Raw genomic sequence first — 72,089 nt, 5'->3', positions numbered from 1 at the left:
GTATAGCCTCTTTGACCCCTCTCTCTCTCTCTCTCTCTCTCTCTCTCTCTCTCTCTCTCTCTCTCTCTCTCTCTCTCTCTCTCTCTCTCTCTCTCTCTCTCTCTCTCTCTCTCTCTCTCTCGAAAGAGTGATGGCCATTGCACAATGTATATTGTATTTTGGATACATGTGTTTTCCAAATGGCATCCTGAGATTTCCTTTTTGAATGAAGTGTCTTATGTATGAAATATGCAGGACCAAGTGTGTTGCATAAAGGCATAAGTGTGTTAAAGATTTGCAACTAGAGTGCAAAGCAGCGCTTTTGTTTAATGGAATGGGTTCAAGTGTTTGGGGTATGGTAACAAAAGCTTCAAGTTGTGTTACTTTAGTCTAAGCATGGGTCTATAGTGTTCAAGCAACAGGCAAAAACTGTAACATAAGTGAGTATAGTTTAATTAAACACTCATCATTTTAGGATCATAAACTGGTCTTGGTATCTGACCTGAAACGTCAACTTTTATAGCTTCATGAGTAGAAACCTGTATAACATACTCATTGATATATTACATGTGTATATATTGAATTATCTTGTGAGTTTTTTTCACTGGGTCTTCTAGAGGTGGAGGGATTTTGTTGAAAGCTCAAAGCTTTTGCGTCGTCAGCCTGTCACAGAACATTAAATATCAATCATTGCGTCAAATATATTGCCTGAAAACATATAGTATAGTGTATAGATTGGTAGCAGTAATTAAACTCATTATCAAGATATTTGTATTTACTGTAATAAGACATAGGTAAACGAAGCATTGCTTACCATCAACTCACCATGCTGAGTGTTGTGCATCTCACCTGAAAGGAACAATGAGGATACATATTACAACTGCATTACAACATTTAAAACCATATTAAAACATAAAATAATGCATACCTTTTTGCTGGTGCTTGTACAAACACGCAGCCATAATGATAATCACGATCACAGATAAAATGATTATAATAAAAGGGGCTATAGTCCAATGTGTCTGAAAGCATTCGTCTGTAATAATGCAAAATAAATAAATAAATACAATTATTTAAACATATAAGCCATCACATTATATAATTTTTGATAAACTAAAACTCGGCACCTGGCAAATGAACTTGTCTTCCATCTCCAAACAGTATCTCTCCACATGCGGCCACAGCGCAGTAATAAATCCCAGCATCAGAGTTCCTCTTGGGCAGGTTGTAGAGACATTTGTGTGTGGTAGAGTTCCCGTCGTCAGAGCTCCTCTCACACTGGCCGTTCCTGCGCTGCTGAGTGTAAATGATTCCTGGAGGAGATTCTCCAGACTCATGTCTGAACCAGTAGACGTTGTGTTCTCCTGCACAGCTCTGAGTGACGACGGCACACTGCCGGGCCGCTGCAGACTCTTCTGGATGCTCTGGATCGGGCTCAGAGTCCATGCTCAGCTGTCCGTCTGAAAGACGATAACATCAACATAATGATTATTTGACCAGACACAATGTGTATAGCACAATAATATTAAAGTAAATATTCTGCTTACCTTTAACAATGAGATCTGTGTTTCCCCTAAATATGAACAAATATGCATATATAACACAGTAATATGTCGCAGTGTCTGATTCTTCTGTATTTGTGATGCTCAGATTAAAACTTCTATTATCTTTTGTTACAAAAAAGCGTTTATGTTTGTCAAATTCATTTTCATATTTGACAGCTACATTTTGATACGATGAAGCGATCAGAAGGGGTTTCTCTCCGACTCTTTGTTTGACCCAAACAACGCTGCTTCCTAAATTACTTGATAAAACACAAGTGAAGCTAACACTGTCTCCAGCTTGAACAATCTTCAGACGATTCTGAGCCACGACGTCTGCATTTTCTGAGCGGCCTGAATGAAATCAATATGAGAAGGATGAAAAGATATAATTGTTTGATGTGGAATTGCTTCTGAACATTAGTTAAGCACATCCAAACAAGTATTAATTTATTCTAAATTGAACAAAAATACATAGTTACTTACACTGAAGAATATTAAGCATTAGGATGAAAAAATTAAGCATTTTGATGGGCTTCAAGTGGGTGAAAATGAAAACTCTAGCATGAGAAAGAGAGAGAGAACATGTTCAAATGTATATTTATACAGTCAAACCAAAAGTTATTCAGACACCAGATATAATTTTTTACTAGCGGGTGCAGAACACTAAAGTTAATTAATGTAAGTGAGGATAGCAAAGTAAACCGTGACATATTATACCAAAAATTCCTCATACAGTGGACTACCAGTAAAATGTATAAAATCTTGGTCCACAATTATTGAGACGTTTTGACCTGACCATGTTTTGCTTAAGCGGTTTTTCTATTTTGCTAATGCAAAACCACATCCTGAACAACATTAAGCATTGCTTGGTAACTGGTTGACCTAAATTGGTATTAGTGTGTACTTAAATTGAACAGCTGACTGAAATTTAGATCAAAGTTATCTGACATTATATCAAGATGAATTTGTTCTGACACAGTTTAACTCTGAGTTCTTGTCATATTTTCATTTTCTAAAATGTAGCGAATAAACTGTGATAATGTGATAAAACATTGAGGCTGTCTGAATACAGTTAGGTCTGACTGTAAAAAGACAAATAATAATAATAACGGAAATGCTAAAACATCCCCAAAAAATACATTACAGGCAATCTCAGAGTGTCATCTTTAACAGGACCATTACTGTAGTTAACTAGCTTGACATAATCCAAATTCATGCTAAAAAAGTTCCCAAAAGTGAGCATATGAAAATGAATAAATTAACAATCAAATAAACAAGCAAACAAACAAAACTTACATCATACAGATTTCATTAATGATCTCAGGTTTGTGCCGTAAACTGTCAGACAGGTTTTATGACCCTCGTTGATAGTGAGACTGAAAGAGAAACACCGAGAGGTTTGCCTTTATATACACTTCCTTATACTAAAGAACAGCATCTTTACATGACTCTACAAACAAACACACACACACACACACACACACACACACACACACACACACACACACACACACACACACACACACACACACACACACACACACACACACACACACAAATACATACACACGAATAATAGTTAAGCTGATGGCCCGATTTTATATAATTTGCACTGAAGACAAAAAAAAACATACCAAATGCAGATTGCTCTAATTGTCATGCTAAATTATTGAAATGGTAAATATAACAGTAGATTAGTGAAGTTTTTATTAACAAAATTTCGGGAGGAGCACGTGCAGATAATTAAACCTGACTAAACACAAGCGGAGCACGCTCATATAATTAAACCTAATTAAACACAAGTGGAGCACATCAAGCTAATCAACGATAAGAGGGGTGTATAAATACAGCTGATTTACCTTCTTTCGTTGGGTTCGGGCCAAATTCCAGGCCCGGCGCCCTCCCCCGGACAGCACGCCAAATACGCATAATATTTACTCTATTTAATTTGATGGAAGTGTGAACTAATGAATCTATATAAAGATTTTAAAGAACAAATTACCTTTCTAATGTCTATTCAAGCCTGTAATCATCCGTCACATTAATTGAATGATTTTGAATTAACTTCATTTAGGTGCTTTCTGAAGTAAATACTGACAGTCCTACTTTATATTTATCACGACTTCAAAAGCAATCAGTGCTGAATAAAACTTTGTTATAGCACCTAAAGGTCACTTTAAGCCTTTGAGTTGCAACTTCCTGTGTTGCACTGTGTGAAAAGTGAAAAGAAAATAAATAACACTTATCTGATGGAAAGAGCTATGAATAGGGCCGGTCTTGAATGATGAAACGGGTCTTTGGTGTTATGGGTAAGCAGAGTAAAGCACAGTGGTCAGTCCGGTGGTTGGAAAGACAGCTTATTGGCGTGTAAAGTGTTTTTTAAAAACACAATGTAGGTTAATCTGTAGAGTCCACCTCAGCAAGTTAAAAAGGTACTGCTGACAGGCTGCTGAGCATGCTCAGTTCAATTCCTGCTCACTAGAAGGGAAGTTGACATTAAAACAAAGATAATGTTACTGTATGGAAAACTGATAGTCACGTTTCTGAATAAGTGATATAACAGACAGATTAAGTCAGTTTCATAAATGTCAATTTCAAAATTTCTATCATTTAATTAGATTTACACAAAGCATTGGAAACCCAGAAATAATATGCAGTATATACGAGTTTAAAGATCAAGCCATTCTACCACATAAGAGGTCTTTGCTAACTAACTTTTGATCTGAAATCTAGAGGTTGTTTCAGCCACATGTTTACCACAGATGTCTACAAGCGAATGCACCCCAGACATGACATCAAAATTGTTTAAAGCATAATAAAGATATAAAAGACTGTGGGCTTCAGGCAATTACTACCGCAAATCACATCGTTTGCCCATATAAGGAGAAGATGAGATCTTAAACAGAGCTCCAGTCAAGAGGCCACAGTCTATGACATCATTTCCTGTAGAGTGACTGACAGGAAGAAGCTGCTCAGTACAGACTGACAACTGCTGTGGTGAACTTCAGCGGAAAGGCGTTTAACTTTAGCTTGGACATTATAAAACTGTGTTAAGAATTTATCATTTTTGTCCCCCTGAAATATAAAATAAAATACATTTTGTACTGTGAATATTTACCCCATTCATTTAAGTGTAAATATACTGATCAGGCATAACATTATGACAGGTGAAGTAAATGACACTGATCATCTCTTCATCATTGCACTTGTTAGTGGGTGGGATAAATTAGGCAGCAAGTAAATATTTTGTCCTCAAAGTTGAAGTGTTAGAAGCAGGATGTCTAACAGGATGATTTCTCTTGTGGGGAGTTTCCAGCGGTCAGTATCTATCAAAAGTGCCCCCCAAAAAAACAGTGGTGAACTGGCGATTGGGTTCATTGATGCACGTGGGGAGCAAAGGCTGGCCCATGTGGTCCGAACAGAGCTAGATAAAATGAAGTTAATACTGGTTCTGATAGACAGGAATCAGAATACACAGTGCATCACAGTTTGTTGTGTATTTAGCTGTAGAGCTACAGACCAGTCAGGGAGCCCATGCTGACCCCTGCCCACCGCCCGAAAGCGCCAATAGTGGCCACATGAGCATCAGAAGTGGACCACAGAGAAATGGAAGAAGGTAGCCTGGTCTGATGAATCACATTTTCTTTTAGATCATGTAAAAGGCCGGGTGTGTGTGCATCGTTTAGCTGGGGAACACATGGCACCAGGATGCACTATGAAAAGAAGGCAAGGCAATGTTCTGCTGGGAAACTTTGGGTCCTGCCATGTGGATTATACTTTGACACGTACCACCTGCCTAAGCATTATGGAAACGGTGTTCCCTGGAGGCTGTGGCCTCTTTCAGCAGGATAATGCACCCTGCCACAAAGCAAAAATGGTTCAGGAATGGTTTGAGGAACACAATGAGTTTGAGGTGCTGACTTGGCCTCCAAATTCCCCAGATCTCAATCCAATCGAGTATCAGTGGGATGTGCTGAACAAACAAGTCCGATCCATGGAGACCCCGCCTCACAACTTACAAGACTTAAAGGATCTGCTGCTAACATCTTTGTGCCAGATACCACAGCAGACCTTCAGGAGTCTAGTGGAGTCCGTGCCTCCACGGGTCAGGGCTGTTTTGGCAGCAAAAGGGGGACAAACACAATATTTATGCGTGTATACACACACTCATAGGGTCACTGTGCCAAGTAACATATTTTGTTGATCCTGGAACAACATTCCTGTCCGAAAATGTAGTCCTACCCCTACCCCTAAACCTAGCCCTACCCTTAATTATCCCTAAACTCAGATTGGAATGCTTAAGGATCAACAAAGATCTTCATCCAGGAACATGTACTTGGTGAAATAACTTATACTCAATAAATGCAGACTATATCCAATTACATAAGTGCATTCATTTGCCTCTGCGCATACTTTCACAAGCATGATTTGCACACATGACAGTTTGATCATTTTCCAAACGCAGAACTGACCCCACTGGTGGGTCTTCACACCTCGCTCTGAAACCACATATACACCATTCTCAGAGAGAAAAAAAAACATACTTGCGGAGTCAAAAATAACCCTTCCATGTCATTGTCACAACTTAGTCTTTAGTTTTTAATCTAGCAGTAACCGAAAGCAAAATATTTTAAACTAACAACAGTGACCTGTGTAAAACTGGAAGGTTTCTTTGAATTGTGGTCATAGAAGTAAACCATAGGTTAAGATTAATATTTTGCGTAAATATTGAAACCATACTTATCAGTGTTATGGAGAGAGGTACCCTCACAAAAAGAGGCATATTTCAGGTGCACTTTATTAAGTATGCTTAAGTAATGTATAAGTACATTTTAAAGTACACTATATTTGGTAAGTATACTAATATTAATGTACTAGTAGTATACTTGTAAGTGTACTATTTTAATACTGCTTGGGAGTGCATAATAGTTCGCAAATACATTTTTTATTTGTACTGCATCTGTACTAAAAGTGAACTTATAAGTATATTAATATTTTAATAGTACTTTTGTTTAGTTTATGAAATTACACATTGAAGTACTCTCAGTAAACTACTAGTTTTACCCTGCAAGTGTACATATACGTTGTTTTTAAGTGAACATAACATTATAGTTTACTATGTTTATATTGTTTTTGCACTTAAAGTATACTGTTGCTAGGTATTATTTTAAAAAAACATTTTATTGTATCTTCAGATATTCTTTTTTATTAACACTTGAATATGGCTAAGTTTCAATAAAAAAGCCACATTTTAAACAAAAGGCAGAGAAAATTGCATTTCAGTCAAAGACTTGATGAAAACATAGACGGAGTACCCTTGAGCTAAGAGTCCCATATTTGTGTGATGTGCTGGACCAACAAGAATGAGAGAGCCATTTTAGTGTATCATTGTACATGCAATTCAGCAAAGATAGCATCATTCAGAACTAAAGCTTGTGCATGTAGTGGTTATGTATCGACTAGGCCTTTTAGTGAGCCGTTACTTGCCTTTTTTTGAGAATATTGGGCATTTAGAAATTGTAGAACACTCGAAATGGGTTTAATTGGCATCTTATCTAACATTATTTTAGCCTGTGTTTCTTGTCATTTATCAGTGTCATCATAATACACGGCCTGAAAAAAGATACATTACTGGGGCAGTACCCTAAGGTACTAAACCAAAAGTAGGCAAAAAATATTATGTACCTTTAAGGTACTTCACACTCTTAAAGTTCTGATATGTACTTTTAAGGTACTAATATGTATGGGTGAGTAAAGTACAAAGATATACCTTTTCACTTTTGTAACTTAGAGTACCGTCCCAGTGACAGCACTGCACTTTTTTTCTCTCTTTTTTTTTAAAGTGTACAGGTACAAGTGCATGTAAAGAGACAATTAAAGGAAATTTGGTTCTGCCCCTTTCTCTAAACCATCCAGTCAAATATCAAAGTATCAGTCTTTGATCTGTGAACACTGCTGTGCATAAAAGAGGAAGCAGTCTGAAGACTTACCATCAAATGGGCACTGTCCAACCAGGACCATTCAGTTATCTTAAGGACTGAGCTGAATTTACTGTCTCTTTTTATTCTGTACATCTTTCTTAACATCTTTCTTGTAGGTCGTAAGTAAACCCTTTACTAATTTATTAAACCCAGTAATTTTATCTTTTTAAAGTACTTCGATTCGGATGTTAGGGTCAGTGTTTCAATTGTTAGTGATCTAAAAGTAGTTTTTTTTTTTTTTTTCTATTTAAACCTGTACATTTGTAAATTTGCATATTCAAGACTTCTCTTGACACATGTTTATTTCTCTTTTAGATCAACTACAGGTGCTACAAAATGAAGTTCTGGATATTGTTTACTCTCCTTCTCATATTTGCAAGTATGTTTAAAATTGTATTTGAACTGAGCATTTTGTTTCACATTTCTCTTTTGTTACCATATTGCCTGTTTGTTTTATAGATGGGATGTGTGAAAGAGAGGATTTTATTCACCAAATTCCTCTGCTAGTCGCTGATCTTGGAAGCCGTGTGATTTTACCCTGCTCTCACTCGGATGACTTTATAAATATTATTTCATGGTATAAACATTCTCTCGGCAAGAAACCGATTCTTATGGCATATGCAGAAGCTGTTTTAGGAAAAATTACATATCAAAATGGCTTTAACGACACAAATCGATACTTCTTTAGAATTGGAAGCGGCTTTTTTAATCTGAGCATCGCTCACTTGGAGGAATATGATTTTGCAACTTACTATTGTGCTGTGAGTTTCCTGAACGTTATTACATTTGGAGAAGGAACGATTCTGCTACCAAAAGGTGAGTTAATATCAATATTTGTGTTCTGAGCTTCTCCCACAATCCACAATCTGGCAGCACATATTCCACCGGTCAAAAGTTTTAGAACGGGAAGATTTTAAAAAGTTTTTACTGAAGTCTCTTCTGCTCCTCAAGGCTGCATTTATGTTATTAGAAATACAAAAAAGCTGTAATATTGTGAAATATTATTAAAATATAAAATACCTGTTTTCTTTTTGAATATATTTTAAAATGTCATTTATTCCTGTGATCAAAGCTGAATTTTGAGCATCATTACTCCAGTCTTCAGTGTCACGATCCTTCAGAAATCATTCTAATATGATGATTACTGCTCAAGAAACATTTATGATTATAATCAATGTTGAAATAGTTGTGTTAGAAATAGAAAGTTCAAAAGAACAGCATTTATCTGAAATATAAAGCTTTTGCACATAATAATATCTATACTGTCACTTGATCAATTTAATGCATCCCTGATAAATAAATTTATACATTTCTTTAAGTTATTTCCCAAAAATAAAAAAAATAAAATTATTCTTACCAACCCAAATAATTTCAATGGTAGTACAATGTTACAAAAGCTTTTTATTTCAGGTAAAAGCTGTTCTTTTGAACTTCTAATTCATAAAAGAATCCTAGAAAACTGTTTCAACATTGATTATAATCATAAATGTTTCTTGAGCAGTAATCATAATATTAGAATGATTTCTGAAGGATCGTGACACTGAAGACTGGAGTAATGATGCTCAAAATTCAGATTTGATCACAGGAATAACTGAAATTTGAAAATATATTCAAATAGAAAAAAGTTATTTTATATTTTAATAATATTTCACAATATTTTTTTTTTTTTTTTGCGTTTCTACATAAATTCAGCCTTGGTGAGCAGAAGATTCTCCTTCAAAAACATTAAAAATCTTAGCGTTCTAAAACTTGTGACCAGTTGTGTTCATGTTTTTACAGTATTGACAGAATGTTGCGCTTCTTTCAGAAAGGGACAGAATAAGAAGCTCCACCGTTCTCCAGCAGCCTGTGCCTGACAGACTTCATCCAGGAGATTCAGTGACTCTGCAGTGTTCAATCATCAGTGAGATCTGTGCAGGAGAATACAGCGTCTACTGGTTCAGACATTCATCAGGATATTCTCAACCAGGAATCATTTACACCCACGAGAACAGGAGTGATCAGTGTATGGAGAGATCAGAGGACGGCTCTTCTACACAGAGCTGTGTCTACAGTCTCTCTCAGACTGAACTCAGACCGTCTGATGCTGGGATTTATTACTGTGCTGTGGCCACATGTGGGAAGATACACTTTGGAAATGGAACAAAGTTGATTATTGAAGGTACAGAAATATTTGATTTACTATAGAACTGATATTTAGTACCACTGTGTCTTTTGGTCATAAAAAATGTAATGTATTTTTTTTTATTGTAGCACATGTAATCTCACATATGTGACTATTCTAGATTCACGGTTGGTCTGGAATCCAATTACTTTAGTCCTGGCAACACTGACAGTCATGGCCATGATTGTGATTATAATTCTGCTGATAGTGATTCAACAGATCTGCATTAAAGGTATGAGTGTGTCTCTTAGGCTATATCAACGTCAGCTCTTTAATCAGCATTCAGTGTTTTCAATATATTTTTATTTGATTCATATTTTTCCAAGAATCCCTGAAGAACCACAAAAATCAATGGAAGCAGGTAATTTTATTAAATTAATTATATATATATATATATATATATATATATATATATATATATATATATATATATATATATATATATATATATATATATATATATATATATAATTTTACAGAAAATGTAGAGATATGTGTAGTAGATTACACAGGAGTTAGCAGAACACACATTTATGTTTTTTGTCCCTTTTTACTTTTCCCTCTGCAGTCCGTGGATACATTAAACCAAGAGGAGACACGGGTCATTTACACCCAGCTCATAATGGACTAGATGATACGGATGGCTGAAATCATTACGGTTGCATAGTGTGGTGATTAATAATTATGTTTGTGAATAGGATTTTTCTAATGATTGCAATGTTTGTAATTTGCTTACCAATCACATTTGTATAAATGTAATGCTATTTCTGTAATTTGCTGATTTTTTTGCAATTATTGTGCTCAGATGTATTACTTTATATTGAAAAAAAAAAAAAGTAAAAAAAAAAACCTTTTCGGGGGTGAGGGGTTGGCTTAAAAGGATAGTTAACCCAAAAATGAAAATAGCCCGTAATTTACCCACTCTCAAGTCGTCCTAGATGTATATGATATTCTTTTTTCAGACGAATACAATCAGAGTTATATTAAAATATGTCCTGGCTCTTCCAAGCTTTATAACTGCAGCCAAAAAAGTGTATTCATCCATTATAAAAGTACTCCACACGGCTCCAGGGGGGTTAAAATGCCATTCACTCCCATTATAAAGCTTGAAAGAGCTAGGGCATTTTTTATATAACTCTGGTTGTATTCGTTTGAAAGAAGAATGTCATATACACCCGCTTAAGGGTGAGTAAATCATGGGATAATTTACATTTTGGGGTGAACTATCCCGTTAAGTTGAAATTTAAGTTAATATTTTGTCTATATCAGTGGTATATATTACGTGTGCCTTATACCTGAGGCCTGACTGTTTTGATGTTTGATTCCCCCCCCAAGTGGGTTTTTGTTTTATTTGTTTGTTATTTTTTGTCAATAAATCTTTGTTCACCTGCATTTTGAGTCCTCACCCCTTTTGTCTCTTATCGCTCCTGTGACAGCACGTAACCACCAGTAGAGGACTAAGCATTTATTCCTGTAGATAAAGAGTTGTCTAGCAATGAGGGGGAGAGGACGCTGGCGTTGTCTGTTCATCGCTTCTCCACCCAAAATCAAGTTAACTGTACTGGCAGATTTAGATTTTGTTTATTTATGACCGTGACTAGTCATAGAGTCAGAGCTACAATTGTGCTGTTGCTAATAGTTGGCGACCACTGTTGTTCAACGTTCGCCATTTTTCGCCGCTACTCTGCTGTTTTTGTTTGAATTGTTACGGTTGCTTCTAGTTTGAAGGACCTTTAATGTTACTCACTGCAGCTGCTCTCTCTTCTGGGTGTTGCCTGCTCACTGGGGATCTCCCTCAGGCATAAGCTACATGGTGTATTCTTCCGGACAGCCTTTCAGCTGTCCCGCTGCGGTTTGGCCTCAAACCTAGGACCGTTGCCCTTGCAGTGTTAGCTGGGAGTCGGCTCATGAACTCCTCTGCCATGCTATGGACCATCTTCTTGCAATGCTTGACAGTGTTCCAGCTCTGTGTTTGACTAATGCCTAGCACTAGTCAAAACCTTTCAGCAGCCGTCATGAAGCTCAAATATTCCATTCAGCAGCTGCTGGGTTTCAACAATCGTACCATTTCAGCATTCAGCATTGCGGTCATTAAGGAACATGGACTTCTGCGCAGACCGCGTTACACCCTAATTTCCAACTCTCCTCATATTAGAAACCTCTTGGTGTGTGATCTGGGTGTGTCTGACCACCAGGCCATCTCAATGGAGCTGCCACGCCCCTCTTCCCATACCGAAAATACCAGTCATATTTGTTTCAGGAATTCTCCTCTGCTAATCTCTCCTCAGTCACGGAGTCGGTTGACTTCTAAAATCAATCTCTGAGCAGCATTCTAGATCTACACACCCCTGTCAAAACTAGAATGGTAGATCTGTCCCCTTTAGAAAAAATAACTTTAAACCACTTTAATTGTGGTAAACAAATTTCCATGTTTTATAGACTAATCTTCACTAACTACAAGGAAAATACAGACAACAAACGTTTGGCTTGGTGCCGAGACATAAATGAGAATATAACTGAGGATGAATGGCAGAGTATCTGTCTAAAGGCCCAGACTCAGACAATTAATACGAGGTTTAAACTTATACAATATAAATGGATTATGAGAGTGTACATAACGCCAGAATTACTACATAAATTTAATCCAAATATTCCCGATCAATGTATAAAATGCAACCAAGAGACAGGAACATTATACCATTGCTTATGGAAGTGTCCTCAAGTTCAAAACTTTTAGGAAAAGGTTTTAGACTTTTTATCATTGGTTCTGAAACAAAATGTTCCTTTATGTCCTAAACTTTGTAAACTAAATATTTTCCCATGTAACTTGCACATTACCCAGTTTGGGTAAGAAAATGTTGATTTTCTGTTTATTACAAGCAAAACTCACAGTAGCACGCCATTGGAAAAATATAGAAAGTCCTAGTTTTAAACAATGGTTACAGGAATTGTCTAACTGTTTGGCTTTGGAAAAACTTCAATATATTGTTAAAGGAAAACCTGAAAAGTTTTTCAAAGTATGGAATCATTTTATGGAATTTTTGAAGGAAACTGACCCTAATAGTTTGTTTACTGTGTAAAATGGCTTAACATGCATCAGATGTTACGATAAATGTACCCCCCCCCCCCTTTTATTTATTTATTATTATTTAATTATTTAATGTGTTTGTCTCTGTTGACGTTTTAAAAATCCATAAAGACAGTGTTGAAAATGGTCACCTTCTCACGCTCAGCCCCCTGGTACACCAGCGAACTCCGGAGGATGAAGATGGTTGGGCTTGCACTTGAGAGGCGTATCAAGTTCACTGGACTCACTGTTCCCTTACGCAACAAAAATATATTTCTCAATATATTAGTTGACAATATATTTCTCAATATATTAGTTGACAATATATTTCATGTGTCTCCATATATTGTGAAATTTACATGGTAATATATCATATGATATATTATACAATAATATATTATATATGCAAGTTATATATTGCAATATATGGGACAATACTGCAATTATTGCCGTTTTCATATATTGAATAAATACATATCATTATACTATTCAATATATGTATATTGAAATATATCCTACAATATATGAAATTATATATTGGAAGAGTCATTGTATATATATGTAAATATATATGTAAAATTATATGAGATAAAATACCTCAATGTACTAGATAATATAATCAGATTTATATGGGAACATATGTCTTAAATATATTGATTTATATTACATAGTATATAATTATCATATATATTGTATACATGGTAAATATGAAATAATCTAATGTACACTGTCTGTCATATATTTTAAAATATAACAGATTAAAATATAATATAGAAATTAGGGCCGCGACTCGATTAAAAAAATTAATCTAATTAATTAGAGGCTTTGTAATTAATTAATCGCATTTTAATTCCATATAAATATTTGACCTGAGAACAATGAGAAGTAATTTTTCACATGTATTTTTAGTATACCATTGAATAATGACTGAATACATAAGCTTAATCAACAAAATATTGTTTATTTATTTCAGTCCAGCAGACCAGTGCATGTTTGCCAGTTTAGCAAAAGCATTTTTGTGATATTTGAGGCTCAATGTGTAAAATATTTTGAATATATAGAAAATATATTGAATGTCATGCACCATCTGATTTGGGCTATTGTTAATCAACCTCTGTAAACATATGCAGGAGCTTGCTTAACTCACAAAAAATACTTTGTTTCAATAAACATACATGAAATAATTCAGTTTTGTTTGTATATCAATGTATTTTAATATATGAATCAATATATAGCAATAGGTTGTCCATCCATATATTGCTATATATTTTCAAATATATGAGGAAGTTTCTGATACATTGAAATATATTTTCTAATGTATTGCAATATAAATTCTAGTATATTGCAATATATTTTTGTTTCGTAAGGGTTCATAGGGAAGCCTATACAGTAGAGAGCATCAGAAGGCCTATACAAGGTCCTTGAGAGATGCTCAGTCACAGTTCTACTCTTGCATCATCAATAATAACCCTGGAAACTCCAAGAAGCTTTTCTCCACTATTAATCACATCCTCAAACTGCAAACTCTTCAGAAACCCTTCAAACTTTTCAGAAGTCACAGAAGAGAGGTGCAATAAGTTTATGACCTTTTTTAGGAACAAAGTAGACAACATCCACTTGCAACTATCTAGCACCTCTAGCACCACATCATCAGAAAAATGAATCCATCCAACTGTGCACTGGATCCTTTTCCCACAGCCTTGGTAAAATCTAACCTCTGTTTCTTAACTCCCTTTATAACTAAGATCATTAATCATTTCCTCCAGGCTGGCCATGTTCCTTCATCAATAAAAACTGTTCCCTTTCAGTCAGTACACTACGAGTTACGTCAGTACTCGAGTGGAAACCTTCGCAGTGTCCCGAGCGCTCAAGGCTCAAGATGATTGGTATCTGGGGGCGGCCCGCGCCCGAGCGCGCCCGCCAGCCTCCAGTGCCTTTCTTTCCCGAGGTGCATGAAGAAGTCGTGGAAGGCTCCATTGTCTTATTGAAACCACTTGGCAGCCGCTTCTGCCTTCCGCATCTCCCAGGCTGGGCTATTTGGCAGGGCGGTCGAGGACTTTGCCCAACAGTTCTCGGCCGCTCAGAGACAGACTGAGGCGATCAAGCACATCCTGCCCCGGCGGCCAGCTGCTGTGCCCGTGCCTCAGTCTGCTCCCCGCCGAGGCCGCCCTCCTGCGGCACCCGCTCCTCCCGCTCGGCCACAGCAGCAGCCTTCACCCAGGCCGAAGCGCGGAGGTGCCCACAGGAAGGTGGCACAGCCTGTCTCAGCCCCGAAGCCGGCAAAAAGGCAACTCGGTTCTCTCCAAGGAAATGGTGACAGGACCGTTCCTTCCCCCGAAGGAGGGCCGGGGGAGAATCTTTTGTTTCAAAACACCCAACCTGCTGCTGGCCCCCAAAAAGGGGCCGACGGCACCCTTTTGTTGGTTAAAGATAGAAACGAATCACTCTCCTCCGAGCCCCAAGAGGGCGCGACTGGCAGTGTGTGCCGCCTCAGTGCCTCACCACTCTCTGTCCCCTCTGTCGCCAGCCCCCTCCCAGTCGAGACCCCTTGATGATCCCCTTGGTTCAGTTTTTAGGGGCCTGGCTAGAGCTCTCCAAGCTGTCCAACTGGCTCGTCCGCACCATCAGGCTTGGCTATGTGATTCAGTTCGTATGATCTCCTCCCTGCTTTCGGGGAGTCCGCTATACGCTGGTGGGTGGCAATGCTACTGGCGAAGGGTGTCATCGAGATCATCCCTCCGGCCGAGATGAAGTCCGGCTTCTACAGCCCGTACTTCATTGTACCCAAAAAAGGCAGTGGGTTACGGCCAATCCTGGACCTGCACATCTTGATCCTAACCCTACACAGGCTTCCCTTCAAGATGTTGACAGCCAAACGCATTTTCGAATGCGTTCGTCCACGCGATTGGTTTGCAGCAATCGACCTGAAGGTTGCGTACTTTCATGTCTCCATACTTCCTCCTGCCTTCGAGGGGAGAGCATACCAGAATGCTGTACTTCCATTCGGGCTTGCCCTGTTGCCTCGCGTCTTTACGAAGGTTGTCGAGGCAGCACTAGTGCCACTCAGGCAACTTGGGGTTCGCATCCTGAATTATCTCGATGGCAGGTTTGCGAACACAGGGACTTGGTTCTCCACCATCTTGCCCGTCTGGGCCTTCGGGTCAACTGGGAAAAGAGCCAACTTTGTCCATTGCAGAGGATCTCTTTTCTCGGTACGGAGATCGACTCGGTCGCCATGTCCGTGCAGCTTACGAGAGAGCAAGCGCAGTCTCTGGAGGCCTGCCTTCATTAGATCGAACGCAGGAACGTGGTCCCACTGAAACTTTTTCAGAGGCTCCTGGGGCATATGGCATCCGCAGCCACAGTAGCGCCGCTCGGGTTGCTCCAAATGAGACCACTTCAGCACTGGCTTCGCGACCAAGTCCCGAGGTGGGCATGGCAACGCAGCATGTGGGGTGCCATGTGCAATGGTCATGCTGCCGCTGGGGCCTGGAAAGAGCCCCAGCGTGTGTGGCATATCAATTGCCTCAAGTTGCTGGCCGTACGTCTTGCCCTGCACCGTTTTCAAGCCCTGCTTAAGGATAGGCACGTACTGGTCCGGTCAGACAACACGGCGACAGTAGCGTACATCAACCGCCAAGGTGGCCTACGCTACCCCCGCATGTCGCAACTCGCCCGCCACCTCTTGTTATGGAGTCAGAAGCATATGAGGTCGCTTTGTACCACTTATGTCCCCGGGGAACTGAACCATGCAGCCGACGAGCTGTCGCGGTTTCAGCCTCTACCGGGGGAATGGTGGCTCCATCCCCAAGCGGTTCAGCTGATATGGGACCAATTTGGCGACGCACAGATAGATCTGTTTGCCCCCCACGACTCCTCCCATTGCCGCTGGTACTATTCCCTGACCGAGGGGAACCTCGGCACGGATGCACTAGCGCACAGCTGGCCGCAGGGCCTGCGCAAGTATGCGTTTCCCCCAGTGAGCCTTCTCGCACAGCTCCTGTGCAAGATCAGGGAGGTCACTGGCCCGGCCAGACCTGGTTCTCCGAACTCATACTCCTTGCGACAGTACCTCCTTGGCCTATTCCTCTGAGGAAGGACCTCCTTTCTCAGAGAGGGGGCATCGTATGGTACCCGCGTCCCGACCTCTGGAACCTCCACGTGTGGCTCCTGGACGGGACGCGGCAGGTTTGAGTGGCCTAACAACACCGGTGGTTGCCACTGTCACTTCAGCAAGGGCCTCGTCCACAAGACGGGCCTACGTTTCGAAGTGGAACCTCTACATCACCTGGTGTGCTTCTCGCATAGACCGTAAAAAAATATGGACGACTTGACATCATCCGTTTCCGCTTGCCATATTTGAAGCTTTCAGGCGGCCTTGCACGGCGCTGACATCTTGGGACCGAGTCTGCGCAGTAGCGATTTCGGGACCGGAGTTGCGCAGTAGAGCGCAGGAAGTTGAGCAGGAAGTACAGTCGCGATATCAAAAGCCCGCCCACACTCTCGCAGATGCAGAACAATTAATTATGTTGGTGTGAAATAAACAGTTATGGAAATGTAGAAATTAAAGCTAAAGCTCTAATCTGCTCCCAAAAATTTCGAAAAAAGTCCGTTAGTGCCTCAGTGACAACTTCACTCAGAGAAGCCGTCAGTCTCAGCTGTCAATCATGACGTCACGCCCCCCGTTTTTATAGCATCAAATAACTAACTCAAACTAAACTTATTTTTAAAACGAACACCTGAAATGAAATCATCGTGATGATAACTGCCTTCAGTGACATAAACTAACTTTGGGGAACATTTTTTAAAGTGTAATTTTATTATTTAGTTTGCCTTGCGTCCATTAGAAAACACAGAGGGGCGGCTATACTGGGACCGGTCACCGGGGGGCGATCGAGGCACGAAAGCTTCAGTAAATGAGAGGGAGACTGCAGGCTTGGCTTCTCGAGGAGAAGATCCCACCAAATGCCCAAAAGGGTCCGTGCTCTCCTTTCTCCAGGAAGGCTTGGAGAGAAGGCTGTCTCCCTCCACCCTCAACGTCTACATGGCGGCAATAGCTGCTCACCATGACCTGCTGGAAGCAAGAACGGTGGGACAACACGACCTGGTCCGCAGGTTCCTCAGGGGGGCAAGAAGGTTAAATCCACCTCGCCCCCTACAGGTACCCTCTTGGGACCTCGCAATGGTCCTAAGTACCCTGCGTATTGCTCCCTTCGAGCCTCTGCAGACATCGGAGCTTAAGTTCCTGTTGATGAAGACAGCGCTCCTTGTTGCTCTGGCATCGATCAAGAGGGTAGGGGACCTGCAGGCATTCTCGGTTGACGAAGCGTGCCTGGAATTCGGGCTGGCTAACTCTCACGTTATCCTGAGACCCCGGCCTGGATATGTGCCCAAGGTTCCCAGTCCCTTCAGGGACCAGGTGGTGAACCTGCAAGCGCTGCCCTTGGAGGAGGCAGACCCAGCCTCGGTTCTGCTCTGTCCAGTACGCGCCCTTCACGCTTACGTAGACAGGACGCGGTGCTTCAGGACCTCAGACCAGCTCTTTGTCTGTTATGGAGGGAAGCAGAAAGGGAAGGCTCTCTCCAAGCAGAGGCTGTCCCACTGGTTAGTGGACGCCATTGGCCTGGCTTACAAGGTTCAGGGCTTGCCATGCCTCCTGGGATCAAAGCACACTCCACTAGGAGCGTAGATCTTTCTTGGGCGTTGGCGCGTGGCGCCTCGCTGACAGATATTTGTAGAGCTGCAGGCTGGGCGACACCGAACACATTTGCCAGATTTTATAATCTGTGGGTGGAGCCTGTGTCCTCTCGTTTACTCGCCCCACATGGCCAGTAACTGGACACACGCTGGTGTCTTTGCTTGCAGCGCCATTCCCCTCCTAAATGGACCGGATATGTGCGCTTATATTCGCTCAGGTGAGCCTCTTCGAAGGCCCCGAGTTCCTCCAGCACTGTTGATGCCTGCACCAGAGTGCATGCCCGAATGGTCCCAGCCCTCGTGCCAGGCTAGGTGCCCCGTGTGCACGGTTCCCCCGCAGACCAACCGTAACGTGTATTCTCCATAGTAAGTCTCCTTGAGTGGGTGTCTTCCCTTGGCAAGACCCATGCCATCCCTGGGGTTGAAAAACTTACTCCGCTGCATTAACGTCTTCAGCTATTTAGCTTGAGATCCTTTCCATCTAATATGCCTGTGTCTTTGTTCATGAACTTTTATTTTGACGTTTGTTTGTCTTGTATTGCCTGTCTTGAGTTCCTGTGGTTTAGTTCCTGTTTCCTTGTCTGTCATAGTTATAGAGGGTACGCACATACACATTGACCTCACTTTCACCAGAACATGCTCAAACCATTCCTGAACCATTGTGGCAGTGCACATTACCCTGCTGAAAGAGGCCACATAGGCCTACCAGGGAATACCATTTCACCCAACATTTATTTTTACATTTATTTATTTAGTAGATGTTTTTATCCAAAGTGACTTACAACCAAGAAAGCGATCCGTTGTGATGCAATTGTGTGTGTTTTCAGACACCCTTCTATCAGAACCAGCTTTAACTTCTTGAGCGATCTGAGCTACAGTAGCTCGTCTTTTTGAAAGGACCATGCGGACCAGCCTTCGCTCCCCACGTGCCTCAATGACCCTTGGCCAGCCATGATCTCGCCTGTATCTCATTGCCATGGTGTATTTAATCTTCAGTCATCATTTTGTGTTAATGTTTCATGTTGGTGTTTTTCTGTATTGTTCCTAGTGGTTACTAAATGTAATTTAATCGTTATTCTCTGGATTATTATTAAGTCAAGCCAGTGCATGACACAGGAAATTTGGTTCTGCCCCTTTCTCTAAAACAACCAGTCAAACATCAAAGTGTCAGTCTTTGATCTTTGAACACTGAAAGAGGAAGCAGTCTAAAATGAGACAAACTACCAAATGTACACTTTCATCTACACAACCAGGGCACTTTAGTTCTCTTTAATACATCCAGTGTTTGAATTCTGTTGTACGATTTAATCTGGGTTGAATATAGTGGATCTATTTTACTTCAATGAGCCTCAATCATTATTAGAAGACTATAATATCAAATTAACATCTTGTAAGGTTGTAAGTAATCCCTTCAAACTTTCAACTTTATCAAAGTAATAACTGCAAAACAATTTTTACTTATTATTACTATACTAGCAAAACTATTAAAAGGTATTTTATCTACTTGCAGCACATATATTCAGATGTTGGTTTGGTCAGCATGTTACAATAGTTGGTGATCTGATCTTTTAAACAGTCTCATGTTTAATTCTTCAACTTTTCTAAACGTGTGTTTATTTCTCTTTTAGATCAACTACAGGTGCTACAAAATGAAGTTCTGGATATTGTTTACTCTCCTTCTCATATTTGCAAGTATGTTTAAAATTGTATTTGAACTGAGCATTTTGTTTCACATTTCTCTTTTGTTACCATATTGCCTGTTTGTTTTATAGATGGGATGTGTGAAAGAGAGGATTTTATTCACCAAATTCCTCTGCTAGTCGCTGATCTTGGAAGCCGTGTGATTTTACCCTGCTCTCACTCGGATGACTTTATAAATATTATTTCATGGTATAAACATTCTCTCGGCAAGAAACCGATTCTTATGGCATATGCAGAAGCTGTTTTAGGAAAAATTACATATCAAAATGGCTTTAACGACACAAATCGATACTTCTTTAGAATTGGAAGCGGCTTTTTTAATCTGAGCATCGCTCACTTGGAGGAATATGATTTTGCAACTTACTATTGTGCTGTGAGTTTCCTGAACGTTATTACATTTGGAGAAGGAACGATTCTGCTACCAAAAGGTGAGTTAATATCAATATTTGTGTTCTGAGCTTCTCCCACAATCCACAATCTGGCAGCACATATTCCACCGGTCAAAAGTTTTAGAACGGGAAGATTTTAAAAAGTTTTTACTGAAGTCTCTTCTGCTCCTCAAGGCTGCATTTATGTTATTAGAAATACAAAAAAGCTGTAATATTGTGAAATATTATTAAAATATAAAATACCTGTTTTCTTTTTGAATATATTTTAAAATGTCATTTATTCCTGTGATCAAAGCTGAATTTTGAGCATCATTACTCCAGTCTTCAGTGTCACGATCCTTCAGAAATCATTCTAATATGATGATTACTGCTCAAGAAACATTTATGATTATAATCAATGTTGAAATAGTTGTGTTAGAAATAGAAAGTTCAAAAGAACAGCATTTATCTGAAATATAAAGCTTTTGCACATAATAATATCTATACTGTCACTTGATCAATTTAATGCATCCCTGATAAATAAATTTATACATTTCTTTAAGTTATTTCCCAAAAATAAAAAAAATAAAATTATTCTTACCAACCCAAATAATTTCAATGGTAGTACAATGTTACAAAAGCTTTTTATTTCAGGTAAAAGCTGTTCTTTTGAACTTCTAATTCATAAAAGAATCCTAGAAAACTGTTTCAACATTGATAATAATCATAAATGTTTCTTGAGCAGAAATCATCATATTAGAATAATTTCTGAAGGATCGTGACACTGAAGACTGGAGTAATGATGCTCAAAATTCAGCTTTGATCACAGGAATAAATGACATTTGAAAATATATTCAAAAAGAAAACAGTTATTTTTTTATTTTAATAATATTTCACAATATTACAGTTTTTTTTTTTTTCATTTCTAATAACATAAATTCAGCCTTGGTGAGCAGAAGATTCTCCTTCAAAAACATTAAAAATCTTAGCGTTCTAAAACTTGTGACCGGTTGTGTTCATGTTTTTACAGTATTGACAGAATGTTGCGCTTCTTTCAGAAAGGGACAGAATAAGAAGCTCCACCGTTCTCCAGCAGCCTGTGCCTGACAGACTTCATCCAGGAGATTCAGTGACTCTGCAGTGTTCAATCATCAGTGAGATCTGTGCAGGAGAATACAGCGTCTACTGGTTCAGACATTCATCAGGATATTCTCAACCAGGAATCATTTACACCCACGAGAACAGGAGTGATCAGTGTATGGAGAGATCAGAGGACGGCTCTTCTACACAGAGCTGTGTCTACAGTCTCTCTCAGACTGAACTCAGACCGTCTGATGCTGGGATTTATTACTGTGCTGTGGCCACATGTGGGAAGATACACTTTGGAAATGGAACAGAGTTGATTATTGAAGGTACAGAAATATTTGATTTCGATATAAGCAACATTTAGCACCATTCAGTCAGCCAATTATTAATACTAATTATTAACATGTCTTTGTATTCATGTTTGGGACATGAACTTCTGAATCTGTTACCATTTCAGCGTCTTCGACTTTGACCTTTCGGAATCCAGTAGTTTATATCCTGTTCACAATATGCTTAATATCCATGATTGTGAACATAATTGTGGTGAGACTGATTCAAAAGCTCAAAAAAGGTAAAAATATTAAAATAATCTCATGCCAAAATGAAATAATAAATAAAGTACAAAGATTCATCACAAAATTGCTGTTTGAAATTCTGATCAGTGTAATTGACAATGTATATTTTATTATTATACAAAGAAGCTTCAAAACAACCCAGAAACCAAAGGAATGAGGTAATCCATTTTTATTTGTCCTGTAAGTTATAGAGAATGAAAAGATCAAATGTTTTATAATAACACATTACATAAACCCGACCTCTTTGCTTGCACACGTTGGCATACCGATGACATGAAATTTGACTTCAGGAGAATAATTATAAGGGGATCAATGTCAATCTCTAGCAGCTACATTAATCTGGTTATCACAAAGTTTTGTTTTAAACTATTTCCTACATATTTTTCAAGTAATTCTACAAACAGTCTGTTCTTCCATATATACGGTCAAAAGTTTGGGTTCAATACAATTTCTTTTTTAAATCCCTTATTCAGTCTCTTATGCTCACCAATGCATTTGTTTGATAATAAAATAATACTGTAATATTCTGAAATATTATTACGGTTTAAAATAACTATTTGAATACATTTGTATAATGTAATTCATTTCTGTGATGCAAATCTGAATTTTCAGCAGTGTTCAGTGTCACATTAACCCTTCACTCTTATTCCAAAATAAATAAATAAATAAATAAATATTTATTTAAAATAAAATGCTAGATCTTTACTGTCATTTGAACGATTGGACGATTTGATGTCCTTGCTGATGACAGGGTGCATATTAATTTCTTGCATATTGAAATATGCTTATTAACGGTACTATGTACTGATAAATATAGTGCAAATCTATATGATATAATCAAAATGGTAACTTGTAGTGCAGATATTGTTTTTATCCAAAGCAACATGTAACGGTGTGGGCAGAGCAAGATTAATAAAATGTTTAAATGTTTAAATTGTTAATTTATTTTCCTGTTGTCTGTGTTGTTTCTGTCGTGTACATAAAATGTTTTGACGGTAAAGCCTTAATTCATAAGATGTATGATTTTCAGTGATATAGGCTGATAATTATTTTGTGTTTTTCCTGTGTAGGTTGAGGAAACAGAGGCCTTAAATTATGCAGCCCTGAGTTTTTCCAAAAAGTCTGCCACCTTAAAAAGATCTGCAGTGAAAACTAACCAACAAGATACTGTTTATTCACATATCATGAATCACTAGTTAAGATCATTACAAATGCTAAGAGAAGTCATTGCTGTTGTTACGTTGTATTTGACCAGTCTGGACATAATCTGACTTTTAAAAATATATGATTTCTGTTCATTGTAAATATAGCCTATGTTTACCTGTAAATATCAACAGGATTATCGCCAATAAAAAAATACTGTCTGGAGCATTCCTTTTTGTCATTTTCTGTCCATCCTGTGGGGTGAAACTGTCGCAGCGTCATTTGATTGGCCACATTACACATGAGTGGGGACTGGGAACGCCCTCCGAGTGATTGCAGGTGCAGCTGATTATACAAGAACGCAAAACTTCGAAGAACTTTGTTACGTGGAACAAAATGGGAAATTTAAATTTAATATCGCGTTCAATATAGACAAGAGCGATTGTTATACCTATTTTTTGACAAGTGCTGTAAACATGAACCAGCCGTCCAAACATATCCAATGGAATCTTCCCCCCCTTTTTAAGACCATACAGCATTGATACAGCATGAACCATGAACCGGATGACACCGAGGATTATGCGAATAAAGAAGGCAATGATAAAACCGTAATATGGACAGAAAGGTAAACATGCTTTTATTCTCCCTAAGCTCCCCGTTTAAGCCTGTCATTTGGGCAAAGAAGATCTTATAAAAGTGATAAGTGAAAATGGGCTTTATGCTGCCTGCATGTGCTATCGGAATGATCATTAATAGCCTTCTAGTTTCCTAGTTAAAAGATGGGACGTGAATACCCTCTCAGTCAAAATTTTAACTTAATGAGCTCATAATCACGACTTTCAGAAGTGAGAAGTATGAAATTTCCGTTAGCATGTGAAGGCATTAGTTAGCAAGGCTAGGCTTTAGGCCTAAGTTACTCAGGTTTTCAAATTGCAGGCGTGCTTGTCTTGGTTTAGTTCATTCAGTGTTTTGAAGTCTGAACCAATGAACCTTAAAATACCGACTCATATTTCCTTCACGGAAGTGACTTCTTTTTGGATGATCCAATTGTGAATGTTATTTCTTGCCAGTAATGATGACTGACTAGATTGAAAGACAACAGCTTTTTTTTTTTTTTTTTGGTAAAGCAGAAGATCAAAATAAGATATCAGGTATTATTCTTATTATTATTATTATTATTATTATTATTATTATTATTATTATTATTATTATTATTGTGGTGGTGTTTTCCCTAGCTTAATGACAAAGAAGTCATACACTTTGATTCCCTTTAGCTTTGCCTTTATTCTTTCTGTAAAGACTTAAGAGACTATATGCAAATCTAGGAATCTGGAATCTGTATGAGTCTATCAGGTTTCTGTGCAGGAGAATACAATGTCTGCTGGGTCTGACATACATCAGGATATTCTCAACCAGGAATCATTTACATCTAGAAAACAAATGTTGTTTCTATTGTGTGTGTGTGTGTGTGTGTGTGTGTGTGTGTGTGTGTGTGTGTGTGTGTGTGTGTGTGTGTGTGTGTGTGTTTTCCTCATTGTAGACTCAAAATACATTATGTACATTTTCCCCCCAAAAATAATGAATGAGCACTACAATTAACCCTATTGAAAACTTGGCAAGAAAAGACTGTATGGGTCACACATTATTCATAGATTATTATTATTTTCATTAAAAATTATATTAAAAGTAGCATTATTGGCAGTAATGTTGATAAGTATTCTTTTTTTAATTAAAATGTGTTGCTGTCAAATTGCTTTAAGAATATTCGTGTACATTTTTACAAACATGTCTAAATGGATATGAAAATAAAATTGCCTGAATTACTGAAGTATTTACACTAAATTATAATTAAAATCACAAGATGACCTGATTAATACATTTTTATTATTTATTTATTTAATTGATATATTATTTATTTAATTGATTTATTGATCCACCCCATTCAGTTATCGAGAGTGATCACACTATAGAGTTATGCTCATAAGTCTACATACCCCCAAAATATCCAATCATATGACTACAGTGCCGTTCTTTTCTCGGAGAAAAGCTTAACTCCAAGTCTTCCAGAGTCGCGGTCAAAGCTGATTCAAAAGTAAGTAAGTAAGTGAAATTGATTTGTATAGCACTTTTCATAGATAAAAATCACAAAGTGCTTCACAACAAAGAAAGGAAAAGACCGCCGTTCGCCAGTTTCTGTGTTTACTAGAAGCTCGCAAACGCAACTCAGCTGTCGTCATTATGGCCCCGCCCACTGACTCTATACACGATGTGATTGGCCCGGCAAGAGTTAGGCGATTACAGCTCAGAAGGGTATTGAGAGTTGCTAGACGACACTCGCGGGCAGATTAAATTTGCTGCCGCTAGGGTGCGTCTAGATTTCTAGGCTAGCCATACCCTATAGTTTCACATAACAGATGTTGACATGTAGTCCACAAGGTATCAATTTGAGCCCGGAACTGGATGACGGCCCGGCGAACAGGACATTTCTGAATGGTTGGTTTAACTTCATATCACTTTGATCTATCTTTGTATGTTCTGGCAGGGTAATGTTAGCGCAAATGTTATGTGTTTACTGATGTATACGTTAGTTGATTGAAAAATTGATGTTACAGCTAATGGTCATGAATTTTTTTTTCCGGTATATGTAGGCTTGTCTGTGATGCGTAACACTATCTATGCAGTGTTAGGTACAACTGTCAGGGCTGGAGCACTGACATTCGGTCACCACAGGAATGTTTCAACAGACACTGTTTTAAACCTTCTACAGAAGTAAGCTTAGTGTAGTGTTACCACATTAACTTTCTCACCAATAACACAATAACCATAATGAGTTGTTCCTTATAAACGTGGGATTATGAATTATATTGAGAACATCATACATAGAAAGCATGCTGTAATGCAAGTTAACTTACCCTGTAAACTTTAGCAGCATTCATCGTGAAGCGTGCACGCGTTTCAAACTATACTCACTTCTTCTGGAGGTGCAGCAGAAACACGAAGAGCTGGTACATTACCAATCTTTTTTTCAGGAGCAGCTTCTTAGCAAAACCTGCTTCGTACTGACCATTGTTTTTAAAGCAATCTGGTGATAAATGATTTGTGCGACGCAAACAAAAGTATTGACGTTGATTCGGGTAATATTCCCGACAAACAAAACTCAGCTACTGCGTCCACAGCGGTTTGGATCTAGGAACATCAAAATGACTGCTGTGTTCATTATTACACCCAAGAACAGAACACCACAATCACTTAGACTCCATTCTGCTCCAGCGTAATGGCAGACTGTGCTGATGATAGAGCTCACTCAGGGCAGGTCTGAGGTGAAACGCTGCTGTCAATCAACCGTCGTGGAAGGGGCGTCCGACCGTCTGAATGGCTCAGTTTGAGACAGGAGAAAACATATAAGGAGATTAAAAAAAAAAACACTGGATGGATTTTTATCGTAATAGGATGGTTGTGTACAGGCACTGCCAACACACATTTCAATACAATCAACTTGTAAAAGTGCATGTACCATTATATGACCCCTTTAAAAAAAAAAAAAAAAAAACAGTTCAAAAGTTTATACACTCATCAGACATAACATTATTGGTGACAGATGAAGTGAATAAAACTGATTATCTCTTCAACACGGCACCTGTTAGTGGGCGGGATATATTAGGCAGCAAGTGAACATTTTGTATTCAAAGTTGATGTGTTAGAAGCAGGAAAAAAATGAGCGAGCGTAAGGATTTGAGTGAGTTTGACAAGGGCCAAATTGTGATGGTCAGAGCATCTCCAAAACTGCAGCTCTTGTGGGGTGTTCCCGGTCTGCAGTGGTCAGTGTCTGTCAAAAGGGGTCCAAGGAAGTGGTGAGCCGGCCACAGGGTCATGGGTGGTCAAGGCTCATTGATGCACGTGGGGAGGGAAGGCTGGCCTGTGTGGTCCGATCATACAGACGAGCTACCGTAGCTCAAATTGCTCAAGAAGTTAATGCTGGTTCTGATAGAAAGGTGTCAGAATACACAGTGCAGCAAAAGGGGACCAACACAATATTAGGTCATAATGCTATGCCTGATTGGTGAGATCCTTGAATCTTATATTGTGTTACCTGGATGATCAATGACTGTTTGTATGCTTATAGTAGTTAATCATGAGTCCCTTGTTTGTCCTGAGTCCTTTATTCAGAAAAACCCTCCTGCACATTCATTGTTTTTCTAGCATGTTTTGCTTATTTGATCCCTTTACAGTGAAAACATGAACTTGTCCTCAAGATGGCAACACAATGCATTAAGAGCTGAGGGGTGCACACTTTTCTTATTTTGTTTAAATATATATTTATTTGATTTAGCGTTTCCCTTTAGAATCTGCATGAAATATTTACACGTTTCCCAGAAGACAAAATAAGTTCAATTTATTGTCCCAATCATCCCATTCAAAACACGTATACCCACCGGCTCTTAATGCATATTCTGCAAGAGATGTGTAAACTTATGAGCAGAAATGTACATCCCAGGTTTGTTTCAAATTCACCTGTCTTCAGTTGATTGACTCCACATTACTGACTTTATCAGGTCTCACAGTAACAAATGTAATGTTGTTCAATGTTGCAGAGGTGCCATGAATGCATTTACACAGGAGTTACAGAATCACACAATTACAGAATTTTTTTTATAAAATTAATGTTTTAAATCTTAAATTAATTCTATGAAGCATGAATTAGTGAATAAAAATGTAAAGTTATAAATTCAAATCTAAAACTATACATTATGTAAAATAGATTTTCTGTCATGACAAAGGTTAAGGCCGCAGTGATTGTACTAACATATTTACACAGAAGCAATTTGTAACAGAATGTAGAAAAAAATGCAATACTTTCAAAAGGCACTGAAAATGTATTTGCTTCTTATAACTCAACTAGGGCTGTAGCTGGGGTATCCGGGCCCCTGGTGGGGGTGTAGGATGGGCTGCAGGGGCCCTCTGAAAGCCAGGGGCCCTAGAGTCATCACTGCCTTTCACAGCCCTGAACTTCATTCAACTCAACTCCAATTTAATTTATAAAGCTCTTTCAAAACTACAGATATGGACCAAAGTGCTGTACATAAAATAGCATAATATCACAAGATAAATTACTACAACAGTCAAAAGCCCAACTAGTTTAACAAAAGCAGTTTCACTTGTGTTTTGTGACAGGCGGTGTGATAATCTGTGGATCAGCGTGTGGCAGCATAAACAACGTTTGGCTCCACGTCCCTCGTGCTTCTTACTGGTCTTCTGCTCTTCTTCTTGTCTAAATTTAGAGCTGCATAGTTCAAGTCTTCATCTTGCTCCTGGAAAAGCACATTAAAAAATGCAAACATGCTATGAATGTACGTAATCAAATAGGTGAAACTGAGGAGGTTAGTAACACTTTAAACCATAAAGCACATGCATATCAACTTTTATACATTGATTAACCAAATTACTTTTTTTATTTTGTCAAAATTCTTCAATCCACTCTGTTTAATGCCCTTTTGGTTTCAGCGATCTAAACTAACTATAGAAGCAAACTATCAAATTCTGCAGGCAATTAGTTTTATTTTCATGGACTAGTTTGTTTCTCTTCAGTTACGTTTCCTTAATAAAGTCTTCTTGCCACTAGTTAGTCACCATGGTGGATATTCATACTTTGCCATTTGTTATTTTGTATATTTAAGCCCTTTTACTTTGCCATTTGTTATTTTGTATATTTAAGCCCTTTTAAGTTTCTTCGTCCGGTGTTGTTGCCGTTTCGTTGCTGTCAGCCTGTACATTTACCTGAGTTTCATTTATTTATTTATTTTCATTTATTTTTTAAAAAACAATATAAATTATAATTGACAAAAAATATGATTGATATATGTGCAGACAATTGACAAACATAGTCACTTTTTTGATTCCTTGCCACTGTCGCCTTTGGCTTGCTTGCTAAGTTGGGAACACACAATTTTCAACTAAATATCCAAATAAATTGAATTACTGAACTAAATTAACTAAATCAAATAAATTCTAGATCTGCCCACATTGTCACTATAAGATAACTGAAATGAGCTGATGACATCTGTTTTCTCCAGAACGGCTGTACAGCCAAATAACATTCAGTTGCATTATTTTCCTGTTTAACACTGCGTGAAGCTGCTTTGAAACAACCAGTATTGTAAAATTAATACATTTTACTAAAAATAAAGTTTACTTTTAGTCATAGTTGAGTTGGCTGAGCAGACAACCCTCCCTGTCCGCTGAGCCATTTAAAAAAATATATATTTATACAGGCTTAACATTTAATATAATAAACCGGAGCAGAAACCAAAGCATTTCGTTTTTTTGGAATGATTTTGATTATATTTGTACACAGGGACTTATACTGTACTTTCAACTATAGGGATTTCATAGATGTTGCTCATTTTTAAACCCTATTGTTACAACCAGCCTCCCCTATAATGGAGAATGAAATACCTTTCGCTGAAACTGTTTGTTCATCTCTTCATTGTTACTGTGGTGCTGAGTATCTAAGAAAAACAAGACAGTCCTTATTATTACTAAACAGCACTTATCATTACTGATATCAGCAGTACAGAAACGTATTAACAATTCATCTAATGGTTAAAGGTTTTTGTTATTGGGTACGTGTGTTGTTTACGTGCCTCGTCTCTGCTTGTTTCTGATCAAGACTACGATCACAAAAACAGTGGGAAGCAAAAGCAAACCGCTCAAGATCAGAGTCAGGGTATAATAGACGTGACAGGATCTGGATGCGTCTTCAGCCGCACCTGTTAAAACCATTTAAATAAATAAAAAAAGAGAGAGACGGAGAAAGACGGAGAGAACAAGATTATTATTGAAAGATAGAAATAAAGAAAAGTTGCAATGAAAGAGTGTCAAATTGAGTTTCTCTTTTAAACTGGGAGACACATACCACAATCTGCATCTGCAATATCCTCTTTAAACTGATTAGTCTCTTTAAAGATAAAAAAACAAGAAACAATACAAAAGAATTAATAGTAATAGTTTAAATATGTTTGAAATAAATAAATGATCCCAACAGATCAAATGAAGACTCGGATATTACCATTTATTACCACTAACTGTGTTTTATCATGAAACTTCATGTAGTTCCTCAAAAAACTTCCACAGTAAAACATTCCTGAGTCAGAGACGTCCACATCGATTATCTTCAGGGAAGAAAATGTTTTGTTCACTGACATCTCTATATGATCCTTCTTAAAGCCGTTGAAATATATGGAGTCCGCTTCTCTTTCAGTCACATATCGAGTAACAACGCAGAGTGGTAGAGATCCATTTATCTGCTTGTACCAGGCTATGTAACTGGGCTCTGTCAAGTGGTTTGAACACAGAAGAGAGACCGTAGTTCCACGCTTTACCTCTTTCACCAAAGTTAAAGATGTTGGTTTTACAAAGATGAGACCTGAAAACAAACAATAATGTCATAAGAAGCAAAAAAGACATCGATTCAGATTCAAATGTAAGCTGCATTTTGCATTTAAACTGCATCTACAATATTGTGTGTCATGTCTGAAATGACAAAGTAATTCATGTAACACAGTACTTTCAGTGATATGATGTGACTTTCTTCTGTGGAGCTTAAAAAAAGATCTTACGAAGGTCATTGGTGTCCAAAAACATGTTAGCACTTTGTTTTACAGTATGTAAACTTAAGAAAGTGCTGGGTAATTTAAGGTAACTATGTTTAGGGTTAGCATCCAGTTTTATAATAGGTATGTATTAAGTATAATGTATGGGGAACAGGACTGCAAAATAAAGTGCCAGCAAAAACATTGTTGGAGGCCTTAAAGTAAAATATTTGAATTGGATGAACTTTCCCTTTAATACTGTGAAGAAAATATATGAAAGTGATGAGATTGTTCAGAATAGTCCTAAACCCTAAAACTACAATATGGGATGTTTCTCAATGCGTCTTGAAAATAGCTTTGCCGTGTTTTCAAAATCATTTAATGATATTTAAATGATAAAGCAATGGCAATTTATATGATATAAACAGATTTTGTAGAACATATGTCTACGCCTGGTATAGTATACTAGCTACACATTACATATTATTTAATATATAAATCATTCATTGTCTCAAAATATATAGCAAATATCACAAATGTATATTTACCTAATAAAAAGAGCATCAGAGGAAGTGTTGAAGACAAATTCATGTTTACGTTCCAGTCATATCGACTCGACTGAGAAGAACTAAATTGAGCTTTATTTATTTGAAGGGGGAGTGGCTTTACTCTGTCCATGCTGCCATCAGTAGCAAAGCTGACTTTAATTTACACCGTTTAGAACAACTTTGAAAGAGCACTTGAGGATTTTCCATAACCTGTTGCATTTTTATGAACTAATAAAAATAAAAAATAAACTAATTTCTCAGAGATCTTAAATGATCTAAGTTTTTAAAACAAATTCTCTAGATTTTGATTTCTTTTTGTAGAAAGAGAAAGAAAATCAGCGTCAAATCACTTCTGAGTAGATCTATACACCTAGCTATACATATATGTAAAATAATAAACATAATAAAATACAGCAGTTATTTGTTTTTAATGTATTTTAAAATCTCACATTTGGCACCATCACAATGAACTTAAGGCTAAACGTCTGAAATAAAAGGTTTATGGTCTAAATATGAATATGTATGTGTGTGTGTGTGTGTGTGTGTGTGTATATATATATATATATATATATATATATATATATATATATATATATATACATATACATATACATATACATATACATATACATATACATATACATATACATACACATACACATACACATACACACACAAAGCTTACTGACAGATTTGCGTTGCTAAATCTTCTGAAAGTCTCTTCTCAAAACAATGAAAATAAAGCTCAGTCATTAGGTGGAGCCATTTCTGTTGTATATGATTGTGAACATGTTTGAAATGTTGCAAGTCATCAGAGCTATATAAAGAGCAAATTGGTCACACAGTTTGTGTGTGTGATAATTTTTAGCCTCTCAATTAATATGAAAATTGTACAAAATGTGTAACTATAAAAGATTGAGCAAAATATTTTTGCATAGTTGTAGTGTAGTATGAAACAATATTTTTCTGTTATCTGATGTTGATTGAAGGTGGAGCATGGCTCTTTATGCACTGGTCTTGTGGTTTTGGACTATGAGCCTAGGCTACAAAAAAACCTCACTGTCACCTAGTAAGATCGAGAGTGGAAAGAAAGTGCTCACACCTCAGCGGCTGAAAGTTTCCATTGAACCAACCGACTAAACTACAACTCTGTGATGTCTGACATCGTGTTTTAGGACGCTTGTGTTATATTAAAGGCCTAGTATGAAGTGTAAGAATTTCACACTATCACAAATGTTATTTATATTTAAAAATGACTTCCACATCATTCACAGATCAGGAGATAATTAATTCATATAATCTAATGCAAAATATCAGGATCCAAAACAAATTCCATGAGGGAACACACACTCTTCATAAGTAGGATTTCAGCACCACGGACAGAGACTTGTTATATTGGTTACATTTTATGTTATATACTTTTTTTATAAAAGTGACCAAATAAAAAGTGTGTGTAATCTGTTCATTGATTTGTTCATTTTTCTGCAGGTCTTGACTGCGTGACCCAACTTAAGTGGAGCGAGTCTAAGAAGAAAGATGGATGACTTGGCTTAAAAGAACAGTTGTCCAGTTTTTCGATCTCCTGGTCTTCTCTGATAGTGGTGACGAGGACAGAATGAGTACGATTATTTTATTTTCACCGTAGCAGCCCTTGGCAAGCAGCGAGGCGAGGGACCGTGAGAGCGGGCCGGTGGCGAGTGATAATGAGTGCCAGCTGCACGACACACCGGTCTCGTCTCACCATGGCGGAGTGACTGGAGTATAAAAGGAGGAGCACAGACAGTGGAAGATGAGAGAGGACCAGGCCTGGACTTTACGTTGAGTTTTGTTTGTTTTGTTATGTGTGTGCGGGCAGTCGCCCGTGAGGGGCTACCCGCGGTTTATTTTTGTTTTGTTTATTTAAAGTTGTTGAATGTTCGCTGGTTCCCGCCTCCTTCCTTCCCATCTAAGAGTCGTTTATTACATTGGTGAGATGAGACCAGTGTGTCGCGCAGCTGGCGCTCATTATCACTCGCCACCGGCCCGCTCTCACGGTCCCTCGCCTCGCTGCTTGTCACACAGCCCAGTTTAAATTAATGGCAGTATAAAAATGTTACTTTGATATTTTTATTAACGCTTCGTATTGTCTGTTTTTGTTTTGGTCTGTGTGATGCTGTTCGCTGCCAATTTACTGATAGTATTTTGGTGTCCAGTTTGTGAAAAACACAGCACTTGCTGCCATGGAAGCCTTTAAATAAACCGGGTCAGAGATCACAGCTTCCACCCGACCCAAAAAGCCTCGGCATCTAAAGATCACTATGAACGGGAGCATGTTAAAACGCGAAAAAAAAAAATCAACTCGTCAAACAGGAGTCTGTATGTGTTAGGGATGGGACGATACACTTAAACTCACGATACGATGCACCTCGATATGCCAGGGTTACGATACGATACGTCACGATACGATATCACAATATTTTTTTTTCTTTCCAAATCTGTGATTTTTTTTTTTTTATCACCTAAGTAATGTACTTAAACGAAAGGTAGGATTTTTCTCTTTTTTTGCATTTTGGTTCTATGTTGTTTAAAAAAAGGAGAATTTTCAGAAGTCCGCGACCACATCTTAAAAAGGGGTGCCAATAATTGTGGCGGGCACTGTAGGGATGTCAATCGATTAAAATATTGAATCGCGATTAACTGCATGATTGTCATGAGTTAACTCGTGATTATTCGCAATTTAATCGCACCTTTTTAGCAATTGTAAATGTATCTTAAATTAAGTTAAAATTAAGTTTTTAATACTCTAATCAACATAGGTATGGAATAATTTGCATGCTTTATGCAAATGTACATTTATTATAAGTGAAACCATACTTATTCAATAATAATCAATACAGCATGAAGACTAGACATATCAAAGGTCATAGATATGTTTATCTAAGAAATTGTTCATGTCTCTTAAGCCTAAACTTAAAAATAATGAGTAAGTAGTGATTTCTCTCATTTTAACAATATAATGGGAGTTTTTACACTGGCAGTTTAATTCAGAACAGGGCAAAGTTCGTATGAAAAATTGTTAAAGTGTACCAGTGAGCAAACCAGAACCACACCATACCTGGAGGAGGTCCATATTACACGAGTAGGAATATAGTGCAGCCCCTTTAAGAGATCCGCATTCCCTATTGAACTGCCGGTATTTTGCGTGTGCGCGCCGAACTGGGCCGCGATTCACGTGGACAGTGTGAAGAACACGGATGACTCGGGAGCGCGCTTGTTCAGGAAAGTAACCTGTGCATTCGTTTTAGCCCATTGTAATGTATTTAGTTCAATAAAACACGTGTACTGTAAGCGGGGTGATGGTGTTAATGATTTACCTCAGACATGAGCGAGAGTGAGCTGCAGTGCATCGCGCTCAGACTGCAGAGAAAGTGCTCAGTGAAAAAACACACTTTTCTTTCTGGAGTCTAATAAAAGTTAAACAAAAAAGATGGTAGTTTATGTAGGCAATAACTGCATTTTTGGTTTAGAATATTAATGCTAATGTCAACCATTTTCTTTCCGTATTAATATTTGCTGCTACATCCTTTGTCTGACTGCTCTCACTTTTTCCAACAACTACTCAGATCAAACAGAAAATGCGCGCTGCGTTTTGTTATGTCTGCCCCCCACACACACACACACACAAACACACACAATACACTAAATTATTTATATACTACGCAAATCATGCAGCAGTGCCATCTATCTTTATTTTGCGATCCATTTTTTCCACCTCGATGCGTTTCGTCACGTTTTGTATCGCGATATTTTGTCAAACGATATTTCGTCCCATCCCTAGTATGTGTGGATTTATTCTGTGCTGACAAAGGACCTACACCTAACCCGCCCCTAAACCTACCCGTCACGGGTTTAGCCAATTCGTACGAATTCAAATGATTTAGCCTCCTTGTAAAATACAAATTGGTTAAGATAACGTTGGACATGCACAAAAATCAGATGTGGACTGACAGTCTGAACACAGGAGGAGGGAGAAACAACTCTCTCCAATATTTTGAATTTGAACTGCAGTACCCATTTCATCCACTAGCTGTCAATATTACACACTGCACCTTTAATATCTGCTAACACTTTAGTTTGATGGACCCTAACAGACTGACTTTAAGTAACTAATTTTAATGAGAGTCATGTAGTTGCAAAGTTACTTCTAGTCAGTAGAATGTCTAAAGTGGACTATAATAAAGTGTAACCAGGTGAATTTTGCATCTTTAGCCAGCAGATTCGGTTAGTTTGAAAGCCTCCACTGCATGCAGTTAGTAAACAGTTTTTTTGATTCATCTTAGTATGTTCTGAACCACATGGGAATTTGCCCAATAATCTGATGATCAGTTATTTTCTGAAAGCATGTGGTCATGATGTCAAACTGACACTTTTATCTTGAGTGTCATACTTATGCGTCTCAATACCACATGCATGTTTACCGAGGTCAAAATGAACGCCTCCCCTGCACATAAAAAAACCGATCAGCTCAGTTCATCAGATTATCTGATTATCGTGAGACATGCTATCTGATTTGGGTTTATTTTAACATCAGGGTTAACCCAAACCACAGGCTTTTGCACAAACAATGCATAGGATGTGAACGCTCCAATCAGAAGGCAGAGACTGTCAGAAGCATCACTTCCTGTGAAAGAGTGACCGAGAGAAGCTGCTCAGTACAGAGAGAGAAGTGTTGATGTGAACTTCAGCGGACCAGCACTGACATTCACAGATGTGTTAAATATTTGATTGATCTAACCAACACCTTTCAATACACACACACAAAGAAAGTGTCAGAGCAGAGTTTCTGTTTAAAGCCGCTTTACCAAAACAAAAAGTTTATTTAAAACGTAATGTTCATAATAATAATAATAATAATAATAATAATAATAATAATAATAATAATAATAATAATTAATAATAATAAATTGAATTGGTATTAAAATAAAAATTGGAAAAATAATATTGCATTTAATAAAATAATATATATAGAGAAAAAAATGAAGCTAAATTAGATCCTGAGATGTTTGTTTGCACTTTGGCTCAGTCTTTTGTACATGCATTGCTTGCACACATTGTGGTTTGATCATTTTCCACCCACAGGACTGACCTCTCTTCTGTTTTAAAGCCCGTCTCTGAATCATAACCACAAAAACATCCTTCTCAACGAACAAACATTTGTGTTTCATTAAAGAAACTCAAGCCACACCACTTACCGATCACCTCTCGCTGATTATGTTTCTTATCATTAAATGTAAATGAATAAATAAAATAAACATTCGTTTCAGCAAAGGCTCATTGAAAAAACGTGCCTCTATTATTATTATTTTTTAAACTCATTCGTTGATTTGGATGTTAAATCATGGATGTGTTGCGTTCCTGAGATGTGACTAATAATAGCGTACATTTAATGATCCATCTGATGTGGCTTCTATCAGTATTTGAATGTATGTTGTAAACAGATATTCTGACGTGCAAATAAATAATCATATATGAAATCATTTATTTTGTTACAGACCACTACTGCAGACTTCATCACATGTAAAGAGGCAGCTCTCTGTTGAACATCACCTCAGCGCTTCTCACTTTGCTCTGAGTGGCTTCTTCCTGTCTCAGTTTCTTCAGGAAATGATGCGCTCTTGCCGCTCTCAGACCGTAGACACATCGTTGCACAGTCACGCTTGTGTGGGTGAGAATACTGTATACCTATCAATGTTTGAAACATACTCACTTCAACGTCTGAGATCACAAATTCACAAATAATGTAACGTTAACTGCAGTGATCTACACTATTAGAAAACTGCACAAACTTTATAGCCTGACAAGCCAGACCCACATCAAGATGTTTGGTACTGGAAACTCACCATTGACAGGGCTCAATCTGAGGGGCGGGATAAACAGTTGTCTTTCAAACTCCCTCTGCACGCGATAGGATAGCGCTACACCAACCAGAGCAACGAAGGTGAAGCAGAGCTCGTTGATAGATTAAACATTCGCCGTATCCGGTCAGCAAAACTCAATTTTTAGACGACACTCGTGGGCAGATTAGATTTGCTGCCGCTAGGGTGCGTCTAGATTTCTAGGCTACAAACTTAATGCATTTCTGTATAATAAAACTTAGTTGTCTATATTTTTTTCTAGAAAAGTCTGAGAGTTTAATTTCTTTCATTTGCACATGACTGTGATTGGTTTTATGGCTTAATTCACAAAGTTTTGTGGCTTTGTCAAAAACTAAATAAAACAAAGACCTTAGGGAAAAGCCAGTCACATACTGCTCTCTATTAATACTTCTTGTTACTTGTCAACATCCTCACCAAAAGCAAGAAACTCAGTTGGAAGTATTACTGTCCGGAATTCCTTTCTGCTTGATTTATCAATATTTCCTGTTTTCAGGATATTCTCATCAGGGAATAATTTACACCCATAATAACTGGAATGATCAATGTATAAAGAGCTCAGAAAACATCTCTCCTATCCTGGGCCCTATACCAATGAGCTCAAATTAACTCAAGCTCTGGCAAGAAGAGACTATTTATTCACACATTTTTCACAGATTATCATCATTCAAAGTAGCATTAGTAGTATTTATAGCAAATAATGTTGATGAGTTTTTTAAATTTTTTAAATAAAAATATTTGTTGCTGTTATATTGCTTTAAGAATCTTGAAATTAAAGTCAAATCATCTTTTGAAGATTAAAGGATTAAATGTGATGTGAAAGTCTGCCTAAATCATTCATTTAGTAATACTGATAAGCTGAATTAATTAATTTTAATTTTAATTTTTTGGTAACTAAATTGGGGTAACTAGAGGTGGGGTAACTAGAGATGCCGTAAATGCTTTTACACAGGAATTGCAATTGCAGAAATTACTTTATCAACTGAATGTTTTAAAATGTGAAAACTGTGTATCACTATAAAAACAGGAATTAGTAAATACAAATGTGAAATTATAAATTTTAAAATCTGCATTTTACATTTACATTTATGCAGTTGGCAGATGCTTTTATCCAAAGCGACTTACATTGCATTCAAGGTACACATTTTACATTTTTGTAATTTTTGTCAAAATCTAGATGTAAAAATTTAAAAGTAAAATTGTTTTTCTGTCACAAAGGTTAAAAGGGTTACTTCACCGCTTTATCATATTAAACTGTTATTCCCTTAACTAAAACGAGTTGATACATACCTCTCTCGTCTGAGCGTGCACTTAGGGTGCGTTCACACTTGTCATGTTTGGTTCGATTAAAACGAACCCTGGTGCGGTTGCTCGGTTAGTGCGGTTCATTTGAACATATGTGAACGCTGCCATCCGAACCCTGGTGCGCACCAAACAAGCGGACCGAGACCGCTAAAAAGATGGGTCTCGGTCTGCTTCCAAACGAACTCTGGTGCGGTTCGATTGATATATGAACGCAACACGGACCGAAGACATGTAAAAGGACCAAAAACCGGACGTAATGTCACAAGATGCGACGCATAATGCAGTTGATTTGACGACGCGGAAAGATCGGTGTATCCAAAATGAGTAACTTTAACATTAGAGGGCAAACGTGGAGCAACGAGGAAGTGCCTAATCAATATTTGGTCAGACGAGCATGTTTCGAAAATGCTAGAAAAAACACACAAAAAGCATACCTGGCTCTTCTCATCAAAGTTCCTGTGTTGCCCATTATTAGCAGGTGCAGACGACAGCGGCCGTCTCTGTTCTGCACAACGGAGCAAATCCTGCTGCTGTTTTGAATGTTTTGAACATTTTATGAGCTCTTCATGAGTTCTCAGCGGGTAAAAATAATGCCACATGTACACGCATAAAATGATCGCGTTTAATCCAGCACACAGCGTTGTTTTGAACATTTCATGAGCTCTTCATGAGTTCTCTGGTAAGAAATAATGCCAAATGTGTTACACGCATAAAATGATCGCGTTTAGTCCAGCACACAGCGTTGTTTTGAATGTTTTGAACATTTCATGAGCTCTTCATGAGTTCTCTGGTAAAAAATAATACCATGTACACGCATAAAATGCCTGCGCGAGTAATCCAGCACACAGCATTGTTTTGAATGTTCGGTAAACGAGCTCCTACATCATATAAACCGACCAATCAGGTTGTGAGCGTCTCCCTGTGCCTTTGGTTCGGTAACTTTAGGTTCGCTGTTAAAAATGCCCGTGTGAACGCTAAGCGGACTAGGACTATTATGTTTGTTTTTGTTTTTTGGTCCGAACCAAACGAACCGAACTACAAGTGTGAACACACCCTTAATCTCTCTGACGCGGGCCGACGATCTGATAGATCTAAGCTAAATGCTATCAGATCGTCACCCCGCTTCAGAGAGATTAAGTGCACGCACTGAGACGAGAGAGGTATGTATCAACTCATTTTAGTTAAGGGAATAACATAGTTTAATATGAAAAAGCAGTGAAGTATCCCTTTAAGGCCGTAGTGATTGTACTAACATATAATTTACACAGAAGCAATTTGTAACAGAATGCAGAAAAAAATGCAGTAGGCTACTTTCAAAAGGCACTGAAAATGTGTTTTTCTTATAACTCAACTAGGGCTGTAGCTGGGGTATCCGGGCCCCTGGTGGGGGTGGGGGTGTAGGATGGGCTGCAGGGGCCCTCTAAAGCCAGGGGCCCTAGAGTCATCACTGCCTTTCACGGCCCTGAACTCAATTCAATTCAACTCCAATTTAATTTATAAAGCACTTTCAAAACTACAGATATGGACCAAAGTGCTGTACATAAAATAGTATATAACAAGATAAATCACAACAACAGTCAAAAGCCCAACTAGTTTAACAAAAGCAGTTTCACTTGTGTTTTGTGACAAGCGGACTGATAATCTGTGGATCAGCGTGTGGCAGCATAAACAACGTTTGGCTCCACGTCCCTCGTGCTTCTTACTGGTCTTCTGCTCTTCTTCCCGTCTAAACTTAAGCCCAAAGTATACTTTGGCCGTCAGCACACCTTCCCCATGACGTCCTTTTCGTCATCAGGAGGGTTTGTGGACATCCGCACACCCTGTCCACATGCAGCCCATTTTTGAGACTGCGCAGACGTTGCGGGTACAACAGTGCAAGAAAGGCAGTGCACAGTGTGTAGTCGTCAAAATATAGAATGAAAAAGCTATTGAAACACAACAAGCTTTAGAAATTAGTTAAACGCTATAATGGGCGGCAAACTTGATGAGCATTTGTCAAAGTTTGTGTTGTTGTTTCTTCTGAAATTTTTTGCAGCGGTTGATCCGCTACTTTACTTTTTTGATCCTCCCGAGCAAATGTCCTGTTGATGACTGGACTCGGTGCTGCCCTCCGATGTCTGGTAGAGTATAAAAAAAATTGCACTGCGCATGTATCGAGCCATCCGTGCCGATCAGTGATTGAGTTTACTTTGAAAGCTGCGCGTGCGAGATGAAGTATACCCGATGCTTTAGACCTGTGTATGTCAAGTCATCTGTCATGTACCGTAGGTTCTGTTCTGCTGTTTTTTTCTCCTTCTTTTTTTTGTCCCCGTGTTTTGGTTTGATCTAGTTTTCCCTCAACTTGTTTGTTACCGCAGTGTTGTTCTGATTAGTTCACACCTGTTTGTTGTTCTGTTGATTGCTATCCCTGTGTATGTAAGCCCTCAGTTTCAGTCCTTTGTCTTGCACTGATGTTGATATTATTTCCAGTTCCTTGTTTAATTTTTCTGTCTTAATTTTTCCTCGTAATTTTCGTTTAATTTCCTCTCGTCTTTTGGATTATAAAGACAGCGTGCGTGAAAACATCTAGCTCCTGGCAACATAAAAAATGCATGCTATGAAAGTACACAATCAAATAGGCAAAAGGTTTGGTACACCATAAAAACATGGATATCATTTTAAATTTTGTACATGCATTAAACAAATTTACTCAATCATTTTTATAGCAGCTCATTTTGAAATAATGTTACAACCAGCCTCCCCTATAATAGAAACAACATAAATTTTATTTGAAATACCTTTCGCTGAAACTGTTTGTTCATCTCTTCATTGTTACTGTGGTGCTGAGTACCTAAAAAAAACAAGACAGTCCTTATTATTACTAAACAGCACTTATCATTACTGATATCAGCAGTACAGAAACGTATTAACAATTCATCTAATGGTTAAAGGTTTTTGTTATTAGGTACATGTGTTGTTTACGTGCCTCGTCTCTGCTTGTTTCTGATCAAGACTACGATCGCAAAAACAGTGGGAAGCAAAACCAAACCGCTCAAGATCAGAGTCAGGGTATAATAGACGTGACAGGATCTGGATGTGTCTTCAGCCGCATCTGGTAAAACCATTCAAATAAATAAAAAAAGAGAGAGAAGGAGAAAGACGGAGAGAACAAGATTATTATTGAAAGACAGAAATAAAGAAAAGTTGCAATGAAAGAGTGTCAAATTGAGTTTCTCTTTTAAACTGGGAGACACATACCACAATCTGCATCTGCAATATCCTCTTTAAACGGATTAGTCTCTTTAAAGATAAAAAAACAAAAACAATACAAAAGAATTAATAGTAATAGTCTGAATATGTTTGGAATAAATAAATGATCCCAGCAGATCAAATGAAGACTCGGATATTACCATTTATTACCACTAACTGTGTTTTATCATGAAACTTCATGTAGTTCCTCAAAAAACTTCCACAGTAAAACATTCCTGAGTCAGAAACGTCTACATCGACAATCTTCAGGGAAGAAAATGTTTTGTTCACTGACATCTCTATATGATCCTTCTTAAAGCCGTTGAAATATATGGAGTCCGCTTCTCTTTCATTCACATATTGAGTAACAACACAGAGTGGTAGAGATCCATTTATCTGCTTGTACCAGGCTATGTAACTGGGCTCTGTCAAGAGGTTTGAACACAGAAGAGAGACCGTAGTTCCACGCTTTACCTCTTTCACCAAAGTTAAAGATGTTGGTTTTACAAAGATGAGACCTGAAAACAAACAATAATGTCATAAGAAGCAAAAAAGAAGACATCGATTCAGATACAAATGTAAGCTGCATTTTGCATTTAAACTGAATCTACAATATTGTGTGTCATGTCTGAAATGACAAAGTAATTCATGTAACACAGTACTTTCAGTGATATGATGTGACTTTCTTCTGTGGAGCTTAAAAGAAGATCTTATGAAGACCGTTCCTGTTACTTTATTTTACAATACATGTACTAAGAAAGTACTGGGCATAAGGTAAATACATGGGTTAGGTTTAGGGGTAGTATAGTTATTACCCAGTTATTACATTACTATAATAAGTAGTATGTACGGGGAATATGACTGCGAAATAAAATTGTTGCAGTCCTTTAAAAATGTAAAATTAATAAAGTAAAATATTTGAATTGGATGAACTCTCCCTTTAAAACTGCAAATAAAATATATGAACGTAAATGACTAATGATAAGATTGTTCAGAATCTAGTACTGAAGTAAACTGTTTCTCAATGCGTCTTGAAAATAGCTTTGCCATAGGTTTTCAAAATCAGTTATTTAACTATATTTAAATATCTAAGCATTGGCAAATTATATGATATAATCTATATATTATTTATTAAATTCATGGCAATCATTCATTGTCTCAAAATATATAGCAAATATCACAAATGTATATTTACCTAATAAAAAGAGCATCAGAGGAAGTGTTGAAGACAAATTCATGTTTACGTTCCAGTCATATCGACTCGACTGAGAAGAACTGAATTGAGCTTTATTTATTTGAAGGGGGAGTGGCTTTACTCTGTCCATGCTGCCATCAGTAGCAAAGCTGACTTTAATTTACACCGTTTAGAACAACTTTGAAAGAGCACTTGAGGATTTTCTATTACATGTTGAATTTTTATGAACTAATAAAAAATGAAAAAATAAACTAATTTCTCAGAGATCTTAAATGAAAATATAATGAAAAAAATCTGCATCACAGCACTGACCCATCTGGTTATGGGGCGACGACTTGTCTACCTAGTTTGGCGATATATGTGCTCCTGTCTGTCTATGTGTGGAAAGTTTCTTACATTGCATTTTATCTGAGCCAATCCGAATGATGTAGATAGACCTTGAAAACGGTATAACTGTTGGGACAATTGTATGTACGATAGGGCGGGGCAACGAAACGGGAAGAGAGGGTGCGCGGCCTACAAACTCCCAGTGAGACTTGAAGCTGGCTTCTGCTTTTGAAACTGCAAACTATCCTTAAGTAAATTTTTCTTAATTATTTACACTCCTGACTCTTGAGGTGTTTCTCAATGTCAAGGATGCTTCCTTGGAAGAACTGATCCTTCCAAGTCACTTCCTTCAGAGGCTAGGCGAGGCTCCTCTTTAGCATTCGGAGAACACGTAAATCGAACAGTCCAGCAAGTGCACATCATTGCGTCATTACATCAGTGACAAGGTCCGTTGGCCATCAGTGGCCCATCAATAATGTAATGTGTTACGTTATTTGTATATTTTTTATATCAATACAGTAGTAATTTGTACCGGCATTTAAACTGTAAACTTTACCAAACATTTGTTATAACCGTAGTAAATATAAGTAATGTAAATAAAAGCATTGTGGCAAGCAGGGAGGCGAGGGAGCGTGAGAGCGGGCCGGTGGAGTGATAATGAGCGGCAGCTGATCGCCACACCAGTCTCGGCTCACGGCAGAGTGACGGAAGTATAAATAGAGGAGTGTGGAAGACGAGAGAGGACTAGGCCTGGACTTTATGGTATGGTTTGTTTATGTTTTATTATGTGTGTGCGGGCAGTCGTCCATGAGGGGCTTACCCGCGTTACTTTCGTTTTGTTTATTATTTATTATAAAGTTTTTAAACGTTCGCCGGTTCCCGCCTCCTTCCTTCCCATCTAAGAACCCCGTTACAAGCATATTTGCCCCGTTCACGCTCCGACTCCGCGAACGTCTGAAGATAGCATAGCTGATCGCATAGTATTGTGGGTGATTTGAGAACGTGAAGAGCGCGAAGGCTACTCATATGCATCCTTTCCTCTATATGAAATATTTTTCGAACGAAGGACTCAGACCTTGGTTGAAATTCCGAGGATCCTCGACATTGGAACAGTCCTTCGTCGGATGTCGATGACGTAGCATCCTTGGAATTCTGGCTTCCGAGGATCCTTCCTTGACATTGAGAAACACCTTTGGTCTTCATTTCTTCACTACTGGTCCTGGGTCATAAGCTGTTAACCCCTGACAAGGAAGAAGAGAGGAAAGGAGGAGGCAGACGAATGGAGGGGTGGGATGGGGCTGGGGTCTGTATGATGCGAGTCTGAGCTTGTGTTGTGAGAATGTTAGCCATAACTTAAGATTTTTACAGTTCAGTTCTGTGACTTGTCCATGAAGAGAGATAAGGCAGTGCTCAGGGAATGATAGCAGACCCAGCTGTCAAGCTGACCTCCCAACCGAGAGAAATAGGGAGACGGTGGGGGGTGGCAGACGGGTTCTCCCGGTGCACCCTTCTTTAGTGGGAAAATCTTGTCAATTGCGCTGAGTGTCCAGTTAATCATTTCCATTTCAGTATTTTCAGGAGTCCAGCAAGCAGGGGGTCAGAGAAAAAGAGTTGACAAGACAAAAAAGAGCAAATGCTAGAGCGGAGCGGGAGCAGTGAGAAAACACGTCTGCCCTGTATGAGATCAGAAAGTCGAAAGATGTTGATTGAAGGTGGAGCATGGCACTTTATGCACTGGTCTTGTGGTTTTGGACTATGAGCCCAGGCTTCAAAAAAACCTCACTGTCACCTAGTAAGATCGAGAGTGGAAAGAAAGTGCTCACACCTCAGCGGCTGAAAGTTTCCATTGAACCGACTGACTAAACTACAACTCTGTGATGTCTGACCTCGTGTTTTAGGACGCTTGTGTTATATTAAAGGCCTAGTATGAAGTGTAAGAATTGAACACTATCACAAATGTTATTTATATTTAAAAATGACTTCCACATCATTCACATATAGGGTGACCAGCCGTCCCGCGTAGCGCGTGCGCGCACAGCGTTTAAAGCCAAATTCATGCGTCCCGCAAATTGAGACCGTGTCACGCATAATTAATGCTTGCTCAAAAAAAAAGTTGGTCGCTCTATATCCTCTTGCCTCAGGCAGCCAAACCAACATTACTTGACAGATCAGCACGCTACTGTTGCCACACCCACCCCTCAGTTGAACTGCTGTTGTCAACTTTTTCGTTGTTGTCATGACAGCACACGGACGTGCATACCAGACACAATTGGAACTTTTTAGATGCGCACTTTCCTATTCGAAAAATGACGGCAATCATCAATTAAAAAGAGAAGGAGTGGGTACAAGAAAGACTCGAACAATTAATATGTGTGACTGAAAGCTGTTGAGGTGGATACCGAGAGAGCTTTTTGTCACCTTTGCAAAACGTCTTTCTTAATCGGACATGGAGAGTAAAATATGATGTCAAACGACATCATCAAAAAAATGCTTTTCTTTCTTAGTAGTTTTGTCTTGTTTCTTGTCAAAATATCTAAAAATTCTTAAAACAAGTATTTACTAGACAAGCAAAAGTAATTGTTGGGATGGGGAACTTCCATGTTAGTAAAGTCTGCACTAAAAAAAAAAAAAAAAAAAAAAAAGCATTCTTGCTTAGTATTTTTGTCTTGTTTCAAGTCTAAATATCTAAAAATTCTTGCATTAAGAAACATTTAAAAAATGTAAAAAATTATTGTCTTGTTTTGGGAACAAATAACTCAAAACTAAGACAGTTTTTGCTTAAAATAAGACAAATAATCTGCCAATGGGGTAAGAAAAATAATCGTTATTCAAACAGAAAACAAGATTATTTTCTTACCCCATTGGCAGATTATTTTGCTTAATTTTGAGCTATTTTTCCCCCAAAACAAGACAATAATTTTTTACATGTCTAGTAAATGTTTCTTAATGCAAGAATTTTTAGATAATTAGACTTTAAACAAGACAAAAATACTAAGTAAGAATGCTTTTTTTTTTTTTTTTTTTTTTGCAGTGCAGACTTTACTAACATGGAAGTTCCCCATCCTTCCTCCCCTTCTCGTTCCGTGAACCTCTGGAGTTAACTTTACTTTTACTTTAACTTAATTTTTACTGTTCCTGTGGTGTTGAGCAACTACAATTACTGTCAATCCTATAATTTTGTATTATAATTTATTTAAAGTGAGTAAATTGTAATAAAAAATAAATAAAGTAAAATAGGCTAGCTAAAGTAAATCGTAAGTGGAATCGTAATCTGTCAGTTCATTGAATTTTTAAAATTTTATGTTAAAAATACACATTGGTTGGCCAATTCATGAGCATACATCAGCATTTACACATGTTTAGGGAAATAGGGCATTATTAATATACCATGTAAGCTGCTATGTGCTAGAAATGGGTAAACCACTAACCACTGCCCGTGGGGTGGGCCGCATCGCCGCGCCAGGCAGTGTCCCACATTGTCCCCCCGAAACATACTCTTTGTCCCCCCTTCGGCTTATTAGCAGGTGGTCACCCTTTTCACAGATCTGGAGATAATTAATTCATATAATCTAATGCAAAATATCAGGATCCAAAAAAAAATCCCATGAGGCAACACACACTCTTCATAAGTAGGATTTCAGCACCACGGACAGAGACTCATTATATTGGTTACAATTCATGTTATATACTTTTTTTTATAAAAGTGACCAAATAAAAAGTGTGTGCATTCTTTGATGGACGTTTAATGATTTGATTCAACTAGCAGTTAATCTAGTTGTTAGCTAAGACCTAAACCAGCTGTTTGAAAGAGATAAAATAAGGTCTGGTTTTTATTATGCAACAAAGGCAAGGCCAAGTAATCTGCTCATTGATTTGTTAATTTTTCTGCAGGTCTTGACTGCGTTACCCAACTAAAGTGGAGCGAGTCTGAGAAGAAAGATGGATGACTTGGCTGAGAAGAACAGTTGTCCAGTTTTTCGATCTCCTGGTCTTCTCTGATAGTGGTGACGAGGACAGAATGAGTACGATTATTTTATTTTCACCGTAGCAGCCCAGTTTAAATTAATGGCAGTATAAAAATGTTACTTTGATATTTTTTATTAACGCTTCATATTTTTAATTAAACAATTTTATCACCAAAGATGTCTTATTTGACTGTAGACACCACATCTACCTCAAAGCAAGATAAACGCTCGTATTCAAACATTAATGGTAACACACTTATTTTTGATAGTCCACTTAAAACGTAAGTTTACCCCAAAATGAAAATTAATCATTTATTAGTCATTAATCCCTCGCCCTTATGTCGTTCCAAACCGTTGTTTATACTTCAGAACACAAATTAAGATATTTTTAAATTAAATCTGAGAACTTTCTGACCTATTCTACTAACTATAAGTAAATGCAACTACAGGTGAACTACCAGTCATTTGTCTGTTTTTGTTTTGGTCTGAGTGATCCCGTCCTCTGCCAATTTACTCACAGTATTTCAGTTTCCAGTTTGTGAAAAACACAGCACTTGCTGCCATGGAAGCCTTCAAACAAACCGGGTCAGAGATCACAGCTTCCACCCAAAAAGCCTCGGCATCTAAAGATCACTATGAACGGAAGCATGTTAAAACGTGGAAAAAAGTCAACCTGTCAAACAGGAGTCTGTTTGTGTGGATTTATTCCGTGCTGTCAAATGACAAATGACCTACCCCTAACCCGCCCCTAAACCTACCCGTCACGGGTTTAGACAATTCGTACGGATTCATATGAATTAGCCACCTTGTAAAATACATACAAATTGGTTAAGATAACATTGGACATGCACAAAAATCAGATGTGGACTGACAGTCTGAACACAGGAGGAGGGAGAAACAACTCTCTCCAATATTTTGAATTTGAACTGCAGTACCCATTTCATCCACTAGCTGTCAATATTACACACTGCACCTTTAATATCTGCTAACACTTTAGTTTGATGGACCCTAACAGACTTTAAAGCTGCATTATGTAATTATTCCATCAGTTAGAGGAAAAAAAAGGGTAGTTTGATGACGCCAAGTTTGAGCTCAGTGGTTTTCACCTCACAGCCGATGAAAAATAATCGGGATAGGACTCGGGCAGAAATCATGTTCATGGATGTGATTATTAAGGTTACTGTAGTGTAAAGCAGAGGAGGACTGAGTGTTGTGGAGCTGAGCACAGCCGCTGGAGCGATTGTTAAGCAAATACTCGGCTTGCGAGCAGCAGGACTTTTATTATGTCGGGACGGGACACAGTCGCCGGCGCCATTTTCACTTTTCTGGTCATGAGTATGAGGTAATGCAGGTCTGTTTATGATATTAGATACATTTAAGTGTGTTTAAAATGATGTTATGACGTTACACTGTGCGTTCTGCTGTGACACTTGTTCACACTGCTAAGAGTAAAGCGCTTCTGTCTAATAAAACCGGAAACCGAGGGTAACGCAGATATGATGCAATTGATAGGCGTCTCAGACGTCCCGGCTCCTTGGTTAAAATAGGAATTTTCTCACAATTTACAAATAGTTGGAAACATTTGGGATATTGTAAGAACTCAGCTGAACAAAATATATAACGCTGGCCTAGCTGTTTTTGGATACTTTACTGCAAAAATACTACATAGTGCACCATTAAGTAACTTGGCATGTGAGTAAACTTATTCTAATAAAGAGTACTCTACTAATACTCTAATGAGAGTTAATTAAATTAATGAGTCATGTAGTTGAAAAGTTACTTCTAGTCAGTAGAATGTCTAAAGTGGACTATAATAAAGTGTAACCAGGTGAATTTTGCATCTTTAGCCAGCAGATTCGGTTAGTTTGAAAGCCTCCACTGCATGCAGTTAGTAAACAGTTTTTTTGATTCATCTTAGTATGTTATGAACCACATGGAAATTTGCCCAATAATCTGATGATCAGTTATTTTCAGAAAGCATGTGGTCATGATGTCAAACTGACACTTTTATCTTGAGTGTCATACTTATGCGTCTCAATACCACATGCATGTTTACTGAGGTCAAAACGAACGCCTCCCCTGCACATAAAACAACCGATCAGCTCAGTTTATCTGATTATCGTGAGACATGCTATCTGATTTGGGTTTATTTTAACATCAGGGTTAACCCAAACCACAGGCTTTTGCACAAACAATGCATAGGATGTGAACGCTCCAATCAGAAGGCAGAGACTGTCAGAAGCATCACTTCCTGTGAAAGAGTGACCGAGAGAAGCTGCTCAGTACAGAGAGAGAAGTGTTGATGTGAACTTCAGCGGACCAGCACTGACATTCACAGATGTGTTAAATATTTGATTGATCTAACCAACACCTTTCAATACACACACACAAAGAAAAGTGTCAGAGCAGAGTTTCTGTTTAAAGCCGCTTTACCAAAATAAAAAGTTTATTTAAAACGTAATGTTCAATATAATAAAAATAATAATAATAATAATAATACATTTAATTAGTATTAAAATAAAAATTGGAAAAACAATATTGCATTTAATAAAAGTATATATAGAGAAAAAATGAAGCTAAATTAGATCCTGAGATGTTTGTTTGCACTTTGGCTCAGTCTTTTGTACATGCATTGCTTGCACACATTGTGGTTTGATCATTTTCCACCCCCAGGACTGACCTCTCGCTTCTGTTTTAAAGCCCGTCTCTGAATCATAACCACAAAAACATCCTTCTCAACGAACAAACATTTGTGTTTCATTAAAGAAACTCAAGCCACACCACTTACCGATCACCACTCGCTGATTTATGTTTCTTATTATTAAATGTAAATGAATAAATAAAATAAACATTCATTTCAGCAAAGGCTCATTGGAAAAATATGCCTCTATTATTATTATTTTTTAAACTCATTCGTTGATTTGGATGTTAAATCATAGATGTGTTGCGTTCCTGAGATGTGACTAATAATAGCGTACATTTAATGATCCATCTGATGTGGCTTCTATCAGTATTTGAATGTATGTTGTAAACAGATATTCTGACGTGCAAATAAATAATCATATATGAAATCATTTATTTTGTTACAGACCACTACTGCAGACTTCATCACATGTAAAGAGGCAGCTCTCTGTTGAACATCACCTCAGCGTTTCTCACTTTGCTCTGAGTGGCTTCTTCCTGTCTCAGTTTCTTCAGGAAATGATGCGCTCTTGCCGCTCTCTGACCGTAGACACATCGTTGCACAGTCACGCTTGTGTGGGTGAGAATAAACCTATCAGTGTTTGAAACATACTCACAAATAATCACAAATTCACAAATAATGTAACGTTTACTGCAGTGATCTACACTATTAGAAAACTGCACAGACTTTGAATTTCTGTAAATTTTACAGACCGAGTATAATGCAACTTAGTTTTAAATTAGTCTGTAACAGTCTGTGAGTTTGATGTCTTTATTGTGTTTCATGGTTTAATTCACAAAGTGTTGTGGCTTTGTAGGCTTTAAAAAGAAAAGAAAAAAAAGACCTTAGGGAAAAGACAGTCACATACTGCCCTCTATTGATACTTCTTGTCACTTGTCAACATCCTCACCAAAAGCAAGAAACTCAGTAGGAAGTATTACTGTCAGAAATTCATTTCTGCTTGATTTATCAATTTGTACTATATTATGTACACTGCTAAAAAAATCCTGTTGCTTTTACAGGGAAAAAAACTAGCACCTGTGGTTGCCAGAATAACTGAAACCGTAAATTATATTGTAAAAAGGTAAATATATTTACAGAACAACCTGTACATTTTACAATTAGCAATTTACAAAATAAATAAATACAAAAAAAGTAAATTGGTACATCCAACAGCTGTAAACCTGTAAATTTTTCAGTTTAAAACAGCTATTTACAAAAAAATTAAAATAAACTGGTAAACCCAACAGCTGTGTTACTGAATTAGCGAGGCTATTCGTTACTACAATGTAAAAAACATTTTTAAATGCGATCTTGGCTATTCAAGAAAATGCTTGCCTATTTTGCTGAGTTAAAGTAACATAAAAATATATGGTGTTATAACTTATTTGTCATATATATATATATATATATATATAAATATATATATATATATATATATATATATATATATATATATATATATATATATATATATATTATTTATAGATATCTATATATATATCTATATATTTATATATATCTAAACAAATTATATATATATTATCTTGGCTATCTTGGCTATCTTGGCTATATATATATATATATATATATATATATATATATATATATATATATATATATATATATATATATATGTATATATATATATATATATATATATATATATATATATATATATATATATATATATATATATATATATATATATATATATATATATATATATATATAATGTATTAAATCTGTTTTGTAACTTTAGCACATGCATAATATCACAGAGGAAAGAAAAATTCACATGATGAATCACAGCTCATCATAATAGCTTTTCCACAAGCTAAGTATACAAAGATGCACACAGTTTTTCAAGATTATTTGTTCTTTTTTTACTTTCAAAACTTTTAAAGTATTGTACTAAGGAAACCTACTGTTATTAACCAATTAATTAGGTTTTTACTGTAGCACTTTTGTTTTTTACACTTAAAATTACAAAACATTTTTGACAGTGTATGTTTTCATTCTTAAGGATGGAAGACAGAGAGTAAATATAACACTCAAAATATAAACAGTAAAAATATTAAGAAGCTTGAATTTACTATCTGACTATCCTCAATAAAAGTGTTGTGTTATTCAAGAGAATGAACGAAGGCACCTACGCAGTTTGAAACAGCACAATATTATCCTGTTTTTGCATGCAATTTGATAAACAAAAGCTTTAATGAGGCCTGACTCTGGAACTTTACTGTGGTTTTGCTTCTCTTTGATTTCTCTTTGATGTAATAACCTGACATCGTCATGCTCAGATTCTAGTCAGAGTATGAGTCTGATACTGCGTGAGTGAGTGTGAATGATCTTTGCCAGTGTTGTAAAAAGATTTTAAGGATACATGGAGTACCACGATCATCATTTTTGAGAGAAATAGTAAAGGTGAATGCATATACGTCCTCCATTTAGTAAATAAATTCAACCCAAGCTTTCTTTGGTGACGGGGATGATTACGTTACTGTTGATCATCTGTCCATCATCAATTGATTTGATTGGTCCAGCAGCTCTGGTTCGAGACAACGGAGCAAGTCCAGACCAAACTTCCCGACCTCAATTGTTGAGACAAAGTTTCAAAAACTTATGTTAGACGTTTGATGGAGTATTTCTGTGTCAAAAATACTCCTTCCGGTTTCTCACAAGTTTCAGAGAGTTTTTTTAAAATATGGCTCGACTTGACGTTAATTGAACGGAAGGTCCTTGTATGGGCCTTACGGGCTCTTCTCCCAGAAGGGTGCGCGCGCGCGTGACTAGAGCGAGAGAGGAAATGCACGGCCGTAAACACTCTCTCAGGTGCAGATCCAGTCGTCCGTGAACACTTATGTCGCAAGCCGCGCTCCACTTTATTCCTATGAGTGACATCAAGCGACTTCAACGCTTCAGCACAGCATTCCGGGAAGGCAGCGCTGCATTTGAACCGATTTGAACGCAGAAATGACGGGAAGCTTCACAACATTGCTTCAGTCGCGTCTCAAAGTGGATCTCCATCGTTCACTGCTGTCACAGGACTTCACCAAATCATACCAAAGAAGTGTGTTTTTGATGGAGCGGTCCCAGCGATAAAGGTTCGGTCCTGCTTTGGAAGCAGCCGGTGAGTAAAACTGCTTCAAATGTCTCTGCTATTGGCTACCGTCGCGTGAGTAAACATCAGTAAACGACACGATTGCGTGCTTCGTCATTCAAATGCGCTAACGGTTAACGTTACTCCATTGTTGTTCTATGTATAACGTTAGACTAGTCTGACGTGCAAAATTAGCCGTTTTGCTTGCTACGGCTAATGTTTAGTCGCATACAATAGTCCATAAACCGAATCATGTCCTCATAAACTGCGAGTAAACGCACCCAAATGTTGACAGGCCACTAAATACAGTACATACCACAGAGACGGACGTCCTGCTGTTGCTGTTTCTCCTGTTCAATTTATTTCAGCGTCCGAATTTGATTCTGGATCATATATCTATTAGCTGAGATCGATAGCCATGAGTTTCTCCACGCTTGAGGACGTCACCGCTTTGTGCGCATTCGTCATTCTTTAGCTCCGCCCACACGATATGCCTCCAGGCACTCAGTTTTTTCTGGAAAGACTCGGTGCAGCCTATCTTTCCTTTATACATATAATAAAACTAAAGACTTTTCGGAGATATGAAGGAGGCAATACTACTCTATAGGTACTCAAGATTGACATGAGATTGACTGAAACTGAACACCCCCCTTTAAGAAGTGCCAGTTCTTCGGTAGAAACCTATAGATAGAAGCCTGACAAAAATGCTTATTTTAAAGAAAACCGTCAGACGGACTTAGATGCTTTTGCATCTGAAGTCTTCATATATAACACTCATAATATAAACAGTAAACATATTATTAAGAAGCTAAAATGCTACTATCTGACAATCCTTAATTAAAGTATAGTGATATTCAAGAGAATGAACATAATCAAATAAAGTGAAGTAATAAAGTGAAAAATGGCCCTAAATCTATTATGCTCAACAACAATAAACCCAAATTAAAATGAATCAAGCTTTCTCTGTACATGATTAAGAAGGCCATTTCCAAAAGATGGAGACAATGAATAATAATGTGAGAAGCAGCAGCAGCGGTTCAGTGCAAAGCGAGGCTTGCTGAGGTCATCTTCAGTGGGCCGACACACACAAGTCACCCACTGTAATAATAGCAGTAATATGTGGTTTGACTAAAATACCTTTGGCAATACTTTGAAATAATTATGGATTGATAACATGTATGCGTCTATGCAGGTAAATGCATTCAGACTTATACCAAGCCTTATAGGATATACTTAAAATGTAACGTTGAAATGAATGTGGTTTGCATCATTTAAATACATTTGGTAATCAAAGTTCGAATCTTTCAGACCCACACCAGTGACCTCTTTTTATGTTTCTGTGCCAAAACCACACAAACACAATTGTTCTCAAAACATTTTCCATTACCAAAAGTGCTTTGTGTTACAACCGACTGCGCCAGTTATGATTAAAAAAGATTTAACAACTGTCGGAACACACAACTTGGATTTTGTCGAATTGTTGCAATTTTACATCCATTCTTTAACTTCAATTTCCTCTGTTGGGGACAGAGCATGTGGCAAAGAAAACGATCAACCATTTAGTTTGATGCTTAATGTTTTCAGACGCTACATTTGTACTGATCTCAGGCCACAAAACCTGCAAGAGAGAAAATAAAACAAACCTCAGTAACGATGTCAGAGCTTTATGTGGTCAGACGTTTCCTGTTCATGCTATAACATAATTATAATCTAGTTTTATATAAAAATATAACATGCATACAAACATGCACACACAAATACACACATATATACTTACTAAAGTTACCTGGTTGCCTTAATTTTGGGTGCATTGAAATTACAATGAAAAAGTTCATACAATGACCTTATTTTGAGAGTCGACAACCTTTATTAAAATACTATTAAAAGATTTTGTAAGCATATTGGGTAATTGTGTGTTTTATTTCTGATGATGCAGTATAACATGCCAAATAGTGCTATTTTCATGATTTATCCATTTTTTATTTTTTATGTGGTTTAGATACAATAATATTTTAAGGCAACCAGGTTACTTACTTTTTAAGTTAAACCAACAATTCTTTTTTTTTTTACAGTGTACATTTAAACATTTTTGTAAACTAAAGTTTACATTTTAGGCCTATTGTTTTACAGACAGGGTTTAGATGTTGTTCTTAAAATGTTTCTCATGCCACATTCAGAGCAAACCCACACCTGTGCACTTTGCTCTTCTTGAGCTACACTGATGCACAGAAAATGGCATCCTATATAAAGCACCCCTCAAAGCCTCTCTCTTCAGAACACTGACTGTGTGACGAGTTCTTGCTCCCCGACACTCAAGTTAAAACATACAGAAGTCAGTTTTCTCTTACCCAAGGTCAGTTGATATTTACTAAATTGTACATGTTAAAAAACATGTGTCTTGAAATGTAATCATACTATTTTATGTGTCTCTTCTAGGTGACAAAATGACAGGTAACATTTCTGAATGATCTCCACTTGCAAACTGCAAATTACTACAGTTACAATTAATATCCATAAATTACATTATAATGTAAAGCATTAAAAATCCACAATTTAGAATAATAAAGGAATAAGAATACATATTCTGAAGTAACTTGCTGATGGGATTCAACAATCTTTGATTTCATCATTGTAATTTTTTTCTTGTTGTTTAGATGATGGCTTTAAATAATCCCTTACGGGTTTTCTGCCTCTGCCTGCACAGTATATGGATTGCATTTCATTGTATATATTATATTGTGCAAATAAACTAAACTCAACTAAACAGTCCATTCAGGAAACAGAAACAAAAAAATTAGCAAATAACAATATTCTATGTTTTTATTAGAACTAGTATATGCTATATGCTAATATCTGACTGATAATTAGATGCATCTCTTGTATACATTTATTCCCATGCATTCCAGAAACGAACATAATTTTTATTTATTTATTTTGGGCAATTCAGAATGTACAACACTCTTCCAAGTGGTGTTTGTCTGCAATATTTTGATTTTGATCTTCAGTGGAGTGGTGAACATAATTCTCTGCGACCGGCTGAAGAGAAGAAAATGTGAACAGTGTGCAGGTGAAGTACATTTTAATTTAATTACTACTTCTATAAAATAAAGATTTTAACAAAATGTTTAATACTGTAATAATTGTGTTTATGTAGACATACAATAGATGATAATAGCAGTGGTACACTTAAATGACATTATTATAATAATAATTACATTGTTATAATACAATTATTATCATTGATATTATTTTATATTATATATATTATAGAGAGAGAGAGAGAGAGAGAGAGAGAGAGAGAGAGAGAGAGAGAGAGAGAGAGAGAGAGCGCTCCGCAGTGGCTCAATCAGTATTAGAAATCTAGTCTTGTTTTTCTTTACCATTATTTTATTCTGTTCCTTCTTGATTCTTGCAGCACATGAGAGACGGGTTGATTCTCTGGCTGTCCCTCCTCAACCAAACCCACCAGTGTCTGATGCCTGTAGTGATCTTGTATGTCATATCTCATTTGTTTCATTAATTTGGTACTCGGCTATTACTGAAAAAAAAAATATATATTTTTACTGCTTGTTCAAATTGCTTAATGAGACACAATTGCTATACATTTTCAAGACTTAATTTGATTGTTAAATCCACTTAAATATAGTTCAAATAGAAGTCAAACTTAATCTGTGTGTGTTGAAACTGGGCAGTGGGTTGTTAGTTCCCAGCATGCTTTGTATTTTATATGTAAAAGTGTTTTTTTGTGTGTTTTTTTTTTTTTTTAGGAAAACGAGAAAGAGGGAGGCTTGATTGTGTTTAATAGAGTTTAATTTTTAATTATGTTGGAATTTTTAAAACAATTTAAATTATTGTGGGTTACCATTGTGGACGAGTGGAGCATTTGCTTAGGCTGTGAACTAAAACAACTATTTCATAACTGCTTTGCTGAAGGAGCTTTTAATGCTTAGCATTTAAGATGCTAATGTGTGCTATTGCTAGCTAGAAGTTTGTCAAGCTAGTGCAGTGTTATAATTCAGGTGTGTAACATTAAAGTATATGAAATTTAAATTGATAAATGAATATGAAATTGAATGTCTGAAGGGAGTCATATAAAATTCACTTTGAAACTACTTATTATAGAAACTATTATTATAGTTATTATAGAAACTACTTATTATTCCATGATGTTGAAGTTACATGAACAAATTATGTTTGTTTAACACAATTGATTCATGTGGGACCGATGTACACAAATATTATAAATCCAATGCACATTTTTTTCTGTATATAACCTTAATGTATTTATATCTGTATTGTTTTTTCCCCTCGCAGGATGGAGAGAGTACAGACGTTAACTACACAATGCTGCAGTTTCCTGAAGACAACACAAAAACAGAGAACTCAGAGAATGAGCAGAGAGAGAAGAGCACAAAAAGCACAGTCTATTCCAGCCTTAAATTTCAAATCTTAAACATCACTGAGGACAACTAGTCATATTTTCAGGTGAATATACAAGTGGACATATTACAATTTATGCATGAAATGGATCATTTATGATACTTACCAAAGACCATTGATTTTCTTCATCCATATCAGACTATACCACAATCTATAATTTCTTCAAGTGTATCTTCAGCTACACAGGTTACATAATGAGATTCATTATTTTGCATTATTTTAATATGTTTAAATAAACTCTTGCAGCAGTAAGCATACAATATACAGAAAAAATGCACTTTACTAAAAAAAATCACAAGCCTATATGTGACCCTGTACCACAAAACCCTGTCATAACCCACTAGGCAAAGTTATGTCCAAAAGACGTCTTTTCAACATCTTTGTCTCAAGAAGTGTACGTTGAAAAGACGATCACTGAGGAGCCAGAATGAAAGTTTTTATGACGTCTGTTTTGGACGTGTTCTGCACATCTGATATAGACGTTCATGGAACCTCAAGTTAAATCACTGGTTCGAATGTGCTTATTGTGGACATATTTAAACATCATTTAAGACCTCATTTAGACAATTTATACTGTTTTTGGAGTAAAGAAACAATCTCAGGATGCATTAAAATAAAACTCAAATGTTCATTTCAATGTAGTTTCCTTTTGTAATTGCAAAGCAAAAAATACTAAAAATTAAGAAAATTTGCTCACACCCTAGACACTTCACACTTTCTGTCAGACGTATACAGAAGCTCTTATTCAGAATTAACGGAGGTTTATATGTTGATGATTTATGTTTCATTTGTCACCATTGTGGTGGGAAGTGTTTGCTTTAGTTTTAGGCTCTTGGTCCTCGTACTTCTTGTGTTAGCTTCTTTGGCTGCTGTAACTGTGTCTGTGAAACACAATAGATGTTTGTTGTGGCTGAGGAAACCAAGATAAAGTGACATCAGGTGTTATCAGCTTCTAGCCAATGATCAAATCATCAGAAAAGGGGCATCTGATGTTGTCTTTTGTTTTAATATTAGGTATGTATAATCACAACCTCTGTGAAACTTCATTATTTGCACCAGTATTATTAAAAGGATGATAAAAAGCATGCGCACAAGCTGTTTTGAGTGACTATTTCATATAGTCACACAGACATCAAGATTTTGCATATGTTACACAACAATAGTGACAATCAAATCAAGCATGAGTTTTGTACTCTGAAGCCACCCATCATGCATTGCAGCATGAAGCTTTTTTGTCTTGATTGTCACCGTTGTTGTAAATCAGATGCAAAATCTTGATGTCTGTGTGACTATGTGAAATACTCACTCAAAACAGCCTGTGCACATGCTTTTTATCATCCTTCAGGATGCGTGATAATTTCAATGGTGCCAATACTGCAGTTTCTCAAGGTTATAGTGGCTATAAACAAGTGGCTATTGCGCCAAACAAGAACACAAAACTCAACATCAGATGCTTGTTTTCTGATGATTTTGTCATCATCAACAAGGAGCTGACAACACCTGAACTCACTTTATTTTGTCTTCCTCAGCCACAACTATTGTGTTTCACAGACACCGTTACAGCAGCCAAAGAAAAGCTAACACAAGAAGTACGAGGACCAATGCTGCGTTCCACTACACTATTAGACACGCACTTGCGAACTTCCCTAAGCACTTCCCCTTGGGGGAATCCCCGCCGCCATTTTGAAATGTGTTCCACTTCGTAAAGTGTACAAGGGAAGTTTATATGGACAGACCCTTGCTCCCTCAATTTTGACCGAGGGAGCGATATGTACACTTCAGGCAGCTTCATATACCACAATGCAACACAATTGTGACGTCACCGCATACTGCGTTTAATTTACCCCACCACAAACAACTCTGACATTTTAAATACATTAAAAACAACCCAAATACACCTATATACATTTAGAATGTTGCATTAAAATATAAATATAAATATATATATATATATATATATATATATATATATATATATATATATATATATATATATATATATATATATATATATATATATATATATATATATATATATAAAATACACTCCATAATGGATTCTGTAGGAGCCATAGTTACTAGTTTATTTAATTTTTTATCAATTTGTTTATTTAAATATAATTTTGTTGTTGTATTATTAATTGTTTATTTCTTTGAGTGTGTGCCCTCTATAGGTGAAGTAAATGTTTAAGAGGATAGGCCACCCCTGACAGGAGGGGGGCGCTGGTGCAAGAGCACACAGTCTTTTGACCGTGCACATGGAGAAAGCCTGAAAGCGGCCTTGCAGTTGTTTGTTTGTTTTATGCTACAATGCATCTTTATTTTGACTTAATAAACCTCAGTTATCGTTAAGAAACATCCACACGCCTCTTGGGTTCAATTCATACTACTTTGCACGCGTCCGAAATATTGCATCATCACCTCTCACAGTGGCCAAGAAACAAGAGACAAAACTGGAAATTTGAAGCTTGTTTTGCCGCTACAAAATGTCAAAAGACTGGCTTTGAAAATGGAATAGGTTTGAGAAGAAGAGGATTCTTAAAACTGAACATGAATGGAGGTTTGAACTGTTTGAGACCACATGGCATTGGAAGCAGCAAACAAAGGAAACTTCTCAAAGAGGTATGTGCTTGTGGAAAAAACATGCTGAGTTAAATTTGAATGTTATTGGAAAGACTTTCAAGTTTGCTGAAAACTGTGGATGAGATGATTAATTTGATGGAAGAGTTCAAAGGTTTTAATTAATGTGATTTTTAAAGTGAAATCAAAGGAAATTTGAAAAGATTGTCTTCGGAAAGAGGAGATTTGCATGTTTGAGACAAAATGGATGAGTCTGATCTAGAGCAATCACCAAGCTCAGCTCAAAAGGACTTGAATGAGGTTGCTGCTCGTTTGAAAGCCTCCAGAGCAGGCAAGATGGCACACCTTACAAGACGAATGAATATTATTAACTCTTTGATGACTGCTGCTGAATATCTTGAAGAAGTAAAGGGAAACATGATGAAGTTCAATGAGATGTTTGTTGAATTCAAATCTCTTCAAGAATCATATGTACAAGTGTTAAGTGAAGAGGACAAAGTTGAAGACCTGAAAACCTGGTATGAACCAAGAATGACCCAAGTTGATATGTTTGTTTCTACTGTTGAGAAGTGGATGTCTACTATTCAAGAACCGGACTCTCAAACTAGTACTCAAGTTTATTCTGCTCTAAAAGTGACTGACCAGCTAATTGATGAAGATAACACTTCAGTTGTTGCATCTGTGCGTAGCAGTAGATCTAGCAGATCTAGCAGATCAAGTGTGTCAACATCAGTTTCAGCGCGCATCTGTGCAGAGGCAGAGAGGGCAGCTTTACGTGCCAAAGCCGATGCATTGCAGCAAAAACATGCTATAGAGACAAAAGAAGAAGAACTTAGAAAGATGAAGGAGATGTGGGAAGTTCAAGCTGAAATTGCAGCCAACACAGCAAAAATTGAGTATCTCAAGAATGCTGAAAACCCTGAAACCAATGGAGATGCAGTCACAAAAGATGCTATGAATGTGTATTGTGATGAGGTGATGAATAAAACTCCATCCAGTGCAACAAACACACAAGAGGTGCGTCCAAAGGAGTCCGCTGTTCATGCACAACTCTCTACTGCACCAAGACATTCCTATCCTCAGATTAGCAATGCAATTCATCAATCCACCTTTATGATTGCTGATTCGAAATCATCTGCACAAATCTCTCATACAACTCCAGCAAGACCACTACAAGGTATTCACTCAATGTCATCTAATATCACACGTGTGCCTGATCTCGCTACAGTTCTTCAAAGACAAAACAACTTGACTGACATGCTTGTGAAACAACAACTTCTTTCCACCTTACCAAGAGGAGAAATGCCAATCTTTAATGGAGATATCCTGCAATACAGGTCATTCCTTCACTCTTTTGAACATATCATTGAGAGTAAAACTGATGATAACGCAGACAGGCTGCACTTTCTCATTCAGTACACAAGGGGGCTACCACAGGAGCTCGTAAGAAGTTGCCAACACATGTCACCGAGCAGAGGTTACCAAAAGGCAAAACAGCTATTGAAAGAACACTTTGGTAATGCATTTAGGATTTCATGTGCTTATATTGAGAAAGCACTTTCCTGGCCTTCAATAAAATCAGAAGATCCAAAGGCTTTACAGGCATTTGCACTGTTTCTTAGAAGCTGCTGTAATGGTATGGAAGACTTGGAGTTCATGGAAGAATTAGACACAGTCTCCAATATGAGGAATATTGCCCTCAAGCTCCCATACAAGCTCAGAGAGCGGTGGCGCACGAAGGCATTTGAGTTACAAGAGCAGAGGAGAAACAAGATAAAGATGGTAGATCTTGTCAGTTTCATTGAAAAACAAGCTAACATTGTCTCAGACCCAATTTTTGGGGATATCCAAGACTCAAGCCCAAGTAAAGGAAAGCCTAAAATCTTAGTGAAGCCCAAATCCAAAGGCAGTTTTGCGACCAACGTGCATGTGAACTCACCACAGACCGCTTCTAAAGATTCACAGCCATCATCATGTTGTCTCTACTGTAACAATGGACATGAGTTGATGTCATGCTTGCAGTTTGAAAAGCAGCCACACAGGGAAAAGATAAACTTCATAAGACAGAATGGAATCTGTTTCGGGTGCCTAACCAAAGCAGGACATGTGAGTAAAGACTGCACAAAACAGCTAACCTGCACCGTATGCAACAAACAGCATCCAAGTGTGTTACACATCACACCATTGATATCATCTAAACAAGTGAAGAAAACACCTGTGAGTAGTACACAGGTGTCGCTTCAAGATGGTAAGCATACTGGAGTCAGAAACTCTCAGAGTTACACAGAGTGTTTATTGTCAATTGTACCAGTACAGGTTAAAAGTTCTAAAGGAAGTAAGATACTGCACACGTATGCCTTTCTTGATCCTGGCAGCTCTGCAAGCTTCTGCACAGAGGATCTTATGAGGAAACTCAACATTACTGGAAGAAAGACCAATATTCTTCTTCGAACAATGAGCCAGGATAAGTCTGTGCCCTCGTACGTCATCAGTGGGTTGGAAGTCTCTTCATTGGAGGAAAATAACTTTATTCTATTACCAGAAGTCTACACACAGCAGAGCATGCCCGTTGACACCTGTAACATTCCCACAAGGGAAGAGCTGTCTAAATGGCCTTACCTGAGTCAGGTACAGTTTCCTAGGATTCCATCCAAGGTGGAGTTGTTGATTGGAAGCAATTCTCCCAAAGCCATTGAACCTTGGAAGGTCCTTAATAGCCAAGGGGATGGACCATATGCAGTTAAGACCCTGTTAGGATGGGTTATTAATGGTCCTCTACAAGGCAAAGGCACAGCAAACAGGGGTAGCTGTGATAATGTTGTTGTTAACAGAATTTCTGTCTCAAACTTGGAAGAAATATTGATGCAACAATACAACCATGATTTTAATGAGCGATCAAGAGAAGACAAGGCTGAAATGTCTGTTGAAGACAAAAGATTCATCATGATTGCAGAAGAGTCAATCAAGTTGAAAGATGGACATTACACTCTTGATCTACCTTTCAGGAAACATGACACAGTGTTGCCTAACAATTATCAAGTGGCAGAACAGAGACTTAAAAGTTTAGAAAGAAAATTCAAAAGGAATGAACAATTCAGAGCAGACTATACTGATTTTCTAACAGAAGTCATAAATAAGGGCTATGCTGAAGTGGTGCCGCAACAAGAGCTGAAAATATCAGATGGTAAATTGTGGTACATCCCACATCATGGTGTATACCATCCGCAAAAGCAGACCATAAGAGTAGTCTTTGACTGTGGTGCTACCTTTCAAGGTAAATCCCTCAACTCAGAACTTCTTCAGGGTCCTGATTTGACCAGCACACTTTTCAATGTCCTCACCAGATTTCGCCAAGAGCCTGTAGCAGTTATGACAGATATCAAGGCCATGTTCCACCAGGTCAGAGTGTCAAGATCGGATGTTGACTTCCTGCGATTCCTCTGGTGGCCAGGTGGTGATGTCAGTATGCCTGCTGTGGAACATCGAATGCTGGTACATCTATTTGGAGCGGTCTCATCCCCCAGTTGTGCTAACTTTGCTCTAAGGCAAACAGCCAAAGATAACAAAGATTGTTTTCGAACTGAGGTAATAAGCACTGTTGAGAACAACTTCTATGTAGATGATTGCTTGAAGTCACTGCCAACAGAGCATGAAGCAGTAGAGCTGGTAAAAGACCTTACATCTCTCTGTCGAAAAGGAGGATTCCACCTCACAAAGTGGGTGAGTAACAGTCGTACTGTTCTTGCACACATTGCAAAGGAAGACAGAGCTTTGAATGTGAAGACACTGGATCTCGACAGGGAAAAGCTTCCTACTGAAAGAGCTCTTGGATTGTTGTGGTGCGTGGAGAATGATGAGTTTAATTTCAACATCACTGTCAAGTGCAGATCCCACACCCGAAGAAACTTACTATCATTTGTGAGTTCGATATATGACCCACTTGGATTTTTGAGTCCCTTTACTCTACCTGCCAAATTACTTCTCCAAGACCTATGTAGGATTAAATGTGGTTGGGATGAGGAAATACCACAGGCTGCAGTAGATAAGTGGACAAAGTGGATAAAGGATCTTGATGATATACAAGATTTCAGAGTGGCACGTTGTGTAAAACCAACTGGGTTTGGAAAGTTGAAGCGAGCAGAGCTGCATCATTTCTCCGATGCCAGTGAACAAGGTTACGGCATAGTGAGTTATTTGAGACTGACCGATGATATGTGTGCTGTACATGTGTCTTTCATGTTGGGCAAAGCCAGAGTGGCCCCACTTAAGCAAGTCACAATTCCACGTCTAGAACTTACAGCCGCAGTGCTAGCAGTCAGAGTGGACATCATGGTAAGGAAGGCATTGGAGATAGATCTGAAAACCTCAACCTTTTGGACTGATAGTCAGTCAGTGCTGAAATATGTTGCAAATGAGAATGCAAGATTCCACACTTTTGTAGCTAATAGGATCTCTGTTATTAGAGAAAACACAGAGGTAACACAGTGGAAATTCATCAGAACAAAGCAGAACCCAGCTGACTTAGCATCAAGAGGGGTGAGTGCCAGCACATTGGTGAAGTGCAAAGAATGGATCCACGGACCAGACTTTCTATGGAAGAAAGAAGAGGAATGGCCTAAAGAGTCCATGGGACCCATGTCTCTCTCTCTAGATGATCTTGAAGTTAAAAGGAACACCATTGTGTACAGTACTGTCATTAAAGACAAGGAAAATCCTACCTGCCAACTGCTTAACTACTTCTCAAGTTGGACAAAGCTGAAGATGGCGGTAGCATGGTTCTTGAAATTCAAGAAGATCCTTTGCTTGCTCAGTGCAAAAAGAAAAGAAATACAGGCAACCTGCGTGAATATGGACACTCAGAGCCAAAACAAGGTATGTGGTGAAATTAAAGCATTCAAGACATCACTTGGAGGACAATCCATTACCCTGGATGATATTTTGGAAGCAGAAAAGGCCATTGTGGAGTTTTGCCAGAGACAAAGGTACTCAGAGGAAATATCAAGAATTGGAAAGGCATCATTTGTAGGAAAGCGCTTGAATAGATTCAGCAGCCTGTACAAGCTAGATCCTGTGATGGATGATGGAGTTTTGAGAGTTGGAGGAAGATTGGACAAGTCTGCAATGCCTGATGAGTCAAAGCGACCAATAATACTTCCCAAAGATCTTCACATCTCCACACTTATCCTTCAACATATTCACGAACAGCTTGGACATGCTGGCAGAAACCATGTTCTCTCACACTTAAGAAAGAAATATTGGATTATAAATGCCAATTCTGCAGCCCGCAAAGTTCTTTCTAAATGTGTGGTGTGCAAGCGTGTAAGAGGAAAGATTGGAGAGCAAAAGATGGCAGATTTACCAAAGGAAAGACTACGAGCTGATCTTCCACCTTTCAGCAATGTTGGCGTTGACTACTTTGGACCTTTCGAGACAAAAAGAGGTAGAAGTCAAATAAAAAGGTATGGAGTCATTTTTACTTGCATGACAAGCAGAGCGGTTCACCTAGAAATGGCTCACTCACTGAACACCGATTCCTGCATTGACGCTCTAAGACGATTCATAGCCAGAAGAGGTCAAGTACTGCATATCCGGTCTGACAACGGAACTAACCTGGTGGGTGCAAACAGAGAGTTACAGAAGTCACTTTCAGAATGGAACCAAAGCAGAATCCAGAAGGCAATGCTCCAAAGGGGAATTCAATGGACATTCAATCCTCCATCAGCTTCACATCATGGAGGAGTTTGGGAGAGACTCATTCGAATGGTGAGGCAGATATTATGCTCTATTCTACAACAACACACCCTGGATGATGAAGAACTACAAACACTCTTTTGTGAGATAGAAGCTATCCTGAATAGTCGTCCCATTACCACATTGTCTGATGACCATCATGATCTGGAACCTCTTACACCAAATCACATTCTCCTGTTAAAGTCTAGCCCTACATTGCCACCTGGATTGTTTCAAAAATCAGATGTATACATCAGACGTCGTTGGAGGCAAGTACAATATTTAGCAGACCTGTTTTGGAAGAGGTGGTCACAGGAATACTTACCATTGCTGCAGGAACGTCAAAGATGGTTTACTGCTAAAAGAGGACTGCAGAAAGGAGATATTGTGCTAGTTGTGGACAGTTCAGCACCTCGTGGATCGTGGCCTATTGGAAGAGTAACCGAAGTTCTACCTGATTCCAAAGGACTCATAAGAACTGTTAAACTTAAGACAAAGACTGGTTTCTTGGAAAGACCTATTACCAAACTTTGCCTGCTAGTAGAGGATGCAGAAGATAAGGTCTGAAAAATAGAAGTGACAACTGAATAAAGATGAGTATTCATTTTTCTTGTATAGACACATTTGGCTCCTTTTACATTTAATTTATTGTAATTGATGCTTTAACCCTCAATTAGGGGCCGGGTGTAGGAGCCATAGTTACTAGTTTATTTAATTTTTTATCAATTTGTTTATTTAAATATAATTTTGTTGTTGTATTATTAATTGTTTATTTCTTTGAGTGTGTGCCCTCTATAGGTGAAGTAAATGTTTAAGAGGATAGGCCACCCCTGACAGGAGGGGGGCGCTGGTGCAAGAGCACACAGTCTTTTGACCGTGCACATGGAGAAAGCCTGAAAGCGGCCTTGCAGTTGTTTGTTTGTTTTATGCTACAATGCATCTTTATTTTGACTTAATAAACCTCAGTTATCGTTAAGAAACATCCACACGCCTCTTGGGTTCAATTCATACTACTTTGCACGCGTCCGAAATATTGCATCATCACCTCTCACAGTGGCCAAGAAACAAGAGACAAAACTGGAAATTTGAAGCTTGTTTTGCCGCTACAGATTCCAAGTGATCAAGGGCTTAGGGCGTCCAGTTCGGTCCATTGCAAAGGTTTGGCCAGTAGTGGACACTCATGCAACGTAATTAATGACGCACATCTGAGTGAACGAGACGGAGGGAAGTTTTTGTGTGATGGGCATATTAAAAACGAACTGGAACGCAGCACAAGAGCCCAACTAAAGCAAACACTTCCCATCAACAAGCCACTAACCAATGAGAAGAGCTGTGGGCGGGATGAATCATGCAGTCCTGCTCCAGGTGCAACCCCGCCTCAATTGACATCATATTTGCCGCTAACAAATGAGAAGGGTTATGGGCGGGTGACACATGCAGCCCCGCCTCAACAAGGAAAGTCATAACATGATACCTTTGTAAATCATTAGCTAATGATTAATTAAAGCAGACAACTCGAAGTTGAAATGCATGGCTTTGACCCGTTGTGGTAATTAACACATTCATTTAAATTATTAGTTAATATAATATATGTTATTATATATATGTTAATATAATTGTTATTAAGAAATTAATATATTATGACATATTTAACTAATAACAATTTAATGATTACTTAATCTATTAATCATGTAGAATCTTCATTAGTTGCTGATGCAGTTATCATTAATAAATGGTTAGTTCATCATTAGTAATACATTAACTCATGATTATCTGTGCATTAGTTAAGCATGAATTAATGCATATTAGTGCACCCATATTGTAAAGTGTTACCAAGAATTTTTTTTTTCCTACTGTAAATATAAATGTATTATTAGTAGTAATATGCATTTCTAAGGACTTAATTTGGACAAATATAAAAATGATTTTCTCAATATTTAGATTTTTTTTCACCCTCAGATTCCAGATTTTCAAATGGGTGTATCTCGGCCAAATATTGTCATATCTTAACAATACATCAAAGGAAGCTCATTTAAACAGCTTTTCAGCTTTCATGATGTATAAATCTCAAGTGCTAAATTGACCCTTATGATGGTTTTATGGTCCAGGGTCACAAATATAACCACTTGGTTTATAAATATTGTATGGCATTTTTAATGTCTAGTTACAAAAAGGTATAAAGTACTGAGTAATATTAATTAACAATATTACTTACAAAGTACTTACTATGGGGTTAGGGTAGGACAGGCTTTGGTAGAGGAGGGTTGGTTGCTTATAGGTTTAGGATTAGTAGGGTTGGTTATAAATAATTTACTGTTATTACTAAGGTAATGTAACACATGTAACAATGACGTGGTAACATACCAAAAACTCAATAATACCTAGCATTTGAATCACTGATGATATTTACTTAATCATACATTTTACAAATAAAAATGTAGGTGTACATTACAAAATGTACACCTAATTTTTTATTTGTAAAATGTTTAATGTAAATATCATCAGAGATTAAAATGGTATTATTGAGTTTTTAGTATTTTGCTGTCACATAGCCTTTTTGAATTTGTAGCTTTTGCATTTGCATATGGTTAAAGAAACAAGGCTGCTATAGTATAAACACATTTATTGTAAACAAGTTAGTTTAGGCTACTTTTTAGCTTAAAGCTTTTGCCTCAAACATCGTAGTATGTGATAAATGTAGTTAAGCAGCAAATGAAACCTGAGTATTCAAGTTTAAAACCCCCAAATATACTTTCAGTAGTTTAAACCGACCTCATCATCATTTGTGTAACAAATATTTAAAGAAATCATGTCCTTACAAAAAGCAAATCTCCTGAAACAGAAAAAAGAGCATGCATTTATGCAAAAACTCCAAGTTGTACATGACTAAGAGATCTTAATTGCTTGCCCATTTTGAATCGGATCTACAGTTAGTTAGTGTAAGAATTCACAGGATGATTTGTGATTTACTTTATAATTAAATATAATCTATAATATTATCATTGTAAAATAAAAAAGATACATCTCATAAGCTATATATTTTACTTACCCTCATGTTATCCTAAAGCTGTATGACTGAAGAACATATTTTGAAAAATACAATGAAATATAATTAAAGTCTTTCACTTTCATTGTGTGGATAAGCAAAAAAATAAAATAAAAGTGATAGTTCAACCACAAATTAAAATTACCCCATAATTTACTTACCCTCAAGCCATCCTAGTTGAACATGACTTTCTACTTTCAGATGAATGTAATTTTACAGATATATTATAAAATGCCCTGGCTCTTATAATGCTCTTATAAGCTCTATAATGGCGGTAAATTAGATTTAAAGCCCAACAAAATTGCATCGATCCCTTATAAAAGATATCCACGTGACTCTGGGGGATTAATAATGGCTTTTGGAAGCAAAGTGATGTGTTAAGAACCATATTTAAAACTTTCTAAAGTAAAATAACTAGCACAGGGTGTAGAACTGCCCCTGCATGGCTGCAAACATGCACATGGATGATTTCCGAATCTGATCACCGCTGTTCTTCGTGTTGGCAACAGAATACATTTCCATTGTCAGATTTACACAACAGACCCCTTGTTAGAGCCTGAGTTTCTCACTCTGGAGACCCAGGTTTGAGGCCTGCAGAGTAGGGCAAGTATGACCTGAGGGTTTACACCGGTGTCATGACCCGGATGTGAGTGAGGTTTAGGGGGGCGAGTGTAACGGAGGCCAGCTAGTGAGAGTAAACCACACTCCCCTGATCTCAAGAGGCTTCTAGCGACTGACATTAGAGACTGTGGTCTTTAGCCTCCTTGTTAGATCACCCACCTCCCACGCTGGAGACCGGGTTCAAGGCCTGTACAGAGCGGAGTGAGCAGGAAATGGGGGATGTTACATCTGCATAGGGCAAAGTCAGCGGTAGAAGGAAAGTTAGGTTGTTGCTGTTTTGCCTGCCATTCTCGCTCTGTCTGCACAGCGTACATGAAACGCTGATGACACGATGTCTGCATGAACAGGCTGTGCAGTGGTATGCAAACACGTGTTAACATTTTATGGTCCTACGCTTTCCACAGAATATATACATTTAGACTGCTTAACATAGTGATGGCTGTCAGGATATGAGAAGACTTTCAGCCAGCATTAAAAATAAATAAATAATAAAATCTGTAGAGAATCAACTAGTGCACCGTTAGTAATGACAGCATTTGTATTATTTGGTGAAACATGAATTAATAACAAGAGAATACTGCTCTTCATTTGATTTTTATTAAGTTTACAGTTTGTTCACTTTAGAACAGTATTTTTTTGTTTTTGTTGTGCATCTGAGAGCTTCCAATACTAATGTGCTTATTCTGTCTCACTTCAGATTTTGTCATTCTTTTTCAATTTTATATTGAGAAGAGAGTTGAATGACTTCTGAAAACACAACAGAGAAAGCAATTGAGATGTGTAGTCTTTTTATTACTGTTGAACATGAAGCTTTATTTCATCTGAACTCAATCACAGAGGTTAGGTGAGCATACAGAAAGGATCTTCAGTTAGTACACCTTTTCAAATAGTTATTCTCGATATGAAAGATGATCTCATATATAATCTCACACCAAGAGATTATAAAATCAGGACATCAGGAATATCATAATTTATTACATTACACATGCATTGAAAACAGTACATTTGCTGAGGTAGGAATCAAATGAAACCATTACTAAAATTCTCAAAAAGGTACCTTCACTAATAAATTCATATTTATACAATGATTATGCCATTATCTTGAAATATATCTATGCAAAGCATTTTTATGCTAAATAAAATCACTATTTAAACCATAAACCATTTTTAACTGTATGTTAAAATAACTGTTAACAGTATATGAACATAAATACATCTACTTTCAAATCAGTTTTTTTGACAGAATAAAACAGAAGATAGAGTTCATATATAACGAGCTGCTTAAGTTAACATATCAGAATTTTAAATGCTTTTATGACTTCTAAACGCAGAGAAAATTATTTCTCTCCTCACAGTCTGTGGGTTTCCAAACCTTCTTGTCTCTATCTAGAGCTCCACAGCGTAGATTTCCGGCAGGACACGTGAGTTCCCCCTCCGCAGACCAGGCTTTATATTGAAGATCATCACCACTGACCCAGAACCAATGACCCGCCATAAAGCGCAGGCCAGTCCACGCATAAGCTGTCTGGGATTTTATGGTTTTATATATTGCGTCTTCCATAATCGTCTTAGAACTTAGACTTGCCAGGTCAATGTGGTTTTGTCTGCAGTAGTCCAGGGCTTCATCCCACGTCTTGTTCTCATACACCAAAATTGGGCCGATCTCCATACAGTAAAATGATAGCTTCTGAGAGCATGGAAGAGCGTGCAGTTTAGAAGTGGATTGTTTTAGCCCGCCACACTCTGCAGTATCACGATTCGGTTGTCCTTTATCCCAGTTGTCAATTGCTTCCTCCTGACCTCCAGACCAAATCCATTCTTGTGAGCTGTTAGCACTTATATGCAGTCCAATCCAGGTCATTTGATATGTGGCATTTGTAAAATTAGAGAGCAGTTGCGCCTCTTCTTTATTGATGGTGGACAGGTCATCATGGTACTTTCTGCAGTACGCCTGTGCATCGCTCCAGGTCATTTCTTTGCTCACAATAAAGTGTGTTTTGAGGCTGAAGTTCAGTCTAAAGAGACTCAAAAAAAAGAACACGGTGACTGTAGCCTTCATTTCTATACAGATGATCTACACAGTAATGCCTTTGTGTGTGCTCAGTGATCATGTTATCACAACTCTCAAATAGTTTTTTTACATGAGTGACCAATGAAAAAAAAAAAGTAAGGCATTGGCCAATTGAAAGGTCACACCCTTTAAGAATTTGTGTAACAAATATGCATCATTGCAAATATGCTGTAAAAGAAAACAGGTGACGCATCAGAGCAAAATTAAGGGCATAACCAAATAGTATCTATGATTTTACTGTAAAAATGATATGATCAATAAATCATGTCATTGTTTTGCATTACTTCAACTTATCAAAATAAGTTGTTAATTTAAAAGCAGCTTGTCTCTCTCTCTCTCTCTCTCTCTCTCTCTCTCTCTCTCTCTCTCTCTCTCTCTCTCTCTCTCTCTCCTCTCTCTCTCTCTCTCTCTCTCTCTCTCTCTCTCTCTCTCTCTCTCTCT

General features: G+C 37.6%; 5 protein-coding genes and 1 long non-coding RNA gene across 6 annotated transcripts; 3 read left to right on the top strand and 3 right to left on the bottom strand.

Annotated features, from left to right (window-relative positions):
- Nucleotides 1–262: 262 nt before the first annotated feature.
- LOC137085979 (uncharacterized) lies at nt 263–2,956 on the bottom strand. The gene is made up of 7 exons (XM_067451976.1): nt 2,820–2,956; nt 2,007–2,080; nt 1,527–1,874; nt 1,107–1,439; nt 908–1,015; nt 805–828; nt 263–626 (listed from the first exon to the last, which is right to left on the bottom strand). The coding sequence occupies exons 1-7, from the start codon at nt 2,822–2,824 to the stop codon at nt 532–534; spliced, it is 987 nt and encodes a 328-aa protein (XP_067308077.1). The 5' UTR covers nt 2,825–2,956; the 3' UTR covers nt 263–531.
- Nucleotides 2,957–7,528: 4,572 nt separating this feature from the next.
- LOC137085963 (immunoglobulin kappa light chain-like) lies at nt 7,529–10,518 on the top strand. The gene is made up of 7 exons (XM_067451975.1): nt 7,529–7,623; nt 7,820–7,883; nt 7,964–8,320; nt 9,312–9,665; nt 9,790–9,900; nt 9,995–10,029; nt 10,237–10,518. Exons 2-7 carry the CDS (start codon nt 7,841–7,843, stop codon nt 10,297–10,299), a joined length of 963 nt encoding a protein of 320 aa, XP_067308076.1. The 5' UTR covers nt 7,529–7,623; nt 7,820–7,840; the 3' UTR covers nt 10,300–10,518.
- A 9,118-nt stretch (nt 10,519–19,636) lies between these two features.
- Nucleotides 19,637–23,440, top strand: LOC137062536 (immunoglobulin kappa light chain-like). The gene is made up of 7 exons (XM_067433756.1): nt 19,637–19,830; nt 20,061–20,124; nt 20,205–20,561; nt 21,560–21,913; nt 22,045–22,158; nt 22,286–22,320; nt 23,233–23,440. The coding sequence occupies exons 2-7, from the start codon at nt 20,082–20,084 to the stop codon at nt 23,356–23,358; spliced, it is 1,029 nt and encodes a 342-aa protein (XP_067289857.1). The 5' UTR covers nt 19,637–19,830; nt 20,061–20,081; the 3' UTR covers nt 23,359–23,440.
- Nucleotides 23,441–23,649: 209 nt separating this feature from the next.
- LOC137077609 (uncharacterized) lies at nt 23,650–51,177 on the top strand. The gene is made up of 5 exons (XR_010905272.1): nt 23,650–23,930; nt 32,931–33,061; nt 36,974–37,146; nt 47,301–47,431; nt 50,464–51,177. It is a non-coding gene; the product is annotated as an uncharacterized lncRNA (long non-coding RNA).
- LOC137077578 (uncharacterized) lies at nt 28,339–31,492 on the bottom strand. The gene is made up of 6 exons (XM_067445252.1): nt 31,443–31,492; nt 30,372–30,728; nt 30,219–30,260; nt 29,947–30,072; nt 29,759–29,811; nt 28,339–28,614 (listed from the first exon to the last, which is right to left on the bottom strand). The coding sequence occupies exons 1-6, from the start codon at nt 31,483–31,485 to the stop codon at nt 28,498–28,500; spliced, it is 738 nt and encodes a 245-aa protein (XP_067301353.1). The 5' UTR covers nt 31,486–31,492; the 3' UTR covers nt 28,339–28,497.
- A 19,721-nt stretch (nt 51,178–70,898) lies between the features above and the next one.
- LOC137085930 (macrophage mannose receptor 1-like) lies at nt 70,899–71,745 on the bottom strand. Its single transcript, XM_067451974.1, has one exon. It carries the CDS (start codon nt 71,634–71,636, stop codon nt 70,899–70,901), a length of 738 nt encoding a protein of 245 aa, XP_067308075.1. The 5' UTR covers nt 71,637–71,745.
- Nucleotides 71,746–72,089: the final 344 nt, after the last annotated feature.

The sequence above is a fragment of the Pseudorasbora parva genome, chromosome 1, assembly GCF_024679245.1.
Source record: "Pseudorasbora parva isolate DD20220531a chromosome 1, ASM2467924v1, whole genome shotgun sequence".
Classification (NCBI taxonomy): Eukaryota; Metazoa; Chordata; class Actinopteri; order Cypriniformes; family Gobionidae; genus Pseudorasbora; species Pseudorasbora parva.
The sequence above is the reverse complement of the archived record's forward strand: the minus strand, read 5'-3'. Positions and strand labels throughout refer to the sequence as shown.

What these genes read in the sequence shown, in the direction of transcription:
- LOC137085963 (XM_067451975.1), top strand. Translation starts at nt 7,841, where the DNA reads ATGAAGTTCTGGATATTGTTTACTCTCCTTCTCATATTTGCAA. An exon ending in TCTCCTTCTCATATTTGCAA is followed by an intron (nt 7,884 to 7,963) that starts GTATGTTTAAAA and finishes TTTGTTTTATAG; the next exon opens with ATGGGATGTGTGAAAGAGAG. An exon ending in AACGATTCTGCTACCAAAAG is followed by an intron (nt 8,321 to 9,311) that starts GTGAGTTAATAT and finishes CGCTTCTTTCAG; the next exon opens with AAAGGGACAGAATAAGAAGC.
- LOC137077578 (XM_067445252.1), bottom strand. Translation starts at nt 31,485, where the DNA reads ATGAATTTGTCTTCAACACTTCCTCTGATGCTCTTTTTATTAG. An exon ending in CAGAAACAAGCAGAGACGAG is followed by an intron (nt 29,812 to 29,946) that starts GCACGTAAACAA and finishes TGTTTTTCTTAG; the next exon opens with ATACTCAGCACCACAGTAAC. An exon ending in ACAAACAGTTTCAGCGAAAG is followed by an intron (nt 28,615 to 29,758) that starts GTATTTCATTCT and finishes GTGCTTTTCCAG; the next exon opens with GAGCAAGATGAAGACTTGAA.
- LOC137085930 (XM_067451974.1), bottom strand. Translation starts at nt 71,636, where the DNA reads ATGAAGGCTACAGTCACCGTGTTCTTTTTTTTGAGTCTCTTTAGACTG.
- LOC137062536 (XM_067433756.1), top strand. Translation starts at nt 20,082, where the DNA reads ATGAAGTTCTGGATATTGTTTACTCTCCTTCTCATATTTGCAA. An exon ending in TCTCCTTCTCATATTTGCAA is followed by an intron (nt 20,125 to 20,204) that starts GTATGTTTAAAA and finishes TTTGTTTTATAG; the next exon opens with ATGGGATGTGTGAAAGAGAG. An exon ending in AACAGAGTTGATTATTGAAG is followed by an intron (nt 21,914 to 22,044) that starts GTACAGAAATAT and finishes TTACCATTTCAG; the next exon opens with CGTCTTCGACTTTGACCTTT.
- LOC137085979 (XM_067451976.1), bottom strand. An exon ending in AATGCTTAATATTCTTCAGT is followed by an intron (nt 1,875 to 2,006) that starts GTAAGTAACTAT and finishes GATTTCATTCAG; the next exon opens with GCCGCTCAGAAAATGCAGAC. An exon ending in GATGCACAACACTCAGCATG is followed by an intron (nt 627 to 804) that starts GTGAGTTGATGG and finishes ACGACGCAAAAG; the next exon opens with CTTTGAGCTTTCAACAAAAT.